This window comes from Primulina eburnea, chromosome 9 (assembly GCF_022965805.1).
Source record: "Primulina eburnea isolate SZY01 chromosome 9, ASM2296580v1, whole genome shotgun sequence".
Classification (NCBI taxonomy): domain Eukaryota; kingdom Viridiplantae; phylum Streptophyta; class Magnoliopsida; order Lamiales; family Gesneriaceae; genus Primulina; species Primulina eburnea.
Genome location: NC_133109.1, coordinates 12132236 through 12204324, shown reverse-complemented (window position 1 = coordinate 12204324; position 72089 = coordinate 12132236). Strand labels below are relative to the sequence as shown.

Here is a 72089-nt window from a genome sequence, read left to right as displayed (position 1 = left end):
CAATTCATGTGGTCTCAATTGTTTTGAGGCATGTGCAATCACGTGTTTATGTTGCATTAATACACAACTCAAATTTGTAATGAAGCATCAGTATAAAAAATAAAAATGCATGTACCTGATGGTATATCAAGAACTGAGGCGATTTCAATCATCTATTTAATTCTTGAAAACTAGTTTCTGATTTAGGTGTCCATATAAAATTCACATCTTTCTTAGTCAACTCTGTCAATGGTCATGTAATTTTGGAAAACCCTTCAATAAACCTACGATAATAACTAGTCATTTCCAAGAAACTCATAATTTCCACATTGATTTTGGAATGGACCATTTCAATAAAATTTCCACTTTACTTGGGTTCACGGAGACACATTATCGAGAGATAACATGACCCACAAACATAACCTAATTCAACCAAAATTCACATTTACTGAGTTCGGCACACAACTTTTTATATCATAGAGCTTGTAAAATAATTCTCAAGTGTTCTGTGTGATTTGATTCACTTATTGAAAAAATTAGGGTATCATCAATAAATATTAGGACGAACTGCCTAAATACGGCTTAAATACACTATTCATTAAATCCATAAATACTGCAGGAGAATTCGGTAAACCAACTGACATCACAAAAAATTCATAATGACCGCATCGTGTAGACGAAAGGATGTCTTAGTCACATATTCTTCTTTCACTTTCAATTGATGATATCATGACCGCAAATCAATCTTTGAGTATACTGTAGATCCTTGTAGCTGATCATAAAAATTGTCAAAACGAGGAAGTGAATATTTATTCTTAATGGTGACTATTTCTTTGTATGTAATCGATACACAATCACATTTTACCATTTTTTTTTTATAAAAAATTTTGGTGCACCCCATTGTGATACATTGGAACATATGTAACCTTTGTCTGAAAGATCTTGTAATTGTGCTTTCAGTTCTTTTAACCTTATATGTGCCATACTATATGGAGCCATAGAGATAAGAGTCGTTCCAAGTATCAATTCAGTGCCAAACTCAACTTCACTTGTTGGTGGAAAACCCATAATTTCCTCGAGAAACATATCAGCAAATTCTTCCACTATTGTTATATCTACCAGTGTCACTTCTTTTTGTTCTTATTTCACGTCTATGGCATATATCAGATATCCTTCTGCCCCTTAATTTAATATTTTGTTTATTCTAGTTGCTGATATCACATAAATACAATTTGTAGAACCTTTACCAAAAAACAACCGCAATTCCTCCATTTACGGCCTGAATAATAGTGCTTTCTGACTAAAATGTACCCGAGCTCTATATTTCCAAAATGTCTATATTCAAAATCATATCAAAATCAATTTGAATAGTATTTTCCTCGTATTTTAACACACATTGTTTTATCGCACTATTTCCCTCGTATTTTAACACACATTGTTTTATCACACTCTGTGACATAATGCTTGTTGGAAATTTTCAAGTTCGCAATCTTAATTTTGATGTTAACAAAACTTGTTAATTTTTATTACTAATGTTTTACCTTGGTGTGTAGAAGTTAAGATCAGTTACGAGCTGTTTACATCGCAAACTGAAGACATAACTGAACGCACAAACTGAATTAGACGAACTGATACGTTAAATGAGTAGTTCACCTGACTGTCCAGTTGATAGGTAGTGTCACGCCCCGAGACCGAGGCGTCGGTGACATACGACATTGTTTATCAATTTACATGAAAACAATTACGCCTCTTAGCAAAAAGCCAAACACCAGTCTTTTTCATAAAAAAATATTTTTTTACAATAACAACAAAATGAAAATTACATCAGAGTTTCAGAAGCAAAATAAATACAAAGTCTTGAGTCTAGATCTTTTGGTGTGATCACCAGCCGCAGAACGTCTCACGTTCCTCCTCGTTCAATTGTTCTTCATTCTTATCTGGGGAGAGATGTAAGGGGTGGGAAATACTCTGCAAGTGGGAGTCGATCGATTACCAAAAATATATATAAAGATAATTTTAAAACATCTTTTAACACACTTGTAAAACTTATCATATCAAACATTAACCGAATCAGATTCGAAGGGTGAAACATAACTTATCAGAACAGATCAGATCAGAACAAACGAAACACTATTATTCATCTCGTCATCCATGGTCAAATTGTCCCCATATGTTAGTCCTCTAAGGGGTGATGCCAAAACACAGTTTTATATCCACTGATGGTGGCCATACAGAACATAGTTTTATACCCACTGATGGGGGCCAGAACACAGTTTTATACCCACTGATGGGGGCCAGACATAATTTACAATCGTCGTTCCATATCTAATTCGAATCATAACAGTGAACCACATAATCAGACTTATCAAACGATACTTATCAGAATTGTGAAAGGACTCAGCAGAATCAAAGAACATCGAACATAGAAGAAACATATCGTACATTGATCGAGATTTTTATCAAAATGAATAGCATTTTTTGAAAATAGGTTGACACAAATACAAGCATGTCATGTTATACTTATACAAATTTTAAATTACGAAGGAATACATAGCAAAAATCCACTTACTTGAAAGATTGTTCCAAAAATCTTGGAATGAACAAGTTGGCGTTTGACACTGAAAAACCAATCATCTTGAAAAAATGTTTGCACCTAATTGAACCGTTGGATCGGTCTGAATTTGGAATGTTGCTCCAACATGTGTAGGTATTTTCTGAACGGTGGAGATCGGATTTGGACGTGTAAAACAATGAGCAAAAATTTATGAAATTGAGCAGAATTTTTGTACTCGAAAATTACAACTTTTGGAGAGAACTTTTGATGTTTTTGGTGTGATTTTACTCATTCCTTTGCCACTATTTATAGGCACCAACGTGACTTTACGCCTTCCTCTTCCATACCAAAAGTTGCATGGTTTATGGCATTAATCACCAATGTGACTCTTGGCATTCTTTTTCCATACCAAAGGTTGCATGGTTTATGGACTTAAATGTCACTAATGTGACTTTAGGCCTTTCCCCTCCATGCCAAATGTTGTATGTAATTTTATTCTCCTCCATTACATAATTTATCTTCAATGAAAAACTAAAATCAACTTAATACTTTGTTTCTTTGTAATGAAAATTTTTGGGTCTTCACAGGTAGCTCAGCAGGATAACCTCAGAAGCCCGGCCAGCCGAAGGAGTGTTCAACTGATGAAGAAACTCAGCTGATCAGTTCAATTGGGCGAGAGTGAAATCAGTTCAACTGATTTCACCAGCCCAACTGAACTAGTTCGGAGCGTCAGTTAAGAATCTTTCAGTTGTAGATGAAGACAAACTCATTCATTGGATTCCAGCTATACACAAAGGTACAAAGCAATTGTCCAGTCAAAGGACAATAATCAACGTTGCATCAGAGCATTAAAGACAAAAGTTTCAGAAGGACAGTCGAAAAGTCGAGACACAGAGTCCAAGAAACGAATTCAAGATGCAACAAATACAATAATTGAGTCTCACTGTACGATCAGTTTCCCACCTATAAATAGAAGATCAGTGAAGACAAAAAAAAATGAGTGAGTGAAGATACAAAAAAAAATGGCTCGCATATTGCATATTATCTTACAAGAAGCAATCAGCCAAGAGGGACACTTCGACGTGTTATCAGCTTAGATTAGGAAAAATTTCCCTCGGTGTGTGGGAACACCTTTTTGGTGTATTCTTTGTTCAGTTCCCACACACACACACACTCACCGCCTCAACCCAAATACAGTCTTGCACAAAGACGTTATACTTGTGTATGTAGTCTTTGGCATACAGACGTTAAAGAAGTGTTGGCTGAAAGGTGTTGCCTTTAGTCTAGGCTAGGATTTCATTTGAGGTAGTAGTGTATGTACTAAGCTGAGTGGGGTTGTATAAGTAGTTGTATAAATCAAAGTCTTCTAGTGGATCCTACCGAGGTTGTAAAAGGGGTGACGTATGAGCAGTTGAAGTCTCCGAACATCCACAAACATCTCTTGTGTATTTAACTGATTAAATGCTGTTTTCAAACCGACTTGATCAGTTAGAGCATCCGTCGGTTCAGTTCTTACCATAACTGAACGATATATGCGACAACTGATCTCCTGCTTTTCAGTTATTCAGTTTACATATGTTAAAATGTTTTCTAATTTAACAATCTTCTTCACGAAAGATTACTTCGAGTTTCTTCCGCTTGATTTTTAACCAAACTCGATTTAGTTCATCGGTGTTAAAATTCTTAGAACACGAGCTATTGCAGCTCATTGGAAATATTGTGTTTGAAATGTCTTCAAAGGCACCAGCACGCGATCCTTCAATGCTAATTCCCCCAGTACAAAGATGAGACAAAGATATACTAAGAATAACATGCAACTCAACAAAAATGATGAGATATAAATAAATGTGAGGCTCCTATATCAGTCAACACATGTGTAGACCAATATCAAATAAAGTGCAAGTATCTGCTACAACATCACCCCCAGCCTCATTTGCTTGATCTTGTGTTAGCGCAAATACACGTTCAAATGCTGAGGGATTAGACGATCCCTCTCCTTGTCGTACTTTCCCCTAAATCCTCTGGAATGTCTGAACTGGTTGTTGTACTATGGACTCAAAGGAGGGGTACCTGGCTACCTCTTCTATATCATACACTATTTCAACTTCATTTATACCCCCGGCCCCTAGCTGGCTCATAACAATGAGTAGCATTATGTCCCGCACAACCACAAGAATAACAGTCTCTGTCATGATAAATACATTCTGATGCTCGATGTGGTACGCTACATCTGAAACACCCACTAAAAGGAACACCACCACCCTTAACCGACTTAGAGTGAGGTGTCTGACTTGAACTCCCGCTAGAAGAATAAGATGATAATCCAGATCTCTTAAAACCAGGCGTCTGATGTTGTAGACCAATACAACTATACTATGTCTACAACTATCTCTACCTCGATATCGGGATATTGAAATCCACCTCTTGGCTCTCGATGTGTTCTCCACCATCCGATCTCTGCCCGTTTAACCCTATCCAATAATTCATCATAAGTACTTGGTTTTTCTGGGTTCACTCTATTATTTATTTCAGGACATAAACCCTCAATATATTGATAAATCTTAGCGTTTTCCTTTTCACTAATGTGTGGAACATACAGGAGAAGTTCGATAAACTTAGTCCTATAATCATAAACTGACATGTCACCCACCCTGTCAAAGATGTGTCATTTCTTTGTGTTTTGCATCTCTTTCATTAGTACAAAAGTATCGTTCAACATTATATGGAAAAATTCCCAATTTACTACTTTCCCTTGACGTTTTACCATGTCCTCATAACTACTCCACCAATTATATGCCTTTGGTGTCACATTTTGAGTTGCTATTCTTATCCAGCAAGATGGATGACAATAAGCTGAATGAAATAAATTTTTCGGTGTGTTCAAATCTCTCAAGGTACGTAGTCTAATGAAGGTTTTATGCTCTGATACAGTTAATATAGGTATCCAGGATTTAATCTCACATCATATTGCAATTAACATATTTCTAATTTCCTGAATAATGCAAGATATTTTTATTTTAATTCAAATGACAAACGATGTATATCTCGGATGAATCAACATCAAAATATCAACAATTCTAGAAATCACATCATAATCCTTGAACTAAAATAACCATATTATAATTCACATAAACAGCTACATTATGTTTATACTAAATTACATACTCAATAAGCACAAAAGGCTCTACCATGCTTCTTTTGAACCACTTGAAAAACAAATCCTATAAGGAAAAAACTTGTGTGAGACGGTCTCACGGGTCGTATCTGTGAGACGGATCTCTTATTTGGATTATACATGAAAAAGTATTACTTTTTATGCTATGAGTATTACTTTTTATTGTCAATATCGGTAGGGTTGACCCGTCTCACAGATTAAGATCCGTGAGACGGTCTCACATGAAGACTCATTCATCCTATAAAAGGGTGAGCTAATGCCCAACACATTCACAGTCATCCAGATGTAGAAATTTATTCAGCTATAAACAATATTATCGAGAATATCCAATCATCTCATCTCAATACATTGAAAACCAAATGACTTGTGAAAATAAAACCATTTACAATATTTCAACGTTTTCTTCAATCAATAATCACAAACCATTTATCATAACTGCATACACGTCAACAAATTCGGACTGTATGCATCATCCACGGTTCTTTTATGATCATATCCATAAATCTGATACATCAATTGATTAGATTTTACTAAACTTTTGAAACCTAAATACAAACTCCCCAAACAATAGTCATTGTTGATTAGATCTTATTATTTTAATACTTATATCCTTTATGTTTCACGACATACACTTATAATACCTATAATACAAATGTAATTCTCTCTAATCTATTATGATACCCAAAAATTATTAATTTGACGAATCTTACTTTCTCACCAAAATCGCTAATACCAATATTGTTTGTTCCTCCTAGGATATCCCCATACTTACCTATCTTTCTAATTTACTCAATCGCAATTGCATATGTACGTAACTCTTAATTGTAATTTATTTGTTGACTACATTCAAATAGTCCTTTTTTATTTTTCAGAAAGTTGCAAACTAAATGCCAAAGTTCTCGGATTATTCGATTATGCCTGGTTATCGCATTTTTAGCCCATCAAACTATCGAATTTAATGCAAAACAGCTCCCATAGCTTTCGAAAATTTTTAAAATGACCCAGTAATTTTCCTAAAATTTGCAATCAAGACCCGAAAATTCTCGAATTCTAAAATTTAGCCCTCCAAGTTTTTGAATTCATACAACTAAGCTCTTATATTCTTGAATTATAGCAAAATCACCTCTAATATTTTCGAAAACTAGCCATTAAGTCCCTTAAAATTTTTAAATTATTATAATTCAGTCCTTGATTCCTTAAATTCAACCCATACCATCAACTTCGAAATTCTCTTCCAATACAGTGTAGAATTCGAAGCATGCAATCATAAACCACTAAGTTCAATTCGCTCCAACTTAATCCTAAGCAGTGCAAAACTTGAGATATGAAAAACCAAATTTTCCTCACGTCTCTCCTCTTCCCCATGCCCGTGAATAACACGTCTTGGAGGCATGGTTGTATACACCCTCCAAACAACGTAACCAACATGTATTTAATTTTTTAAAATGCAAACTCCAAATTTCTATATCATAAGAGCATTCAAAAAAAAATTCATCATATAAATTTAAAGCCATAAAACTCACAGACATTGAGATGTGACTTCTTGAGCTCCTCAGAAACGGCAACGAGCATAATTCTTTTCAAGAACCACCGCTCTGATACTAACCAAAACGACTTTAATTCTAAATTCATTTAATTTACACTAGTTTTTTTTAACCATGCATAATTAATTCATCATAAATAAACTAGCATAAATAATCAAATAAATGAATTCCATAATATCTAAAACCATTCATGCCGAATAAGTAAGTAAAGTAATAAAAGTCTAAAATTCAAATCAATAAATTCTAGCATCTTAACAGTCTATAAATAAAAGCGATAATCCATAAAATCATCAAAAAAATTAATATATGCGGAATTTCTAGGTCCTCGGATATGCAATGCGCCTCCCGGATTACTCGATAGTCCGCACCTCACGGCTCAACATCATCATTACCTGCAACCAATCAACCTAATGAGTCTAATGAATCAGCATGCTTAAACCTAATATAGCAAGTACGTAAATTAAAATCACATACATAAAAATTACTTTAACTAAAAATAGATTCTTTATGCAACCATGAGACATTCAAAAATACGCAACTTTTAAAATCAAGCGTAGATATGAACATTTTCCATTAAAAATTATCTTTTTTAGGTGAATTCCGATATTCGAAAGTGAAAACATTCATTCGATTGATCAATCTATAAACCATAGTAATAGGCCGCAGGGTTCACCGTCCACTTCTTTGACGATCCCACCGACTATCATAAAAATAACTTCACCATTCACTTTTTTCCAAAAGATCCATTATCATTGAGATTCTCGCCCCCGTTTTCGATTGATCCCTTACTACTTTTACGTCACGATCAATTCATATTCCTCATAAATATTTTTCTTTACTTTAATATTTCATAAAACACTCATAACTTTCCATATTCTTTAAAATTTCCAAAAATAGCTCATTTCATTCGTATACACTGAGATTGCAAAAAATAGCATATACGTGCAAGCACGTTAAAACTTCTAAAAATAACATAAGTCATACATATACTTTTATACTTTAAAAAATAACATTAACAAGATATGAAATTGTGTAGGAAGTTGCAAACCGCCCTTGACTTTCCTCGAACCGACCGCACACGATTCAACATTATACGTACCCAGACACCCCAGACCTTGACTTAATGAAAACGACTCAATTTCAAAACTTTGAAAACACAAAAATATCCCGTAACTTGCTGAAAATTCAATCTTAGGCCCTATGTCATGCCGCGGGACGGGGGTTAGTCGACACCGGCGTTGCTCTCAAATTTATGTTTGAAAACAACAAGCCTCAGAAGTACAAAATTCAGAAACCGGTTTTTTATTCATAATACTAAATAATCCATTATCTGTTACAATTCAAATACTAATGTTTTATAGCGAAAATGTAAAACCATACATAACAGTATCTTAACAGATGCAGCGGAAATAACATAAACTAGAATCAGAACTGAGAAATGACAGTCTTCTTCACCAGCCCCAAAACTAAATCTGCTCTTCTTCTTCTTCTTCTAATATTTCTTCCTCGTTCTTATCTGAGATGGTTTTGGTGGGTGAGTGATATGATCGTCACTCAATAAGCGAGGGCGGGAATAACTCCCAGTTTTCGAAATCATTTTCAACAGAAATAGTAATACAAATAATTTACAGAAAACTTCTTATTTTCAGAACAAATCGGTATTCAGAACAGAAAGGCAAGTAAGTAAGCACTGAGCACGTTTGTGAATTTCATGGCTAGAATCAGAAATCGGAATTCAGAAATGTTTAGAATATGTATTCCTACCATTAGTTCGCTAGGTTTCAGTAATTCAAAAATCAGAGATCAAAATACATATACTTTGTTTCAAAACAGGAATCATCAAACTGATTTCAAGATATTTATACATAATCCCACTTACTGTAATTTTCTATAAAGTTTCAGTTGAAGTCTGGAATCTGCTTGTTCTTGCTACTGGTTTCTACTGCTAAAAAATAAGAACTCTCTTAGCTCGAAAATTCAAGTAATAATCTCAAGATTTGTGTAACACCAATTCAGATGTTTGAGAGTGTTATTGGAAAAATTCTGACTGTTAGTCTCCCAATTAATGGCCATAATCTGACATTAACAGCCTTTATTCCATGTTAAATGCTTCAGTTACAAGTCATAAGCTGGATAAATAACTGTCTACTGGAATCTCCCTCTTCTGCTGCTTGATTTTACCTATTGTCTGCTGCTGGATTCTAATTTGCTGGAAAAATACCAGCTTCTGAAATATTAGCTTTTGCTGGAAATTTTGCATTGCTGCTGAAATGCTGGAAATTCGGGTTCTCACATCCCTCCCTCCTTATGAAAAGTTTCGTCCTCGAAACTTGGCTATACATGATCCTCAAAGAGATAAGGGTGTTGCTCGCATATTTTCTTCCAACTCCCAAGTAACTTCTCTTTTGGTGTGATTGGATCATTGTACTTTGACATATGGAATAATTCGTCGTCTCAGTACTTGGTCTTTGTAATCCACAATCTGAATCGGAATTTCTTCATACTTTAGTTCTTCATTTAAATTGCCTTCAACCAACAGGGGTCCAGCTTCAAGAATATGACTCGGATCGGAAATATATCTCCTCAGCTGCGAAACGTGGAATACATTGTGAATTCTTGACATGTCAGGTGGAAGTGCTAATCTATAAGCAAGTGTTCCCACTTTCTCTAGAATGTCAAAAGATCCAACATATCTGGGATTCAATTTTTCAGCCTTATTGAATCGGATTACACCCATCATGGGTGACACTTTCACATAAGCTTTTTCTCCAACTTCAAATTCCACGGGTCTTATTTTCAGGTCAGCCCAACTTTTCTGTCGATCTTGTGTACTTTTTATTCTCTCCTTGATCACAGCAACTTTATCCATTGTTTCTTAGATTATTTCGGGTCCAACGATGGCTTTTTCCCTTACTTCATCCCAATACAGTGGTAATCGATATTTTCGTCCATACAGAGCTTCGTATGGTGTCATTCCAATACTGATGTGATAACTATTATTGTACGCGAACTCGATTAAGGGAAGATGCTTACTCCAATTGCCACTGAAATCTAGAGCACATGCTTTCAGCATAACTTCTAGAGTTTGAATTGTCCTCTCTGTTTGGCCATTGGTCTGAGGATGATAGACCGTGCTAAGAGTAATTTTGGTCCCCATAGCTTGTTGAAAGCTCTTCCAAAAACGAGATGTAAACCTCGGATCTCTGTCTGATAGTATGCTAGCTGGAACTCCATGTAGTCGTACGTTCTCATTCATGTACAATGTGGCTAGCTTGTCCAAATTATAGTTCATGGGGCAGGTAAGAAATACGCAGATTTCGTGAGTCTATCTACGATTACCTAGATGACATCATGACCTTGTCTTGACTTGGGTAAACCAACTACAAAATCCATGGAAATATGTTCCCATTTCTATTCCAGGATTTCTAATGGTTGAAGAAGTCCACCAGGTCTCTGGTGCTCTGCTTTGACCTGTTGGCACACGTGACACTTAGAAACAAACATTGCCACGTCCTTCTTCATTTCACTCCCCGGAAATTTTTCTTCAAATCTCTGTACATCTTGGTACTGCCAGGATGGACTGAAAATTTTGACTTATGTGTTTCAGACATTACTTCTTGTCGAAGGTTATCGATGTCTGGTACGCACAATTGTCCTTTCATCCACAAGATTCATTTGTTATCCGTCTCGAAATCTGGTGATTTCCCTTCTTTAGCTTGCTCTTTTAGTTTCACCAAAGCGGAATCTCTATCTTGACTTATTTTGATTGTTTCTCGAATGCATGGTTGTGCTGAAAGTGATGTCAGGATCACCTTACTCGTATTATTTCGACTTAAAGCATCTGCTACCTTGTTGGCTTTGCCTGAGTGGTGGCTTATCGTGAAGTCGTAATCTTTCTTGAGTTCAATCCACTTTCTTTGTCTCATATTTAGTTCCTTTTGAGTGAACAAATATTTGAGACTTTGGTGATCCGTGAAAATCTCACACTTGGCTCCATAAAGATAATGCCTCCAAATTTTTAGTGCGTATACAGCTGCAGCTAGTTCGAGTTCATGCGTTGGGTAATTCTGTTCATACGGCTTCAACTGTCTCGACGCGTATGCAATCACCCTTCCCTCTTGCATGAGTGCACATCCTAAACCTCCTTTAGATGCATCATTGTAGATGGTGAAGTCTTTGCCTTCAGTTGGCAATACCAATACCGGAGTAGAGACAAGTTTCTTCTTCAAAGTCTCGAAGCTTTGCTCACATTCTTTACTCCATTGAAACTTAGAGTTCTTCTGTGTGAGCTTAGTGATTGGTATGGCTATTGAAGAGAATCCTTCAAAAAAAAATTCGATAATAGCCTGCTAGTCTCAAGAAGCTTCGAATTTCTGTCACATTCTTTGGCCTCGACCAATCCATTATTGCTTCTACCTTCTTAGGGTCCACAGATACTCCTGCTGCTAATATTATGTGACCTAAGAATGAAATGCTCTCTAGCCAGAATTCTCATTTATTGAACTTGGCGTACAGTCCCTTCTCTCTCAGTGTCTGGAGGGTGAGACGGAGATATTCTTTGTGGTCTTCTTCATTTGAAGAATATACTAGAATATCGTTGATGAGTACTACGACAAACTTGTCAAGAAACGGTTTGAACACCATGTTCATGAGATCCATGAAGGCTGTCGGAGCATTTGTTAATCCGAACGGCATTTTAAAGGATCGGTTAATCGATTAAAGAGTGTTTAGAAAGGGGGTTGAATAAACATTGCTCAAATTTAAATATTCTTCGACAATATGAGTTCAGTTTTGTTACAAACTAAAAATAGATATCCCGTCGGTCAGTAACAATCAGTTAAACTGAATAAAATAGTTGCGGAAAAAGAACTGACTGAAGATAGAGTATCTAACTGAAAATAACAGCTGAAGTAATGACACAATATGTTTCTGGATGTTCGGAGACTTGAATAACTCCTACGTCACTCCTTATAACAACGAGGATAGGATATCCACTAAAAAACTTTGATCAAATACACGACACTGTACTGACCCACTTCAGTTTGGACTTATCACTTTGCCAAAACTGAAACTCTTAGTATACAACACTTTTATAGATCGTAACTGATCTCAGCACAACTTAGAAAATCTATCAACGATTACAAAGTGCTATTTAAGCTCAAGAATATAGTCTTGAATACTACTGATATGACTGACAAGCGTGCGCTTTGATTTCTGAATGCAAGTAAATATTTCTGCAACGTAACAGCAAGTAGAATGATATACTGAAAGTCGGGGGGTTCTTTCTTCAGTTGCTGTCTTCGACTATTTATAGGCTCTCCTCTCAACGGTAACATTAAAGAGTGTTTGAATATTCTAACCGTTGATTGCCACGTCGATATATTCTGACAATCGTACGCTGTTCATTATGTAATGCGGCGTTCCACTACTAGTTGCAGGTATATGTACTATTTTGTCGGTTGTCGCTTTCAAATGATGACGTGTACTGCTGAGAGATCAGCTGGTAAGGAATCAGTTGACGAGAATGAACTTCGGTTGTATCATTCAGTTAACTAAGTTCAGCAGATGACGTGTTCAGTTGATGATCAGTTCAGTTGCTTAGTTCAGTTGGTAAGTCTTTTTGTCAAAACACCGGAATTAAGTTTTCAACAATTTCTCCCTTAATGTTGTTTGACAAAACTTAGAGTAAAATATAACTGAATAACTGAACTCTTGTAGATAAAATAATATGTAGATTCAACTGAACTCATATTCTTCACAAATACAAGAATTTAATTCTTCTGCTTTTCTAAAATCAGTTTAAGGCTCTTCCCCTTTTTTGTCAAACAGCTCCATCTTAGCAGATAATTTCCGAACGTCAATTGATAGGAGCTTAACAGAGTCGAAAATATTGCTGATAGCAGTAGTCATTGCGACTTGAAGCAAATCTATCTTTCTTGAGACAAGAAACTCCACACTGTCAACTCGTTTGTTGATAGAGCCTTGAGTGGCAGTGAGACTGGAAAATATCCCTCTGTTTTTCTATATAACTTCAACTGCGAATGTCAGAGAGGTAACAACAGTTTGTATGGCGTTCAGTTTTTCTAAGTTGAACTGATGAGAATGGTCCAACTTCAGAGTGTGTGACAACTGAGTGTTCTGAATCTTTGAAATGGCAGTAATCATTTGTTGCATACTGTTCTGCATATTCTGAACTTCTTCAAAAATGAGATCAAATTCTGATGAAGATGGAGGAGACTGATGAGAGGTTCCTGGTTCTCCTGAGTTGTGTTCAGAAATGACTAAAGCTTGTTCAGTTGAGACTGTGACAGCAACATTCCGAACTGGAATATCAGTTTCAATGATTTCTCCTTGAACGTGAGGCGGTGATGGTGGATTCTGATCAGCAGATGAGCTGGCTTGATGAATAGCAGAAGGTGATGGAACCAAAACTGGTGCCTCTAAAGGATGAACTTTAAAAGAATCGGCACATCAGTTGAATTAGCTTGTTCAGCAGATAGATCTTGGTGAACTGGTTCTTCTGAAGAGATGGTGACCTCTGGATGGATTTGATCAGCAGAGTGATCAACTTTGTCAGATGTAGGTTCGATCAAATGGGATTCTTGTACCACTGCTTGTATAATTTCGTCAATATGTGCGAAAGAAAGCTCAGCTTCAGTGTACAATAGCTGTTCAGCAGGAGGTGGTTGAGGTATATCCTGAACTGGCTCTTCAGTTGGAACAAGAGCCTGTACTGAGGATGATTTTTCAACTATATCTTCTTCATCATTATCTGAATCTCCTTGATGAAGAACCAACTCCTGATCCATTTCCCAAAATTTTATCTGAGATAGCAACCCAATCAAGTCAGTGTCTAGCTGAGTAATTACTGCTTGATCTGCATAGGCAGTTGGATTTGTGGGTACGTAGTTGGCCTTCAGTTTATTAAGAATTTGTGCCAGTTTCTTTGCTCTCATCTGATCAAATAAATAAGTTTTTCTTTCCATGGCCTGAGCAATTGTGGCAGCTTTTACCGTTCTCAGGACAAATGCTTCCAGTTTGATGAAGATGTTCAGCTGTGATTTGTTCTTCAGTTGCTTGGCAAAAACTTGTGTACGAAAAACTGTCCAAGCATTATAGGACTGAACTTTTGAAGCCGCAAAACTAATTATCTTTGCCCAAACAAGGTCAATATGTTTCTGAATGGCATTGGAAGGTCTGGGCTCTTCAATCAGCTTACCCTTGCCTTTATCAGTACTCAGAATGTGAGGGATTTCCAATCCTGTTCGAGTTGATTCCACCACCTCTATGAATTTTATGCTTTTGGGTCGAGCAGGTTCCATATCAGTAGGACGAGTGATTTGAACCAGAGGAGCTTTGGTCCTAACTGATTCCTTTTTTGCACCAACTGAAGCTTCTGGTGGAATGATTTTCAAAGGGACTGCTTCTATTGGTTGCTGAGCATCTGAAGAAATAATCGCATCAGTAGGAATGGATACCTCGGCAGTTGTTGATTTAACCCTTTGGGTTCTTGGTTTCTTGGCAATCTGTGGAGATGGAGTTTTCTCTGAGTCAGATGTACTCAAAACTAATTTCCTCTTTGCTACCTTCAGTTGAGCCAAAGTTTTGGCCTTCTTTACTGATTTTGGGGCCGCTTTATCAGTCCCAATCTCCTGTTTGATCTTGACAAACTGAGCAGGAGAGATGTCCAGTTTGGTCCTCAGTGGCATAGTGTTCTTCGCATTAAAAACTTTAAACTTTAATGATCTTTCTGAATCATCAGCCACTAACCCTTTCATTTTCAGCAGATAACTGAGTTGCACAGCAAAACCCTTTGACTGTTTGGAAGACAGAAACAAATTTTTCAGAATATTAAATATAAGATGCTTCCAGTTGAGTGGACGATCAGCCATAATAACATAAATGGCTTGAAATTTCTCCTAAGTAAGGGCAGCAAATGATCCAGCTTTTGCCAAAATCCCTTTGGCTACAACATCAACAAGTAACTGAACTTCATACTTCAGTTCTTTCTTTGGATCAGAGACTTTGATCTTCCGTCCATCAGCGGAAAGTGAAGTTTGCATCTCTTCAATATCAGAAGCTTTTACATCCGAGAGGTGTCCAATCCATCAGAGGGTCGAGAGAAAATTTCTCCAAAGGAGTCTTCAGATATGGTCAGAGAATGATCATTGGCAGTAGAAACTATGTTGCCATTAGAGTTGACCATACAGGTGGAGTAGAAATCCTGAAGTTCTTTTGGGTAGATTTCTTGAGATGATTTTCCCAAGAACGTCCGTAATCCAGCAGTCTCAAGTTTTTGAAAAACTTTCTTGACATCATCATCACCGAAGGATAGGATTGACCCAAAATTGATAGCCATAGCATTTAGCATATAAGCGGGAATTTGAGTTGCCATTTTAGAACTGAATAAATTCCTGAAAAGAAAGTTGAAGGATGAAATTTGTTCTTGCTCTCAAAAGATTGTGGATAAGCGTAAGGAAAAACTGAAATGGAGCGGGTAAAATCCTTTTGTAAGTGACTGTTCGAATTTTTTGACACGTGTCAGTCCAAGAAAATTTTAAACAAATTCGTGTGTACGTGTGTCAAATGCGTGTGTATTTGAACGGTTTCAAAGGTGTCCACGTTGACACTAATCATTAGTGAAACGCATCTTTTAATGCTTGAAAGACAGTCACGTCGCTTGATTTAGAATATAATAGGTTTAATTAGTTAACTTATATGAGAAGATTAGTGAGAAGCTCAACTGATCGATCAGTTGTTACTGTGTCCTTTCAGTTGAGAACTGAATAATCAGTTGTCTTCTCAGTTAACCTCTTAAAACCAATATTCCCCCTAAATAAATGCATTGAGGAAAATGACGATAATATAAATAAGATTAATTAAAGGAAATCCTGATGCTTGGTAGAGTAATCGTCATTTTAAAAAGATATTGTTCTTTCATCTTCCTCGTCCTGTTCTATAAATAAGAGTTAAACAGTTAGTCACAAGTATATCAGCAGATAACATTCAGCAATATAAAATGGCAGGTGCTAGTGGTTCAAAATCTCCAGACATGGCAGAGGAATTCATGAAAGCAGCGCTGAAGAACAGAAAGATTGAGATGGAAGATGATGTTTTCCATCAAATACTTCGATACTGGGAGAGTCTCCAAAATCTCCACTTTCTCTGGGAGAATGAGATGGCCACTACTCCCACTTTGGTGGCAAAGCTAAAGAAATACCGGGAGCGTTTGCACGAAGCCCATGCTGAGTACATTTTCAAACCAGATAACATCTACGAACTGATGCTTCACAAGGAGAAGAAGATCCTGGAGGGCATAGCTGAGTCTGCCAGCTTCTCCAAGACTAGTTCTGGAGAGTTAGGACACTGGCTATCCAACTGGAGATATTTTGTACAAGATGAACTGAATGTTGTAATACGTAAAAATTTCCTCCAGTGAATAATAAGAATTTGAAATTTATCTTTTTCTGGTTATTTTCCTGCATTACTCAATTTCTTTAGTTAACAAGTAAATCAAGAGAAAAATTGCTTAATAACAATTTGCGTCTTACTGACCCAAGAGATCAGTCTGTCTCCTAGAAATTGACATGATCCACTTGTACTTTTTCGATCAAGCTTGCATCCTGCATAATCTGCATCTGAATAACCAAATAAATTGAAAGATGAGCCTTTAGGATACCATAATCCAACATTTTGTCTGCCCTTAAGATATTTCAAAATACGCTTGGCAGCAGTAAAATGTGATTGCATAGGATTTGCTTGAAATCTAGCACACATGCATACAACAAATACAATATCAGGAAGATTAGCAGTTAGGTACAATAATGAACCTATTAAACCTCTGTAAAGTGTCGTCTCAACTGATATTCCCCCTTGATCAGTGTCTAATTTAACTGATGAGCTCATGGGAGTGCTTGCAGCTGTACATGATTCCATACCAAATTTCTTCAACAATTCCTTAGTGTATTTGGTTTGACTGATAAAAGTTCCTGAATCCAGTTGCTTCACTTGTAAACCAAGGAAGAATGTCAGTTCACCCATCATGCTCATTGCGAACTTATCCTGCATTAACTTGGCAAATTTCTAGCATAATTTGGGGTTAGTTGACCCCAAAATAATGTCATCAACATAAATTTGAACGAGTAGAATATGATCATTGTTAGAAAATTTGAACAAGGTCTTATCAACTGATCCAACCAAGAAATCGTGATCAGTTAGAAATTTTGAAAGAGTTTCGTACCAAGATCTTGGAGCTTGTTTAAGACCGTATAAGGCTTTGTTCAAATGATATACATGATCAGGAAGGTAATGATTGATAAAACCTAGAGGTTGTTCAACGTAGACTTCTTCTTGCAACTGGCCATTCAGAAATGCACTCTTTACATCCATTTGATAGACTTTGAAGTTTTTGAATGAGGCATAGGCAAGGAATATTCTGATTGCTTCCAGTATTGCAACTGGTTCATATGTCTCATCATAGTCAATTCCTTCTTCCTGCCTATATCCTTGTGCTACTAGCCTTGCTTTGTTGCGCACAACTGAACCATCTTCGTTCAGTTTGTTCTTGTACACCCATTTTGTACCTATAACAGTTTTTCGAAATTGGTCTTGGAACTAAGTTCCAGACATTGTTATGGATAAACTGATTTAGCTCCTCTTGCATTGCATTTATCCAGTTTGGATTAGCAAGAGCTTCATCAGTCTTCTTGGGTTCTAGTTGTGATACGAAAGCTGAATGAATAAATAGATTGAGCATCTGATTTCTTGTTCTTACTGGATCAGATGGTTTACCTATTACCAACTCTGGAGGATGTGATTTCTTCCATCTGAGTTTTTGCATTTATTGCTTCTGAATCAGCAACTGCTTCTGTGGGTAACTGAACATTTTCAGTTTCAGTTGGAGCAGTTTCAGTTGGTAACTGAATGTCATTTGGTTGCTCTATTAATTGATCATTAGGAACAGCTTCTGGTTGATCCAATACTTCTGGTTCAGGTGTTTGGAGGTTGCTTTGATTGATATGGACGTCTTCTTAATCATCATCATCCAAGCTTATATCTGTAAATCTATCAGCTAGCTCAACTTGATCAGTTGGCTTATCAGTTAGTACAGTTTCATCAAAAACAACATGGATAGATTCCTCAACATTTAAAGTATTTTTGTTGAAGATTCTATAAGCTTTACTCACTGAAGAATAACCAAGAAATATTCCTTCTGCAGATTTAGCATCAAAGGCTTTTAAATGAGTTTTACCATTGACAAGTATAAAACATCTACAGCCGAATATTTTGAAGTAGGAAACCACACTTTTTCTTCCATGTCAGATCTCATAAGGTGTTTTCATATGAATCTTATTAATCATTGATCTGTTTTGAGTGTAGCACGCAGTGTTCACTGTTTTTGCCCAAAACCTTTGAGAGATACCAGAATCAGCAAGCATTGTTCTAGCAGCCTCTTTGAGGGTCCGATTTCTCCTTTCAGCTATACCATTTTGCTGAGCAGTTCTAGCTGCTGAAAGCTCATGCTTGATTCCGGCATTCTCTAAATAATTTGAAAGAATTTGATTGATAAACTCAGTTCCTCGATCGGATCTGATTCTATCAATTCCGACTGATTTTTCATTTAATAATCTTTTGAAAAACTTAATCAGTTGAGCAGCAGTTTCGTCTTTGGACTTGAGAAATATAACCCAAGTGAATCTTGAAAAATCATCTACAACCACCAAGGTGTATTTCATTCCCCCTAAGCTCATGACTGGTATTGGACCAAATAGATCCATATGTAACAGCTCTAAGCATCAAGAAGAAGATTTACGACCCTTGTTCTTAAAAGAAGATTTGATTTTTCTACCAAACTGACATGCTGAGCAAATTTTGTCTTTGATAAAATCCATTTTGGGCAGTCCAGTAACAAGATCGTGGTTACTCAAATATGCAATAGACTTGAAATTCAGGTGGTTTAATCTCTTATGCCGCAACCAGTTTTTAGAAGATTTTGAAGCAATAAAACATACTGGTGCATAAGGTTGATCATTCCAACTGACTTTGTAAGTGTTTCCACACCTTTTGCCAGTTAGGATGATCTCTTCAGTTGAGTTTTTGACTGAACAGGAATGTTTGTCAAACTGAACTGAGAATCCATTATCGCATAACTGACTGATTGTAATGCCCAAGATTTTATATCGTGTTAAATTACGATTATGGATTTTTAATCGAGACGATTATGAAAAGGCTAACCGAGACACGAAATGAGATCGCGTGTGAAAATTGATGTGCGAAGACAGTAGCATCGGCGCACATGCGCGACTATATGCGCGCACATGCGCGAGAGGTCCAGAAAGGTTGGCGCACATGCGCGACTTGGATTCGCGCACATGTGCGAGACAACCCGAGAGTTGCCAATTTTGAATATTGGTCTCGTGCATATGCGCCAATTAAGGGCGCGCATATGCGCGAGAGGCTGTGAAGGCACGCGCCTGGGCATATTGCTTCGCGCATATGCGCGGAGGAGGGTCGCGCAAATGCGCGAGACGTGCAATGCATAGATCGAGCCACCTAGCCTTCACATGCATGATATATATATCGAAGAATCGTATTTGGCCTCTGAATTTCGAAAATAAGAAAAGGGTCGAGGAAGTTTAAGAAAAATCCTTACGCCTTTTGTGAGAAATTCGTCCGTTAGATTTTAAATCCGACTTCGGTACTGTGTTCATAACAACGCAGGCAACTACAGGACGTAAGTTTTACTACGTTTTGACATGTTTTGAAATTATGATGTTGTTGGAATTGAATACACGTCATATATGTTGCTCTTGACATGTTAGACAGCGTAGAATCGAAGTCAGATTAAGAAACGACTGATTATGGAATTGTTTTCTGAAATTGACTAGAATTGATATCAGATTTGTACGGTGGTTGATTGTAAATTATGGGAATTAGTAGATACTGGTTTGGTATCACAGATATTGCAAGATTGTACTGTTGTACCGTCAGAATTTGATAAAACGGAGATGTCGTGATTTGATTAGAATATTGATACAGTATATTGATATTGTCATTGCCAGATTGAACAGTGACAGACTTTGAATCAAGACTGTGATTGTATCAGATCGACATCAAGAAAGGTATAAATAAATGTTGATTCGAGATTGCACAAATCGAGTTAGGTTTGACTTGAGTTTCCCAAAATCACATACTTTATTTTATTGCATTAATATTTGCAGATTATCAGATTGATATGTTTAGTCTATTGAATGATAGCAGAGCCAGAGTTTTGATTCTAGGGCAGATTAGCCTAGCTAGGGCAGAACCGCCGAGTCTTTGTCAGAACCGCTGAGACTCTAGACTTACGGTGTATCGATGAGCTTAGATGTAGATCGACGTCTATTGTAGACATTCGATACAGCATACCAAAGTCTAAATTATATCGGGATCCCTAGATTAGAAACGAGTCCTAGATTTAGGTACAGATTTGTATCGATTCATGTAGTCAGATTGGATGCATGTTTTTATGATTATTTATGCTTTTATATATGTTTTATATGATTGCATTGATACATTGTTTATACTGGGATATTTATATCTCACCGGAGTTATCCGACTGTTGTCTTGTCTGTATGTGTGCATGGCAGCAGGTGGGACAGGTTTAGGGTCACAGAGGTGAAGAAAGATCGAGTTAGAGTGGAGACTACGTACTTGGACTAGAGATATGGTTTAAACACTTGATAGTTAGTTGTTGAACCTGAGATGTGTATGATTGTATATTTTATCAGATTTATACTTTTATACTGATATGTATAGGAGTTTGATTCCATTACCTTCCGTATTTTAAAAAAAAAATTAGGCCATGTTTATTATAATTGATTAATTAGTCCCAATCACGATTAAAAAGATGATTAGCGTCCGGGTCCCCACATTGATGCTAATTAGATTATACTTGAGACTCTCAACTAATAATACATCATTAATAGTGAAGTTACCATGGATAAGCTTACCCTTACCCACAGTTTTACCTTTAGAATTATCTCAAAAACTGATGTTTGGTCCAGTGTAATTGACCAGTTGAGATAATAAATTTGAATCTCCTGTCGTGTGGCATGAACATCCACTATCCAAGTACCATATAGATTCAATGCTTGTACCTGTTACCTGCAATCACACACAAGATAAGATTCTAGTACCCTTTTTCTATTTGGGTCCAAAGTTGATTAGTCCCTTGGGAATCCAGACTTGGATCAGTCTAACTGACCGTTCAGTTGCTGTATTCCAGATGATCTTTCCCTGTTTGTGTGTGCTTGGTGTATGGTGTGCAGTAGATACAACATGTGATTTGCCCTTTTTCAACTGATTGTTCAGCCAGTATGTTTTCTGAACTGGCTTACTGTTGTAGTAATTTGAGTAGCCATTTGAGTAATTTTTGCTGAAAATTTTTGGTTGCTGACTTCGAGAGTCAGTCACAACTTTTGGGCTATAACCATTTCCACATCTTCTTCCCTTGTTCATACTTTGAGTTGGCTGTTCAATCAGTTTACTCGGCTCAGCTTGTTCTTGTACCATAACTGATTTTACAAAGTGAATGTATTTCCCTTTGTTTATATTCAGCTTTGGCTGAGTATCTTTGGAAGACGAATCATCTTTACTACAGAATCCTAAACCAGTTTTATCAGTAACTGATTTCTGAGAGTTCTGTAAATCAGTTAAAGCATCAGACGATTTGTTCCAAGCCTGAATAAGCTCAGTGTGCTTTGAATTTTCAAGCAATAACTTTTGAATCATTAATTGATCCCTGCTTCTTTCATTTCTGAGCTCAGCAATTTTCCTTCTCAGACTCAACATATCAATTGATTCATCAGTTTTTGTTTTATCGTCTTTGGGATCATTTTGCTTTGCTCTGACTTTTTCAAAAGATAAAGCAAGCTTTTGATACTCATTAACCATGTCATGAAGAGTCGAGATAAGTTCTTCTCTTGTAAAATCAGTTGAGCTAAAGTCAAATATCTGTTGACTGCTTGATTGATCTTCTGTGTCATCAGCCATCAGACACTTTACTTCTTCCTCATCTTCACTAGAGCTGCAAGAGGTTTCTGGTCCTGACTCTTTCGCTGTCAGTCTCTGTCCATTTGGCTTTGCTATCTTCATCTAGGAGTACTTCATGTTTCTTTCTGTGAGGCTTCTTGTCGTCCTTAGATCTCCTCTTGTGCTCATATACTTTCTTCTTTCTTTCAGTTGAGACTTGATTGTCCTTCTTAGGCTTGGGACAGTCAGCAATATAATGACCTGGTTTGCCACAGTTGTAGCAAGCATTTGACTCTTCTCTGGAGTTGTTTCTTTGATATTGCTTCTGAAAACTCCCTTGATTTTTCCTCATAAATCTTCCAAATTTCTTAATGAACAATGACATGGCGTCATTGCTTAGTTGATCAGCAGCTTTCTCAACTGAACCAGTTGGTTCTATTCTTACAGCAGTTAAGGCAGTAGTAGCTGCTGGAGTAGATGGTTCTTCTTCTCGAGTTTGTAGTTCGAATTCGTATGCTATCAAATCAGCAAATAGATCATGAAGCTCAACTTTGTTCAGATCCTTGGATTCCCTCATGGCCATGGTCTTCACATCCCACTCCTTGGGAAGACCTCTGATTATCTTCAATGCAACTTCTTTGTTTGAGTACACTTTTCCAAGTACATTTAGTTCATTGATGATGCAGCTGGTTCTTTCATCATAATCATGCATCGTTTTACCAACTTTCATTCTAATGTTGTCGAACTTCTGCATGGCAACAGAAAGTTTGGTTTCTTTGGTTTGTTCGTTGCCTTCGTAAAGCTGAATTAACTTCTCCCAAATCTTTTTGGTTGTCTTGCACATCTTGATTTTACTGAACGTTACTTTGTCCAGTGTTTTATACAATATGTTCTTTGCTACATTGTCTAGATTTGCTTTCCTCTTGTCCTCAGTAGTCCACTCATCTCTGGCCTTTTCTATACGATGAGGTGCCCCATCAGTAATGGCAATAGCTGTATTGGCTTTCAAAAGCTTCATGGTTCTGTCAGTTATAACGTACCACATATCATCATCTTGTGCAGCTAGGTGAGCCTGCATCCTGATCTTCCAATCGTCAAAGTCTTCTCTTGAGAACATAGGAATCTTGTTGAATGAAGACATAGTGAACAATATGAGTGTAGATAATCTCTGATAGGATATAACTCGCTCTGATACCACTTGAAAGGATCGGTTAATCGAGTAAAGAGTGTTTAGAAGGGGGGTCGGATAAACACTGCTCGAATTTAAATATTCTTCGACAATATGAGTTCAGTTTTGTTACAAACTGAAACTAGATATCCCGTCGGTCAATAACAATCAGCTAAACTGTATAAAACAGTTGTGGAAAAAGAACTGACTGCAAGATAGAGTATTTAACTGAAAATAACAGCTGAAGTAATGACACAATATGTTTCTGGATGTTCGGAGATGTTCGGAGACTTGAATAACTCCTACGTAACCCCTTCTATCACGAAGATAGGATATCCACTAAAAGACTTTGATCAAATACACGACACTGTACTGACCCACTTCAGTTTGGACTTATCACTTTGCCAAAACTGAAACTCTTAGTATACAACACTTTTATAGATCGTAACTGATCTCAGCACAACTTAGAAAATCTATCAACGATTACAAAGTGCTATTTAAGCTCGAGAATGTAGTCTTGAATACTACTGATATGACTGATAAGCGTGAGCTTTGATTTCTGAATGCAAGTAAATATTTCTACAGCGTAACAGCAAGTAGAATGATATAACTGAAAGTCGGGGGTTCTTTCTTCAGTTGTTGTCTTCGAATATTTATAGGCTCTCCTCTCAACGGTAACATTAAAGAGTGTTTGAATATTCTAACCGTTGATTGCCACGTCGATATATTCTGACAATCGTACTCTATTCATTCTATAATGCGTCGTTCCACTACTAGTTGCAGGTATATGTACTATTTTGTCGGTTGTCGCTTTCAACTGATGACGTGTACTGCGGAGAGATCAGCTGGTAAGGAATCAGTTGACGAGAATGAACTTCAGTTGTATCGATCAATTAACTAAGTTTAGCAGATTACGTGTTCAGTTGATGATCAGTTCAGTTGGTAAGTCTTTTTGTCAAAACACCGGAATTAAGTTTCCAACAGCATTACTATAAACTTATAGTGTCCATATCTTGTTCTGAAGCCTGTCTTCGGAATATCTTCTGTCTTGACCTTCAGTTGGTGGTAGCCTGACATTAAGTCGAGCTTGGAAAAGACTGCAGCGCTTTGAGTTGGTCAAATAGGTCATCTATCCTTGGAAACGGGTACTTATTCTTGATTGTGATCTTATTCATTTCTCTGTAATCAATACACAATCTCATGCTTCCGTCCTTTTTCTTCACAAACAGAACAAGAGCTCCCCTTGGAGATGCGCTTGGTCGGATTTGCTTCTTATCCAACAACTCTTGTAGTTGTTCTTTGAGTTCTTTCAACTCTGCTGGAGCCATTCGGTATGGTGCTTTTGAGATTGGTGTAGCATTGGGTACTAAATTAATCTCAAATTCCACTTCGCGGTCGGGAATTGTGCCAGGGAGTTCTTCAGGAAAGACATCCAGGAACTCTTTTACTACTGGAATCTCTTCTAGTGTAAGTGTGGTTTCTTTCTTTACCTCGCTTAGCATAGCAAGGTAAACTTCTTCTCCACTTTTCATGGCTTTCCAAGTCTGGCAATCAGAAAGAAAAGTCTTTCGTTCTTTTGTCTTACCATGAAATAAAAGTTTCTCTTGGCGTGGAGCTTGGATAGTTACCGTCTTTCCATGACAGTGTACTAAAGCATGATTCTTGGCTAACCAATCCATTCCAAGAATTAGATCGAATTCCACCATTTTTAGTTGGATTAGGTTTGTCTTGAAACTCTGATTATCTATGAGAACACCAATATCCCGATATAGAGTGCGAGTTAAAAAAAATCCGATTTGCAGGAGTTGCTACTCTATATGGTTCTTCTAAGTTATCAGGCTTAGTTCCTAACTTCTTGGCAAATCTCTTAGACATGAATGAATGTGTAGCACCACAATCAAATAACACATACGGAGGTGTATCATTGATTATTATGCTACCTGCTACGACATCATTTGAGTTGTCAGCCTCTTCTTGAGTAAAAGAATAAACTCGAGCATTTGTCATGTTTTCCTTAGGCTTGTTTGGAGTTGTTCCTCATGTTGGACCATTCCTTGGATTTGGCAGAGGGTATTGAGCAATACGATGGTCCATCTTTCCACAACAGAAACAAGCTCCAGAATTCCTACGACATTCACGAGTGTGAGTGAATCCACAAGTTTGGCACTTGACTCCCTCTTTCCTTGATTGAGAAGAAGTGGTTCCTTTGGATGGAGTATTGCTAAATTGGTTGCTTGAAAACCTAGGCTTCTTGAATTGTTGGCCTGATTGGTATTGGCTTGACTGAGGACATTTGAGTTTGTTCTCACATTCACGCCTATTCATGTCATTCTCATCTCTGATGGCGGCTCCCATCAATTCATCAAAACTATAGGGTTTGATAACAGTAAGGGCAGATTGAATGCGGCTGTTCAACCCTTTCTTGAAGCGATGTATCTTCAAGGCATCATCTCCCATGATGGTTGGGGAGTAAGTTCCCAATGAGTGGAACTTGGATGAATACTCCACCATTGTCATGTTTGGTTCTTGAACCAAGCTTTCAAATTCTGACATCTTCTGTACTCGAACTGCTATCAAGAAGTACTGCTTCAGAAATGCCTATTGGAACCTTTGCCAAGTGATAGGTCCCGTCCTTACCATAGTTGGTGAGACTCCTTCCCACCATTTGGCTGCATTATTCACAAGAAAAGGGGTAATCACATCGATCTTGATCCCTTGTGGAACCTCAAGTAGTCGAAAATGATTCTCCACCTCCTTCATCCAATTCTGTCCGACCTCAGGATCGGAGCTTCCATCGAAGTTCGGGACTCTAACTCTTCGAAGGGACTCATAATGCTGTTTAGTTCCATTCTGAGCTGGAGGTGGTGGCGGTGGCTGATTAGCATTAGGGTTGACAAACCCTTGCAGCGTGGTTGCCACAATCGTGGCTATAGCCATCAGGTCCTCCTAGCTGAGGCCAGCTGCTGGTGGTTGTTGATGTGCATCCTCATCATTGCGGTTGTTGTTGCGGTTACCTTAGCGAGGATTGCGATTGTTTCTCACTGGTCTTCCGTCCATTTCCTACGATATGAAAGTTCTAAGGTTTTTGGAAGCATATGGACTAAACAAAGGAAAAAAATGGTTGAGTAATTACTCAAGAATTAAATATGAAACCAATGGATAGAAATAAATTTTATTGATTCCCACGAAAGTTCAATTACAACTAAACATCAAAAATGCGAACAAAAATGTAAATGGAGCAAGTGTTATTACAAAGAACTACTACTGATGGTCTAATCTATCACTTCTCCTAATCCAAAATCCATAGGATCCTCTTCAACTTCTTGTTCTTCAGGATCCTTTTCAGGTTCGACTTCATGGTTGGCTATTACTGTTTCCAGATGTTCAATATGACCATGCAGAACTGCATTCTGGTCGCTAAGAACTTCAACAGTGCTCTGCAACTCATGAATCTGAGCATCAGCCTGCTCATCATACTGATTATGCTCGTGCACGAGTTGGTGATTCTGATCCTTAAGAACTTGGATCTTCTCAACCAAGTTATCACGTAACCCGATTAACTCTGCAATAGTCTCTTGGGAGGTTTCGAACTCTTCTTGAGCTCTCCTATTCCTCTCTTCTGCCTCATGCAGATAATGAGCATAACATTGAACATCATCTCTCAAGAAATCTTCTCTACGTTGTAATTCATCTTTGTCCAGCTCTAAGCAGTAGTTATTTTTCTTTAGTTTCTCCATCTTCTTCTCTAAGCTCTTAATGTAGCTACTCTGGTCAGCCATATCCTACATCCAAAATATGAGAGTGAAGGTTCAGAAATAATCTCAAGAATACAGGTCGAGTTATAGACAATTACTAGAATAAGCAAAATCAGTACTGCTTATGCATTTAATAGAAGAAATAGCTCAAAATTTTTTGATCTTAGAATTGCGTGAAAAATTTACTAAAAACCCTTCACATCAAGAACATGAAGTGTACCAAATTTTGTGCAAAAATAATGAGCCGTTTGGAAATGAAAATTCCTCAAAGTTTTGAAAATTTGGAAAATTTTACGGAAATGATGATATCACTATATAACGAAGGATTTTGGGGTTTTTCGGCTGTCCAGGTTCACATTAGGTTCTTCTCGTCAAGAGCTTTCCAACCGTATCTTTTAATAGTCAAAATTCCTCCTGGATCAAAAGTTATGGACGTTTGAAGTTGGCGCGAAAAACACCTCAACTTCCATGGCATTTTGCAAGGCCTACTGCATGCGCTTACTGGAATTAACTTCCTACTGCAATTCTGATGCTACTACAATCAAGTCCGCTGCTTTCCAACACTATTAAAACAAGTTTGCTGCATTCCGATCTATTGATTTCTATCTGCTGGTTCTGGTTTTAGACTACTTGTTTTGATGCTACTGTTTTTTGGTCATCTGATGGTTCCAGTCTACTGATTTTGGCCTACTGATTTTTTTTCCTACTCATTTCAATAGTCTATTACAGTAGTTTATTTTCATTAGTCTATTACAGTAGTTTATTTTCAGTAGTATATTACAGTAACTTTCAGAACTTATTTTCAGAAGTCTATCAGAGCTTATTATTTCTTATTCCTCCTCCCCAGATTAAGAAACCTGGTTTGCTCTGATACCACTTCAATGTCATGCCCCGGGACGTGGGTTGGTCGACACAGGTGTTGCCCTCAAATTTACATTTGAAAACAACAAGCCTCAGGTGTGCAAAATTCAGAACCAGTCTTTTTATTTATAATACTAAACAATCCATTATCTGTTACAACTCAAATGCTAATGTTTTACAGCGGAAATGTAAAACCATACCTAATAGTATCTTAACAGATGCAGCGTAAATAACATAAACTAGAATCGGAACTGAGAAATGACAGTCTTCTTCACCAGCCCCAAAACTGAATCTGCTCTTCTTCTTCTAATATTTCTTCCTCGTTCTTATCTGAGAAGGTTTTGGTGTGTGAGTGATATTATCATCACTCAATAAGCGGGGACGGGAATAACTTCCAGTTTTCGAAATCATTTTCAACAGAAACAGTAATACAAATAATATACAGAAAACTTCTTATTTTCAGAACATGAATCGGTATTCAGAACAGAAAGGCAAGTAAGTAAGCACTGAGCACGTTTGTGAATTTCATGGCTAACTGATATCAGTCTCATATATGTTATCTCCTCTAAGGGTTGAGGCCAGAATCAGAAATCAGAATTCAGAAATGTTCAGAATATATATTCCTACAATTAGTTCGCTAGGTTTCAATGCTTCAAAAATCAGAGATCAAAATACATATACTTTGTTTCAAAACAGAAAACATCAAACTGATTTCAAGATATTTATACATAATCCCACTTACCGTAATTTGCTATAAAGTTTCCGTTTAAGTCAGAAATCTGCTTGTTCTTGCTACTGGTTTCTACTGCTCGAAAATAAGCAGTCTCTTATCTCGAAAATTCAAGTGATAATCTCAAGATTTGTGCAACACCAATTCAGAGGTTTGAGGGTGTTATTTATAGGCAAAATTCTGACTTTTAGCCATAGACATAATATGACATCAATAGTCTTTATTCTATTTTAAATGCTTCAGTTACAAGCCATAAGCTGAATCAGTAACTGTATGCTGGAATCTCACTCTTCTGCTGCTAGATTTTACCTGTTGTATGCTGCTGGATTCTAATCTGCTGGAAAAATACCAGATTCTGCTGGAAATTTTGCATTGTTGTTGAATGCTGGAAATTCGGGTTATCACACCCTACGTTTCAAAAAAGACTCAATTCGCTTAACGGATGACTCGTTTACCACCATTTTCGCGTTTTCGGTTAAGCAAATGACCAAACTACCCTTCCGACTCGAACCAACCCGAGACCAGACCTTTACTATCATCCCAAGACTCAATATAAGCTTCTAGCAGTTCCCAAGCCCAAGCCAAAACCGAAACATGGATTAAATATCTAACCTAGGCTCAATTCGCCTCTTTTTTTATACATTCGGGCAATTTTGCGACCCCGAAGCCACGGCTCGAAACGACCTCGGACCAGGCCCTAGACCCCTTCCTTAGACCCTAACCAAGATCATGTCAGGCCTTTTGGACACAAACCCCAAGCCCTAAGCCCTAGACTCCATGTACCGGCAGCACACCATATGCACCCTTGCACAGCCGCGGCCCTCACACTCACCATCAGCTATTGCAGCCATTGGCTCGACCCTTGGCTAACTTCAGCCCCTCACCAAGATCCTAAGGCATGCCCCCAGCCCCTGGTCCAGCCATTGTGCTGACCCATTATCCCTAGGAAACCCACGCACCAAAAAAGCCTAACAAGTGCATGTTTGTGGAGTTTCGGTTCCAGCGCTAAACCAGCCTATACAAGCCCTGACCGAACCCTCCCTAGACCTTCCTAGGACCCTTATCCTTCCCTCAAGACCACAGATAGGTTCCCAATGCAGCACCCATGGCCGATAGAACCCAAGCCGCCCCCTTCCCCTTCACGGCCTGCACGTGTTGTGCATGCAGGTCTGGACAGCCCTATGCAGCCCTATGTTCTACCTTTTGTCTCTTCAAATCTCCTCTTAAACATCTAGACCAATACTTGAATCCCTTTTCGGCCACCTACAGTCCTCGTGGCTAGGGTTATTTAATTAATAAATCATTAAGTTGTTAAGTGGGCTTTAAGTGTAGTTAAAAGCCATAATTATCTTAGGCAAAAACTTGTGTGAGACGGTCTCACGAGTCGTATTAGTGAGACGGATCTCTTATTTGGATTACCCATGAAAAAGTATTACTTTTTATCCTAAGAGTATTACTTTTTATTGTGAATATGGGTAAAGTTGACCCGTCTCACAGATTATGATCCGTGAGACGGTCTCACATGAGACCCACTCATTATTTTAATTAAATCTTTATTAATCTGGGCCCATTAAAGAATTAATTAAACCCATAATTAATCCACTAAAAGTCCCAAAAATATTTGGTGTCCCTCGTTTCTACTATCGTAAACCCGAAAGTTCTTATTTTCTAGCAAAAATCTGCTACCTATTAAGTTCGTCCCTTGATATAAATAAATTTCTCTCTTTCTTAATTTGGATTACTAAGTCCAAGTTTATAAAAATAGAAACATTATAAAAAAACGTTCACGGTTCTCTCGTCTTTTGCCGTACATCGCATATTCGACTGTAGAAATTTTACGTTCATAACATTCGGTTAAATAACAATTAATTCATGTCAATACTTAAACATGCTTCTAGATCACTCATTTAAATAAATTTTCATTCATGTATGTGGTTAGTATGTTCGGATTTTCATGCGTTACATGACATCTATCCACTTGGCATTGACATTGCTTACATTAGCACTCTGATCAAAAAATATTAAATTCTAATAACATAAAAAACCAAAATAATAGTAGAGAAAATATTTACATACAAAAATTGCAATTAATTTTCCGTTCAACTAAATATTCGATTATGTGTGTAATTAAGTGCGATTGGTGGAGGTGACAAGTGGTGTGATCCAAATAATCAGTCGGCTTTACCTTTTTAGATTGTGATTTGTTTATATGCTGTATGGAATGTAATGAGGGAGTGATTGTACCGTACGTCTGATCGAATCTGCCTAAAAAGTATTCCTGAATGGATAAGGTGTTCCGTTCCATCGATGAGATCGAATCACCATCCAAAAAGATGAAAGAGGGAATAAAGTGTGTCATTTCTTCTTCTCTTCTATCGCTTTTCTTCTTTCGTATCGGGCATGGCTGGTATAATAATTGATTCAGAATGGTAAGAGTGTTGATGAGATTAATATTTTGTACGCAACAAAATCGCCTTGCATTTTTTAAATTTAATTTCTGAAATTTTACAAATTAATCAACCATGTATGGTAAATAGGAGCAGTGTTATGAAAAACGCGCTTAAATGAGCTTCACTTAAGCTTACTTAAGCTTGAAACTTGTAGTGACCCGTTCCAGAATCACCTACTAAGCAAGAACTAAGCATGCAATTAACCTAATTAACAATAATCAGAGATAACAGCGGAAAAGTCAACAAAATAATGGTTATACAACCCAATCGAAGTCTAGAATAACTCAAAATAAAATATCCAATACAACCATATCGAATCAAAACAATACCGATAAACTAAACCAACCAGCTACTCAACGTCCTCCTCCTGCTCCTCCTGAGCTGTCCAACCTGAGGCCTGCCCCGTGGGAATGGGGTGTCCAAGAATAAACAAAACCGAGGACGTGAGCGATAAGAACGCCCAGTACAAAAGTATGAGTATACAGACCTATATGAAATGCACATGCTATGATCATGATACCGGGGTAGTCAAGAAACAGGAGTCACAAAGGAAAGGATCTCAACAATGCTCAGTCTAGAGGCGCCAAGTGGATAGTGCCGCGCGGTACACCTCTGGGTCACTGCATCCACTACAAGACGGACGTGGACCTAAAATGTCCCGGACCACCGAAGCCCTCCCGACCCGTCGGCCACTGTGTACTCTCGGTGTCCATGCGTCCACAAGACAGGGCTGAGCGGCCCCAAGATATAGCTTATCTCGAAAGAGATACAGCTCAACAGCAAAGGCTATCTCGAAGGAGATACGGCTCAACATGAAATGCAATATGCATCATAACTCGTGACATAATAGAATGCATCATATGACATATAACAATGCAACAGATAATCATGCAACACATATATGAATGTATACTCAACCAGGATATCTCGGATAGTACTTTCGTACCTCTATCACTGCAATCCTAATCCACTGGAACAACCAGACAACAGGTCTAATCCAAGCCTATTCATCAAAAGCATACCCAATGAACAATACTACCATGCTCGGCTAGCAAAACCAGTACTCCCTAGTACTACCAAAGGTTTAGGGTTTACCTTCGTCCGTCGACAGCCCTTTGATGTCGATTGCCTCGAAACTCCGGCGCTGCTATGCTACCAATCCCGGCAGCTCTTGGCTATCGCTCGAACAACAACTAGCCCTAGAATCCTTCCAAAACTCTCAAAGAGGAGACTTAACTCAAGGAATGGCAAGTCACAAATGAGAAATCCGAGCACTATTTATAGGCCATGTTCGGATCCTCCGAACATCACTTCGGAATCGACAAAATGCTCCGTTTCGGAGAAAAAGAGAAAAAACGGTTAAATAGTTTGACCAAATTAAGCGTAATTAAAACGTTTAATTAAGTGTATTTAAACATAATTAATCACATCTATTTATTTTTTAATTTTTTATTTGAAGATATGTCTTTTATTTTAAAATAATAAATTAGGTTAATAATTTAAATGTGTTGTGAAAAAGTAAAAATTTATGGTAAAAAGTAAAAATCTCAAACTCTCAAAATTACCAAACTATACACTTTATAATATTTTTCTCTCTACTCAATTGTGAATTTCTTCACAAATGGTGAGGCTATTTATAAAATTTCTTTACAAATAATCCAAAAATAAAATACATCATTACCTACATCATCACACACTAATTTTTAATATTTACAACTCTTATTTTCAACATTCAAATATTCAATACACACATTTTAAATATATTTTTCAACACTCCCCCTTGTAATGATGATCATAATGATTGTCTTCATTACGTGTATTTATACTGCCTCGTTAAAACCTTACTAGGAAAAACCCATTGGGATAAAAACCATAGTAAGGGAAAAAAAGTGCAGTCACGTAAACTCCCCCTCATGTTGACACGGACAATTCTTCACAAATTTCGTAGATTGCGCATCCCAATATTATATATGTGTTTTCTGAATATTGTCGTAGGAAGTGCCTTTGTGAAGAGATCTGATGAGTTTTCACTTGATTGAATGTGACGAACATCAATACATTTATTCTTCTCAAGCTCCTTGGTGAATGCGAAAAACTTAGGAGGAATATGTTTTGTTCCGTCGCTATTTATGTATCTTTCTTTCATTTAAGCAACACATGCAGCATTATCTTCATATAGTATCACAAGCTTCTCGTCGAATGATAATCCGCATGAGATTTGGATATGTTGGGTCATTGATTTTAACCATACACATTCACGACTTGCTTCATGTAGTGCAATAATCTCGTCATGATTTGATTAAGTTGTTACTAGCGTTTGTTTCTGTGAACGCCAAGAAATTGCAGTGCCTCCATGAGTAAATACATATCCAGTTTGGGAACGTGCCTTGTGTAGATCAGATAATTATCCAGCATCGGCATAACCAATTATACTTAGATTAGCATCTTTTGAATACAAAAGTCTAAAGTCTGTCGTTTCTCGTAGATAACGGAATATATGTTTAATTATGTCCCAGTGTCTCTTTGTTGGATATGTGCTAAATCTTGCCAACAAATTTACGGCAAAAGATATATCAGGCCTTGTACAATTTGTAAGATACATAAGGGCACCGATAGCACTTAGATATGGTACTTCTGGACCAAGAATATCTTCATCATCTTCACATGGACGGAATGGATCATTTTCTATGTTTAATGATCTAACAACCATTGGAGTACTTAAAGGATATGATTTATCCATATTAAAACGTTTAAGGATCTTTTCTGTATAATTTGTCTGGTGAACAAACATTCCGCATTCTTTTTGTTCAATTTGTAAACCCAGACAATACTTGATTTTTCCAAGATCCTTCATTTCAAATTCTTCCTTCAAGTAAGACATAACTTCTTGAATTTCCTTATTTGTTCCAATGATGTTTAAATCATCAATATATACAGCAATAATTACGCATCCGGATATTGTTTTCTTAATGAAAACACAAGAGCATATTGAATTATTTACATATCCTTTTTTCATCAAGTGATCACTAAGTCGATTATACCACATTCGACCGGATTGCTTCAATCCATATAATGATCTTTGTAATTTCACAGAATAACATTCTCTGGGTTTTGAAATTTGCGCTTCAGGCATCTTAAATCCTTCAGGGATTTTCATATATATATTACTATCAAGTGATCCATATAAGTAAGCTGTAACAACATCCATAAGACGCATTTCTAAATTTTCAGATACTGCCAAGCTAATCAAATACCGAAACGTAATTGCATCCATCACGGGAGAATACGTTTCTTCATAATCAATTCCACGTCTTTGAGAAAAACCTTGTGCAACAAGTCGAGCTTTATATCTTACAATTTCATTTTTCTCATTTCGCTTTCGAATAAAAACCCATTTGTATGCAACAGGTTTTACACATTCAGGTGTAAGGACTATAGGTCCAAAAATATTACATTTATTTAGCGAATCCGATTCAACCTGGATGGCTTCTTTCCATTTTATCCAATCCTGTCGATTTTTACATTCACCAAAATATTTTGGTTCATGATCTTCTTTATCATTTATGATGTCGATTGCCACATTATAAGAAAATATATCATCAATTTCTTCTATATCTTTTCGGTTCCATATTTTTCCAGTATTAATGTAATTGATAGAGATTTCATGATTCTCGTCAGTTTGTGGTTCTGACAGAACATTTTCATCATCATGTGTTTCTTTAGGAACATTAGTCTCTATTTTGTGATCATCATGTGTTTCTTCAGGAACATCATTCTTTATTTTGTGATCATTGTTTTTCTCTATGAATTTTCTTTTCGAGGATTTTTATCTTTGGAACCTACTGGCCTTCCACGCTTCAGGCGTTTAATGACATCATGAGTGTCTTCAATTTGTTTCTTTGGAATTTCAATTCGAGCAGGGACATTTGCAGCATGTATATATGATTTAGTTACCCTTTTTGTGTCTGCAAATGCATCTGGTATTTGATTTGCTATTCTTTGCAAGTGTACAATTTGCTGTACATTTTTTCACATTGTTTTGTTCTTGGATCCAGATGTAACCATGATGATACATACCATGTAATTTTCTTTTCGGTATGTTTCTGTTCTCCCCCTAACATTGGGAAGATTTCCTCATTAAAATGAGAATCAGCAAAATGTGCTGTGAACACGTCGTTTGTCTGAGGTTCAAGATATCGAATGATTGATGGACTATCATAATCGATATAAATTCCAACCTTTTTTTGAGGTCCCATTTTCTTTCGTTGCAGTAATGCTATAGGCACATATACCATACATCCAAAAATTCTCAGATGAGAAATGTCGGGTTCTTTACCAAATGCAAGCTGCAATGGGGAGTATTTATTATATGCACTTGGTCTGATGCGAATTAATGAAGCAGCATGTAAAATTGCATGTCCCCATATCGAAATAGGGAGATTTGTTTTCATAATCATTGGTCTAGCAATCATTTGCAGACGTTTAATCAATGATTCAGCCAATCCATTCTGTGTATGTACATGAGCAACATGATGTTCAACAATGATTCTCATTGACATACAATAATCATTGAAATTCTGGGAAGTAAATTCACCAGCATTATCAAGTCTAATTTTCTTGATTGTATAATCGGGAAATTGATTCCTCAATTTTATTATTTGAGCAAGTAATCTTGCAAATGCAACATTTCGAGTTGACAATAAACATACATGTGACCATCTACTACAGGCATCAATCAATACCATAAATTATCTGAATGGTCCACATAGTGGATGAATTGGTCCACAAATATCACCCTGAATACGTTCAAGAAACATTGGTGATTCAGTTTGGATTTTGGCTGGTGATGGGTCTTATAATAAGTTTTCTAAGAGAACATGCTTTACATTGAAACTTATTATTCTGAAAGATCTTCTGGTCTTTCAATGGATGACCATGTGTATTTTCTATAATTCTTCGCATCATTGTTGAACCAGGATGTCCTAATCGATCATGACAATTGATCAGTGAAGAATTATCAACTACCATGTTTGATTCAATTGGACTTATATATGTATAATGCAATCCAGTAGGGAGCCTTGATAGTTTTTCAATCACATATTTCTTTCCTGATTTATATGTGATAAGACACATATATTTCTCATTCCCTTCATTCATTGTTTGAGTATCATACCCATGGGAATATATATCATTAAAACTCAACAAATTTCTTTTCGATTGTGGTGAATATAAAGCATCATTGATCAAAAATTTTGTACTATTAGGTAACAAAAATTGTGTTTTACCACATCCTTTAATCAAGTCTACAGGACCTGATGTTGTATTCAACGTTGTTTTTGTTGGTTTTAGTTCCAAGAAATATCTTTTATCTCGGAGGATAGTGTGCGTTGTACCACTATCGGGTATGCAAACTTCAGCTTTGCTCATAGCATTTTCCATTTTTGAACTTCAAAAAATATGCAATGAAATAAAATTACTGGCAATATATATTTAAATATAACACATATCATAATTATATAATAAAACATTATTATATGAATACATGAAAATTAAATTATTGTACATTTATATTCTACTACTATATTGTTCATTTTCAGAGAAATCATTGAGAAAATCTGCAGCATCAATATTGTTCATTTATATCACACCAACATATTGATCATTTCCAGAGAAATCATTCATAAAATCACCAGCATCAAAATGAGTTGAATCACTCAAACGGTCACTGCGTTCAGTTAAGTTGGTCTCCTTTTCTTTCCCCTTTAATGATTCTTTATAAAGTTTACAAATATGCTCAGGGGCTCGACAAATACGGGACCAATGTCCTGGAGTACCACGTCTGAAACAAGAACTTTCATATCTTTTTTAGTGATTCTCATTAACACTTGTATTCTCATGATGCCTTTTTGGTGGATGGTTTTGGACGCTCTTTTGAGATGAGTTATAAAAATAACTATCTCTATTGTTTTCAAAACCACGGCCTCGACCACGACCACGGTCAATTCCACGTCCACGACCTCGACCTCGACCAAAATCTTGTCTTTGAATTTGATTTTGGTTTCGAGGTTTAAATTCATTTTTACTTACAGCATTTACTTTTGGAAATGATGTTGATCCCGTGGGTCGGGACTGATGATTTCTCATTAATAGCTCGTTGTTTTTTTCCGCCACAAGAAGACAGGCGATGAGTTCAGAATATCTCGCAAATCCACGTACTCTATATTGTTGTTGTAGAGTAATATTTGATGCATGAACCGTGGAAAATGTTTTTTCAAGCATTTCCGATTTTGTGACCTCATGTCCACACAATTTTAGCTGCGAGATTATTCGATACATCGCTGAATTATAATCACTGACTTTCTTAAAATCTTGGAATCTTAACATATTTCATTCATCACGGGCGGTCGGAAGTATAACTTCCCTTATATGTTCAAATCCTTCTTTCAATCCTTTCCACAAAGCCATCGGATCTTTTTCAATTAAATATTCACATTTCAATCCCTCGTCGAGATGTCGACGCAAAAATATAATGGCTTTTGCCTTTTCTTGTGATGTCGATATGTCATTTTCTTTTATGGTCTCACTTAGACCCAATGACTCAAGATGCATTTCTACATCGAGAGTCCATGGCATATAATTTTTCCCCGTGATGTCGAGCGTAACAAATTCGAGCTTTGTCAAATTTGACATGGTGGTACTAAAGAAATTACGATGCATTTTATTAGTTAATGAATATTGCAATACAAAGTAATGGATAAACAACAAGTACAAGCATTTGTAAAAATAAAGAAAACACACGAGGAAGATATTCTCCGATAAATAAAAGACTCGTGAGTATGATAACCAAAATAATTAAAAATAACCTTGAGAAAGTCATCTTCTTTTTTTCTTCGAAAATTTTAATGAAAAATAATTTTTAGAGAAGAAGAGAAAGTTGGAGTGATTGAATGTGTTTGTGAGATCATATTTATAGGACAAAAACTAGCCGTTTTGTTACCATTTATGACCGTTGGTGTACAAAAAATAAAGGTATGTATTTGTATAATTTTATGGTAATAATATGGTGTATATAATATTAGTCATGTTTAAATAGTTATGTATATCATATCATATTATTATAATGTTGTGTCATAAGTTATTTTGTTTAAAAATCTTATAGGCTTTTATACTTATCGTATCCCTTACCGGGAGTGTGAGATGTCGTCTTAACATCCTCTCAGGATTTATAACAAGTTTTCGAATTTTTTTTTATAATTATTTCTAATAATAACATTATATTATATATTAAATATTTACACAATAAATAAATAACAGTAAAATAAATATTAATACTTTTGTTAACTTTTTCTTCTGTTTGGAGCTTGGAAAAGTATGGAAGACTTTTAGAGCTTCGTGCTGATAACGTGTTGTGAAAAAATAAAAATTTATGGTAAAAAATAAAAATCTCAAACTCTCAAAATTTACTAAACTACACACTTTATAATATTTTTCTCTCTACTCAATTGTGAATTTCTTCACAAATGGTGAGGCTATTTATAGAATTTATTTACAAATAATCCAAAAATAAAATACATCATTACATACATCATCGCACACTAATTTTCAATATTTACAACTCTTATTTTCAACATTCAAATATTCAATACACATTTTAAATATATTTTTCAACAAAATGTTTATTTTTTAATTTTAATTATGTTTAAACATGTCTGATAATAATTTGACAAATATTTACATTTTTTAATGTGGTCTAGTTGCAAAAATAAATAAAGATTGCAATTTTGAGATTTTTATGCTTTTATAAATATGAGAATTAATGCATAAGACTTAAATTTATCATATTTATGTATAATTTTATAATTTATTGATTTGAGATAACTACAATTATACTAAAAAAAAAAAAGTTTGTTCGCGCTTAAGCATGTGCTAATCTCACTTAAGTTTGAAAGGCTTGGAGCTCGACATCCGCGCTTCGAGACGCTTCACACTTGTTTAGAACCTTGAATAGAAGTGGCTTTAATTCATTGTTTCACACCTTGAAACAAATCACTGCCTTGCCTCCTCGTATACTCACGCACGATATATTTTTATGGGAGATTCTATTAGGGGTGTAAACGAACTGAACACGTTCACGAACTTTTCGAGCCGGTTCGAATAATATTTGGAGAGATGCCGAACTCGAACATGTTCGAATATTTTTCGAATTGAATTCGAGCTAAAATTATATTGTTCGAACTCGAACTCGAGCCTCGGTTCGAATCGAGTTCGAATTGAAAATAATAAAAGTTCGATTTTCGAATCGAGCTTCGAATATGTTAATTCAGATTCGAGCTCGAATACTGAAAATATCTTAAAATTCGATTCGATTCGTTTACAGCCTTAGATTCTAACCACCAGGCACCACATGTGCTTGGGTAGATTTTCACCATTCATTGGGTGTGGGGACTTTCAACCAAGGCACAGTGGATTCCAAGCACACCGGGTATATGGTATAGAATCTCCCTACTTTTTACCTAGTCTTTTTATCTATTAAACCTGGTGATAAAAACGAGATCAAGGCACTCCAACAGTGTCTCAAGTGGATTACATAATTTCATCCCAAAAATCAAATTGGTTATACAACTCGAGGTTCCAAGAGCTCATCAGATCATCTCGATTCATCGCTACATTTTATATCAAACCAGCATTGTAACCCTTGGTGCTTCGTTAAGTTTCAGAAGAATCAAATTTCTTCTATTTAGCACAACTTCTTTCGAGAAGCAGTGAGTTAGACGCCTTGAGACAAGTAGCTTATCACATAATAAATCACAAGCATTCAAAAAAAAAAAAACCTACTTACCCAAAAAAGTAAATAAGCACCACACCTCCTTCATATATCGTAAAACAGTTCTGACTTGTAGAAACATTCAGATAGACATGACAATTCTCGTCAATTAAACTGATAGTGTCACGTGAAAAAAGATACACAAGCACACAATTTCAAGAACTCAAAACTTAAAAACATCTAGACGATAGCATTGGCAGCACTAGCAATCCTAGGCCAAAGATCAGCACACTCCTTTCCAATTGGGCCAGTGATGGCAGAACCTATCACATAATGATAGAATTGATATATCAAAGTTATAGCAAAATGGGAAGACAGGATTTTTAGTTTTATAAACAATACAAATGATCGATCAATACCTTTCATTTCACCTTTGGGATTCACTATAACCCCAGCATTATCTGTGAAGCCAAACACAATCATGAGTATAGTATACATGTTGATCTTCATGTATAATCAATCAAGATCAGCATCTCACAATGTTCTCTTACATCTATACATGGATGAAATGAATTGGTTTTTTATTCTGGATATTAAAGAACTCACACGCAAATATAAATACATATATGTTAGTGATAAAGAACGGTACCATTTACCCTATCCACATGTACCAAGCTGAAGAATGCGGATCATGAGCCAACTTCTAATGCCGTAAATGTTAAGATTGGAACTTTGACCTAACTCAGCCCCAAAAGCTAGTTCAAAAGGGGAGGAATAGGATTTGTCCAAACCCATATATGCAACTTTCAGGAATTTTGTCCAACCGATACGAGACAACAAACACACCCTCCTCACATTCAGGAATGAAATCTAGAACGTGAAGTTTACAAATGACCCAAATATGGACAGAACGAATGATCCAACTATGAGCAATCAAACATTTAACAGTAGCTCCTGAGCTCTGATACCATGTTAAAATTGAAACTTGAACCTAACTTAATCTCAAAAACTAACTCAATAGGGGAGGATTGTCTAAACTCATACATACAACTCTCAAAAATTTTATCTAACCGATGTTAGACAACTAATAGTAAATGTATTATCAAGTTCTGTGCAAGGTAAAATATACACAAAAAGGGCAATACGGTAGACATATAAAATGCCACTAGTAAATGCACAAGGTCAAATCTTTGAGTGTCATTTTATTTTTTAGCTTTTGAGCATGCTGAATTTCATTCTTCACTGTTGGAGCATTTTCTTAACCTGAATCATTCAAACGAGCAACCAATAAACAATTTCTGTGCGGTTTTGCATCCTTCCCAAAAACCAATTGATCACAGGATTTTCTCAACTAATTCAGTAAACAACAACGGGACCACACATTGGCGTCCAGAGATAGAAAAAATAGAGTAAGCATCTACGTGTAGCATAAGAATGCACTCAAAACAAGAGCTTTCGTAAAAAATAATCAAGAAAAATGCTGAAAAACTAAAATATCACTCCTATGACATAAAAATCAGAGTTTAGGAAACACAGAAAAATCAAGAAACCTAAGCAACAAATCCACTCATAAGCAAAGAGTAGATAAAGACAAAAAAATGCATTAGCCAGCGCAAAATACCTTCAAAGTACATGAAGACACCGTCCTTTCGACGCCATGGTTTGCGTTGGCGAACAATAACAGCGGGCATGACCTTCTTACGGAGATCTGGCTTTCCCTTCTTCACGGTAGCCATAACCATGTCTCCAACGCAAGCTGAGGGAAGCCTGTTTAGTCTTCCCTTGATTCCCTTCACCGATATAATATACAGATTCTTCGCTCCCGTATTGTCCGCACAGTTCACCGTCGCCGCCACCGGCAAACCAAGCGACATCCTGAACTTGTTCCCCGCCGATCCTCCACGTCCTGTACATGCACAGATAATCGATAAGGCCAGTAAAGATTACAGTTTTGATCAGCTAGAGTTCAGAGATCTCACCTCGCTTCGACATTTTGCCAATTCTTCCCAGTCGCACATACGGAGTATATATAGTTGTGGGCTAGGGTTTTATCAGCACTAAAACTTAAATGGGCTTCTAATTTTTCGGTAAGGCCCAATATATATATATATATATATATATATATATATATATATATATATATATATATATATATATATATATATATATATACCAACTAACTGTTATTTTTCAACATTCAAATATACCAACTAGCTGTTATTTTTCAACAATTTTCAAATATTTTGTTTGTTGGTGGTGGGTCAATTATCCCGATTGGATGATCAATATTGGGCCTTACCAAAAATTAGAAGCCCATTTAAGTTTTAGTGCTTATAAAACCCTAGCCTACAACTATAAAAAGTACAGTTGTCTGCTATATTTTGTAATTTTCCACCTAAATAGACATTCTAAAAAAGGAAATAATGGACAAATGTTATTATAATAAATGATTAAAGATATTTAATTCATTATTAAATTTGTATATTAATGTATGTGTGTATAACAACTTGAAAATTGAATCTTTTATAGGAATTACAACCAAATTAAATTACATTTCAAATTTCAAATCCAAAAATTAAATTCCCTTCTGGGAATTACAAACCTAATACAAGTAAGAATTAAAAAACAAATACAAATCAAAATATACATTTGAATTCTGAAATTTGACACATGTTCCAAAAAAATTTCTTTGTTCAAACTTTACATCTGGATTCTGAAACTTGACACATGTTCCAAAAAAATTTGATTCGTTCAAAAATTTACATATGAATTCTCAATTTGACACATGTTCCAAAAATTTTGCTTCTTTTGAAATCGTTTTATTAATTTTAAATTAATGTTTTTTAATTTATAAATACATATATAAATTTTCTTGATATATTATCATCACACGCAACAACTAGATTACAAAACCTTTGCCCGTGCTCAAATTCATTTTGTAATCAATAAGTCTTTTATACCCTAAAAGCCCCTTTATTCAGTTATGTTCGTGAAGTGGAACCTTCAACCTGGCATTAGGCGTTGAAACTAAGGTTGATTCGTTGTTATCATCTTCCTCAATATGGAAACAGTGGACCTACTTTCGAATGCATCTTTCATTATCAGGAGGTAACAAATTTTCTTATATTTGGCTATCAAAATCCTCTAAACACACAAGTATAATATATAGATTTTTTCTATATTTTCAGGGTTCGCGCATACATGCAACGATAAAAGAAGGCCTCATATAGAAAATGAAATCAATTCTCAAAGAAGGTCATCCTTTTGCAATTAAAAATGTAATTGCTGCAGATAATCGTCTGAAATACAAGACAACAACACATTAATACAAACTCATGTTTATGAATAAAAACTAATGTCTGCGAGATTTTCGATGATTCTTTTTCATCAAGTATGTTTGAATTCAAAAGCTTTAAAGATTTGAAGAATGCAGATGTCATTAATGAGAATGGACTTTTTGGTAATTTGATTTTTTATTTATTTACTTAGGGATCTATCATTTTTTTTTTATTTTTATGTTTACTTAAAAGTTTTTTTTATTTATTTCTAGATGTCATTGGAAAAAATAATAGCAAGAGACTCACCTCAAAATAAAGAGATTAATGGACGTGCAACAAAACTTCTCGACTTGGTCATTGAAGAGTTAGAGTAACCACCATTTATCTTATTTTCATATTTTATGTGCGAACTAATTTTTGGCATTTCAAATTATATATTTATTATTTGTTAGAAACAACAAATTACCATGTACTTTGTGGGGAAACTTTGTTGATGAAATCATGGCATATTTGGGCTCTGTCGGTGATGAATCAGTTGTTGTGATTCTTCAAATCTGTCGTGCAAGACGATTTAGGGGTGAAATGCGAGTTCAAAGTACATTTTTTGTCACCAAAATGATAATAAATGGAAACTTAGATGACTTTCTTGAATTTCGAAACATATATTTTAAATTTACGTCTTTCTGTTTTTGATTTAATTTATTTTTTGACATATTATGAATTCTTTTAACATTTCTAATTTTGGATGAATTCTGATTGTAAGACCCCAAAAATTCGATTAGCACCATTTCAATGAAATCTGCCCCAAATATCATGGAAGAATTTTCGAATGCGAAGGACATTTTCAGGACCATAGAACAAGTTTCAGAAAATAATAAGGTATTTATATTTTTTTTTATTTATAAGAGTTTCACTAAATTTTTTGTTCATTTCAGTATATACAATTGATACTTGCTTAAATTATTTTGTCTATTTCCTGGTGGGGAGTTTCTGGGCTTATGCAAGAATTGTATCTGTTGAATCTCATGGAAGTTGGTGGTATTTGTCATGTAAATAATGTCCAAGAAGATGATTGTGGTGGGTGATAAATTGTACTGTGAAAAGTGTGACAAATTTGATACTATAGGAAATATTATTTATGTTATATGTACAAGGGACTTTGCTTCTTTATTTTATTTTTTTCTGATTTATTTACCTAAAATATTTTTAAAAAATTGTTTTCCAGGTTTAAGATTCAAGTTAAAGTTGTAGATAGTACTGGAAATCCAATTTTCATACTTTGGGATAGAGAGTCTATTCAACTTATTAAAAAAACTGCACTGGAATTGAAGACTGAAATGGAATATCAAGTTATCTTTCTTGGCTTTTAGTGATATACTTTAATTTTTTTATATCAATTATTAATCATCCATATAATATTTCAGGGTACGAAATCGGTAGAAATTCCGAAAGATTTTGAAAATATAGTAGATCAAAATATTTTGTTTAAAGTTCAAGTTAGATCCAATCAGAATTCGGGGATTTAATGGGACATACACTGTCATTAAATTGATTTCTGACCCTAATGTTGTTGAAAATTACTCTAGAGAATTTCTTGAAAGCCAGGTATTATATTGTCTATTATGTTGATGTCCTTATTTAAATTTTAATATATGGTTGGTTAAAAATTTTCGTTTGCTACAGGAATCTGATTTGTTCTCAAAACTCAACAACACTGACACAAGAGATGTTGAGGTAAATATCACGACAATAAATATATATTCTGTAATAGCCGAGCCCGGTGTACGCGTTTCAGATCGATTTTGGTTGCATTGTTTTGTTTCTTGGCCGTGACCAGAGTGCACCCGCGCTCTTAGTAGGAGTGCCCCCGCGGTGTACTGTTCATGATTTTTGAGTTGGTGAGCCGTAGCATCACCGCACCCGCGTTGGCATTGGACCGCACCCGCGGTGAAGACCGCACCCGCGGTATTAGCAGCGCCGCACCCGCGGTAGTAGTGTTTCAGAATTTGGTGGTTTTGCCGTGAGCATGGCGCACCCGCGGTGCTTGTTTGAGCGCACCCGCGGTCATGCATTATTGAGGTATGGGCGAGATATTTAGTAGCTTTTTGGATAAGATGACTTCACTTTTTCCCATCCCTTTCCTCTCAATCTCGTTTTTCTCTCTTCAAGCAAGGGTTTTCCTCCATTTCTTTCATTTCCTATCTTCAATCCAAGCTTCTAGTTGGATTTTCGAGTAGAGATCGAAGTTCTCCTTGGTGCTAGGAAGCTAAGGTAAGCTTTTGGTTGTGTTATCTCTTGATTTTGGAAAAGAGATATTGTAGGTTGGTTGTGTTTATGGATTTATGGATTATTTGGCATAAGTTCTTGGATATGGAGTTGATGTTGGTGTTATTTATGGATTATTGTTGTAGGTGGTGTATCAAGAGCATAGATTGAGGTGTTCTTGTGGTTCGTAAGTGGAATTTCATCCCTTGTGCTCACATGATAGTATATGTATTGTGTTTCAAAGATTTTAATGTGTTATTCCCTTCATTGGCTTCGTAACTATGTATTGATTCAATTGTATATATATTGGAGACATTGTATGTCTCAATTGTATTGAAAAGGGAATACAAAGAGTATAGACTTCAAAGTGATTGATTAAATGCCAAGAGAGAGTTTCAAATGTTTTATTGGATTGATAGATACATAGTCAGAGATTGCATGCAATTAGTTGATCAACGACCATAGGCTTATATCCCTCAGAGTTATCGGTTTATATCGATTGGGATACGAGCACCACAGACAGAGTTACTATTGATATCAATCTAACCAGAGTAAAGAGAAATACCATCTCATTGTTATTGCTATTGCTATGATATTCATGTTTCAGAGTTGATGGTATTTAATGATTTCAAAGCTATGTTTCACAGAGTATGATATGTTCATTGTTATGTAAGAGTTCCACTTGCTGAGTTTTATACTCATTTCAGTTATTTTCATGTGATGCAGATAAGAGCGACGGGCCAGGACGTTGACTGTGGATTGGGGTCATATGCATACGAAGATTGGAAGGAAGTAGTTTGTTTTGCAAGCAATGTTTTGTACATGATCATTAAAATGATGTTTTGTATTTTGATGTATCATTTAGTTGATCATGTTAATACTTTTGATGATATTTGGAAATGTATTTTGAAACTCCTTTCAGTTGTATGAAAATTTTGAATTCCGATGTATTTTTAATTGTAACGGGTCAGGGTGTCACATTTAGTGGTATCAGAGTACCGTTCTTCGAACCAATGTATATGACTTCGTCTACTTTCAACTGTCCGGGTATGTTTTCTTTGCATCTATTCATTGTTATCTATTGATTGGTGTTTTGTGAGCACATTGTAGAGTATGCCACCTAAGAGGAAAGCAGTAGAGGGTGAGGATAGTTCTTCCTCGAGAGTTGTCGACGAGTTCGGCAAGTTGCTTAAGGAGCAGGCCAAAGTCCACAGTGAGCAGATTCAGCAGCTGCTTCGATTGCAAGGAACAGGACAGGGTAGAGGCCAAGTGAGAGGCCAAGTAGCTCAGGTAGTTGGCACTGATGCCGTCTTTTCTGCTTTCAAGAGGATGGATCCACCGGAATTCGCAGGTAGCACTGATCCTTTAGTTGCAGTGGAGTGGATCAAGGCTCTAGAGGCGATCTTCGATCATCTCCAGTACGAAGATAAAGACAGGATCAGCTGTGCAGTATTCATGTTGGTAAAGGCTGCACGTATCTGGTGGAATGCCACGAAGGTTGGTGTTGATGTTTCAGCGTTGAAGTGGTCAGAGTTCACTGATTTGTTCTATGACAAGTACTTCCCAGATGCACTTCGAGCGAGGAAGGTTACGGAGTTCTTGGAGCTTCGACAGGGGAGCTTGAACGTTGACGAATACATTCTCAAGTTTGAGGAGGGTTGTTTATTTGCTCCATATATTGCTTCAAACGACAAGGACAAAGGCGCTCACTTCATTCGAGGCCTTAGAGCAGAGATTCGGAGGGACATTAACATGTCCAAGGCTGTGACTTTCAAGGAGATCGTGTCCAAGGCTTTGTTGGCTGAGCAAGATGAGAAAGATATCGCCAGAGAGAGGCAGGAGAGGCATCAAGCTATTGCTCAGAGAGGCCAGGGCTTGAATCAGAGAGGCAAAGATCGTTTCAAAGGGAAGGGCAAGATGGAGTCGAGTCCTAGGCCACCGCCAGTACCAGTTGATCCTGAGAAGCCTTTGTGTCCTAAGTGCAGCAGGCATCACCGGGGAGAGTGCAGATTTGGCACTCATAGTTGTTATCATTGTGGCACGGCATGCCACATTTCCAGAGATTGTCCGAAGGGAGCGAGCAAGGATAAAGTGCAGGGTCGTATCTTTTCGATGACCAAGGAAGGTATTAACCATGATTCTTCTGTGATCTCTAGCACTATTTTGATTTCAGGCAGAGTAGCTACGACTTTGATTGATACTGGTGCTACTCATTCTTTTATGTCTGAATTGTTTTTGAGATCTTTGGGTATAGTTCCTTCCATTCTTCCCCTCCAGCTTAATGTTGTTTTGCCTTCGGGGGACGTGTTGTGCCCGACGTTTATTGTTTATGCATGCCCTGTTCATATTGAGGAGCGAGTTGTTTTTGCTGATTTGATTGTTATCCCGATGGTTGCCTTTGATGTTATTCTTGGCATGGATTGGCTGTCGACCTATCGTGCTGTTATTGATTGCGTTGCTAAGACGGTGACCTTTGCAGATGATAGCATTAAGGGAGGAGTTCTCGCCAGTGCAGGTACTTCGCTGGTCCTTCCTTTTATTTCTTGTCTTGAGGCTGAGAAGTTGATGTGTAGAGGTTGTGATGTGTTTCTGGCTTCGATTGTGGATGTGGATAGATTGATTAAGTTGAATATTGATGATATCGATGTTGTGAGGGCGCCGATGTGTTTGAGGATGATGTGCCGGGTTTGCCGCCGGATAGAGATGTTGAGTTTGTTATTGATCTAGCTCCAGGTACGGTTCCTATTTCTAAGGCTCCGTACCGAATGGCCCCTACTGAGATGAAGGAGTTGAAGACGCAGTTGCAGGATCTTTTGGACAAGGGTTTTATTCGTCCGAGTTCTTCGCCTTGGGGAGCTCCGGTTCTTTTCGTTAAGAAGAAAGATGGGTCTTTACAGCTGTGTATCGACTATAGGGAGCTCAACAAAGTGACGATCAAGAACAAGTATCCATTGCCACGGATTGACGATCTATTTGACCAACTTCATGGTGCTACTGTATTTTCGAAGATTGATCTTCGGTCTGGCTACTATCAGTTGAAGGTTAGGGAGTCCGATATCCCTAAGACAGCGTTCCGGACCAGGTACGGTCACTATGAGTTTCTTGTGATGTCTTTTGGTCTGACCAATGCTCTTTTAGTTTTCATGGACCTGATGAACCGTGTGTTCAAGCCTTATTTGGATAGTTTCGTCATTGTTTTTATCGATGACATCTTGATCTATTCCAAGACCAGAGAGCTTCATGCAGAGCATCTCAGAGTTGTTCTCCGATTGTTGAGGGAGAAGAGGTTGTTTGCTAAACTGAAGAAGTGTGAATTTTGGTTGGATCGGATTTCTTTTCTAGGCCATGTTGTTTCGAAAGATGGCATAGCTGTTGATCCAGTGAAGATAGAGGCTGTTCAGAGATGGCCTATTCCTACTACTGTTTCAGAGGTACGCAGTTTCCTTGGTTTGGCGGGTTATTATCGTCGCTTTATTTCAGATTTCTCCAAGATTGCCTTGCCATTGACCAATTTGACGAGGAAGACTGTGAAGTTCGAGTGGTCCATTGATTGCCAGAGTGCATTTCAAGAGTTGAAGGATAGATTGACGACATCTCCTGTTCTTTCATTGCCATGTGGTTCAGAGGATTTCGTTGTGTATACCGATGCGTCGAAGAAGGGTCTCGGTGCAGTGCTGATGCAGCGAGGTAAGGTTATAGCCTATGCTTCTCGCCAGTTGAAAGACTATGAGAAGAATTATCCGACGCATGATTTAGAGCTGGCAGCTGTGGTTTTCGCCTTGAAGATTTGGAGACATTATTTGTATGGCGAAAAGTGTGAGATCTTCACAGACCACAAGAGTTTGAAGTATCTGTTTTCCCAGAAAGAGCTCAACATGCGGCAGAGGAGGTGGTTAGAGCTTGTCAAAGACTATGATGTGACGATTAGTTACCACCCAGGGAAAGCGAATGTTGTGGCTGATGCTTTGAGCCGTAAGTCGAGTTCTTCTTTGAGTTCTTTGATTCAGAGACCATTGTTGATGGATTTGCAGAGAGAGGAGATTTCTTTGGTAGTTCCGGGGACCATTGGTCGCTTTTCAGCGTTGGTCATTCGGGCTACATTGACGGACAGGATCCGTAGAGAGCAGACTGTTGATGTTCAGTTGACAGAGTTGAGAGCTAGAGCAGAGGAGAGAGGTAACTCTGAGTTTGCGTTGAATGTGATGGTTTGGTGACTTTCAGAGGCCGTATTTGTGTTCCCGTTGGTGATGATATTCGACGAGACGTCTTGACAGAGGCTCATACCGCGCCATATTCGATACATCCAGGCAGCACCAAGATGTATCAGGATCTTCGTCGACTTTACTGGTGGCCAGGTATGAAGAAAGATATTGCCGTATTTATCTCTCAGTGCCTAACTTGTCAGCAGGTGAAGATTGAGCAACAGAGACCTGCTGGGACATTGCTATCTTTGCCGATTCCTCAGTGGAAGTGGGAGCATATTACGATGGATTTTGTGACTGGTCTTCCCAAGACGCAGAAAGGTTTCAATTCCATTTGGGTTATTGTTGATCGATTGACCAAGTCAGCGCACTTTCTTCCAGTCAAGACGACGTATTCCATGAACCAGTATGCCGAGGATTACATAGCAGAGATTGTTAGACTTCACGGTGTCCCTGTGTCGATTGTGTCTGATCGTGACCCTAGATTTACCTCAGAGTTTTGGAAGAGTTTGCACAGAGCTATGGGTTCACGGTTAGCATTCAGTACAGCTTATCACCCTCAGAGCGACGGTCAGTCAGAGAGAGTCATTCAGATTCTAGAGGATATGCTCAGAGCTTGTACTATCGATTATTCTGGTAGTTGGGATTCTAAGTTGCCTCTTGTGGAGTTCACTACAACAATAGCTACCAAGCGACGATTGGGATGGCACCGTATGAGGCACTTTATGGCAGGAAGAGTAGATCTCCCTTGTATTGGGATGAGGTTGGTGAGAGGAAGATGTTGGGTCCAGAGTTGGTCCAACAGACTGCGGATGTTGTTGCTGTTATCCGTGAGAGGATGAAGACTGCGCAGTCGAGACAGAAGAGCTATGCAGATGTTCGTCGTAGACCTTTGCAGTTTGAGGTTGGCGACCACGTGTTCTTGAAGATTGCACCTCTCAAGGGTGTGATGCGGTTTGGCAAGAAGGGTAAGTTGAGCCCGAGGTTTATTGGTCCCTTTGAGATCTTGGTCAGAGTTGGTGATCGAGCCTACAGATTAGCCCTACCGCCAGATCTTGACAGAGTTCACAATGTTTTTCACGTATCGATGCTCAAGAAGTATATTGCGAATCCTTCCCATGTTCTTCGCCACGAGCCATTGGACTTGACGCCGAATTTGACCTACCAAGAGATTCCGGTCCAGATTTTGGATCGCAAAGTTAGAGTTTTGAGGAACAAAGATCGGCATCGTTAAAGTCCTTTGGAGGAACCATTTGATCGTAGAGGCTACGTGGGAACCAGAGGATGAGATGAGAGAGAAGTATCCTGAGTTGTTCGTGCAGTGACGTCAATTTCGAGGACGAAATTCCCTTAAGGAGGGAAGATTGTAATAGCCGAGCCCGGTGTACGTGTTTTGGATCGATTTTGGTTGCATTGTTTTGTTTCTTGGCCGTGACCAGAGTGCACCCGCGCTCTTAGTAGGAGTGCCCCCGCGGTGTACTGTTCATGATTTTTGAGTTGGTGAGCCGTAGCATCACCGCACCCGCGTTGGCATGGGACCGCACCCCGCGGTGTAGACCTCACCCGCGGTATTAGCAGCGCCGCACCCGCGGTAGTAGTGTTTCAGAATTTGGTGGTTTTGCCGTGAGCATGGCGCACCCGCGGTGCTTGTTTGAGCGCACCCGCGGTCATGCATTATTGAGGTATGGGCGAGATATTTAGTAGCTTTTTGGATAAGATGACTTCACTTTTTCCCATCCTTTTCCTCTCAATCTCGTTTTTCTCTCTTCAAGCAAGGGTTTTCCTCCATTTCTTTCATTTCCTATCTTCAATCCAAGCTTCTAGTTGGATTTTCGAGTAGAGATCGAAGTTCTCCTTGGTGCTAGGAAGCTAAGGTAAGCTTTTGGTTGTGTTATCTCTTGATTTTGGAAAAGAGATATTGTAGGTTGGTTGTGTTTATGGATTTATGGATTATTTGGCATAAGTTCTTGGATATGGAGTTGATGTTGGTGTTATTTATGGATTATTGTTGTAGGTGGTGTATCAAGAGCATAGATTGAGGTGTTCTTGTGGTTCGTAAGTGGAATTTCATCCCTTGTGCTCACATGATAGTATATGTATTGTGTTTCAAAGATTTTAATGTGTTATTCCCTTCATTGGCTTCGTAACTATGTATTGATTCAATTGTATATATATTGGAGACATTGTATGTCTCAATTGTATTGAAAAGGGAATACAAAGAGTATAGACTTCAAAGTGATTGATTAAATGCCAAGAGAGAGTTTCAAATGTTTTATTGGATTGATAGATACATAGTCAGAGATTGCATGCAATTAGTTGATCAACGACCATAGGCTTATATCCCTCAGAGTTATCGGTTTATATCGATTGGGATACGAGCACCACAGACAGAGTTACTATTGATATCAATCTAACCAGAGTAAAGAGAAATACCATCTCATTGTTATTGCTATTGCTATGATATTCATGTTTCAGAGTTGATGGTATTTAATGATTTCAAAGCTATGTTTTACAGAGTATGATATGTTCATTGTTATGTAAGAGTTCCACTTGCTGAGTTTTATACTCATTTCAGTTATTTTCATGTGATGCAGATAAGAGCGACGGGCCAGGACGTTGACTGTGGATTGGGGTCATATGCATACGAAGATTGGAAGGAAGTAGTTTGTTTTGCAAGCAATGTTTTGTACATGATCATTAAAATGATGTTTTGTATTTTGATGTATCATTTAGTTGATCATGTTAATACTTTTGATGATATTTGGAAATGTATTTTGAAACTCCTTTCAGTTGTATGAAAATTTTGATTTCCGCTGTATTTTTAATTGTAACGGGTCAGGGTGTCACATATTCTATATGAATTTAGTACAAAACCAAATTATATTATTCTTTTTAGGTTCTTTCGTCTGGAGATGAAGTCCCTACAGCTATAAAGTCTACCAGCAAGGAAGTTTCATCAAAAGATGTATTAAATGATTCTACATTGAAGAGAAACCTTATGGATCAGTTCTCATCAATTGTACTAGATAAAAAGTTTAAAGCTATCATCAAGCAAGAGAAAGACTGAAATATGTTTTTTATAATACTATGAGTTATATCATTCTAAGTATTATTTAAGAATTAAGATTTCATGAGATATTTTTATCTTGGTTTCCAACTTTTGTTTTGGTTAAATTTTAGTTATATTGTTATTGTCTACTTTATTAGTACAATGAAGTTTCATTGTGACTACAATCTATCAAAAGACAGTACAATTCATGATCATAATTTATGTTATATTAAAAATGTTAAATACTAAAATTTAGATATACTTGAGTATATATTGAAAAATGAAACACGACCAGCAAACCTAAAATTGTTGAAGGATTTAGTGCAGAGCACCTTGAGGTACTTCAAACAAAATATTCTCCAAGAGCTGTAATAGCTCGTATTCTAAGAATGTATACACCGATGAATTAGATCGAGTTTTTTATAGAATCAGGCGGAAAACACTCTAAATAATTATTCGTTAAGAAACACTGATATATTTATATATCTTGTGTAACTGAATAACCAAAAGACTAAATTAGTTTTTGCGTTCATTAGTTCAGTTATGATGAGAACTGAACTAACAGATGCTCTAACTAGTTAAATAAGTCTGAAAACAATAGTTAAAAAGTTAAATACATAAGATATGTTTATGGATATTCGGAGACTTCAACTGCTCCTACATCACCCCTTCTACCACCTCGGGTAGGATTCACTAGAAGACTTTGATCTATGCAACAACTTGTACAAACCCACCCAGCTTAGGAGTTACCCATTGCCTTAACTGAACTCATAGACTAGACTGAAGGTAGCACCTTCCAGTCAACACTTCTTTAACATCTATGCGAGAAAGACTACATACACAAGTTTAACATCTTTGTGCAAGACTGTATTTGAGTGGTGGTGTGTGTGTGTGAGAACTGATCTCTGAAAACTACCCGAAAGTGTTCTCACACACTGAGAAAAATATGCTTCTAATCTAAAGCTGATAACACGTTTAAATGTTCCCTCGATTGGGCTGAATGCTTCTCTCTTAAGCTGATATGACTTTGAAGCGTGTCCTTTTCTTTTCTCTCTAGTGTTGTATATTTCTTCATTGATCTTCACCTTCTTCTTATAGGCGCGAAGTTTAATCGTACAGTGAGACTCGATTATTGTATCCGTTGTATTTTGAATCTGTTCCTCGAAATTTTTCTTGTTCTTTCTAGAACACTTTTGTCTTTAAGCTCTGATGCAACGTCCATTATTGTACTTTGATTGGACAAATATTTTGTACCTTTGTGCACATCTGGATTCCACTTATATCAGCTTGTCTTGATTTGCAACTGATTGCTCCTAACTGATGTTCTGAACTGATCAATTGAACTGGTCTTCAGTTGGGCTGATGAAATCAGTTGACTCGTCAGTTGAACTGATTTCACTCTTGTTCAGTTGAATTGATCTTCAGTTGGGCTCTTCATCAGTTAAACACTCCTTCAGTTGGCCGGGCTTCTGAGGTTCTTCTGTTGAACCACCTATCAACTGAACAATCAGTTGAACTCATTTACGACACATCAGTTGAACTGGTTCAGTTTGGTTGATCAGTTGATGCTTTCAGTTGGTGTCTTCGACAGCTTCAGTTTTGGCTCGTAACTGATTATTTCAGTTTCAGCTATCTGTGTACTAAGGTAGATTATTAAAAACAAACAAACAAGTTTTGTTAATATCAAAATTAAGATTGCGAACATGAAATGTTCCAACAATCTTCCCCTTTTTGATGATCACAAAACTTTAACAATTAAAGCTAAAAAGAAATTCTCCCCAATGAGAGAATCAAACAAATAAAGAAAAGATTTTTAAAGAAAAGTTTTTCAGTTCGAGGAATAGTGAAAGAAACACTCCCCCTCAACAACTGAATGAAATAATTTTAAAACAGTTTTTCAGTTCGAGGGATAATTCTAAACAAAACTCCCACTCATAAATTGAATGAAAAAATCCCCTTCAAAAATATAATTATTTACGAGATTAATGAAGTTTTGGTATCAATCAAGCACTTTAGCAACAAATCTTAAAATAGCAGTTCAGTTATGTAAAGGCTAACAGGATGAACAAGATGTTTATTTAATCAAATAAGCGTCCCTTGTATTATACATCTGCGCATATCAACCAATGTAAGGGAAATTGCTACTCCACTAGCAAACTTTAAATAACATCAAACATCGGTTAATTTACAGATAATAGAACTGAATATACTAACAACTGGTCGCATTGAATGCTACAAAGATTTTGAGTTTCTTTTTCCATAAGATCAGCTAATTTGTCTTTGGACTTGATCTCTGTGCTGGCTAACTGGTCGAGCTGACTCAAAATGGACTCAACTGGTGCTGAACCGCATTGATCATCTATATTTGATCTGATATGGCAATTAAGCGGCGGCACTTCTGATGATTAAGATCCACTTAATTCATTAGTTTCAGCTGGTAGTTGGGTTTTGTTTGTTGATCAGTTGGACTTGTAGACTTGCAACTGAAATATTGTCCTTTGAGCTGTTTAGTTGAACTGCTGTCAGTTGAACTCTAAACCCTGCAAGCTACTTAAAACAACAAAGTTAATGAGTCGAAAGAAGTGGCTACAATTGTAGTTGCTGAGCCAGGAACCTTCTCTCTCCTCATAACAAACGCATAAAATATTTAAGTGGATTTTGAAATCCATTTTAAATAACATTTTGAAACATATTTTAAAATATTATTTTTCAAATGTCTTCTTAGAAAAACTAGCTCTGATACCAATTGAAGGATCTAGTGCAGAGCACCTTGAGGTGCTTCAAACAAAATATTCTCCAAGAGCTGCAATAGCTCGTGTTCTAAGAATGTATACACCGTGGAATTATTGAGTTTGGTATAGAACCAAGCGAAAAACACTCGAAATAATCTTTCTTTAAGAAACACTGATATATTTGTATATCTTGTGTAACTGAATAACCAAAAGACTAGATTAGTTTTTGCATTCATTAGTTCAGTTATGATGAGAACTGAACTAACGGATGCTTTAACTAGTTAAATCAGTTTGAAAACAATAGTTAGAAAGTTAAATACAGAAGATATGTTTATGGATGTTCGGAGACTTCAACTTCTCTTACGTCACCTCTTATACCACCTCGGGTAGGATTCACTAAAAGACTTTGATCCATACAACAACTTGTACAAACCCACCCAGCTTAGGACTTACCCACTATCTTAAGTGAACTCCTAGACTAGACTGAAGGCAGCACCTTCCAGTCAACACTTCTTTAACATCTATGTGAGAAAGACTACATACACAAGTTTAACATCTTTGTGCAAGACTGTATTTGAGTGGTGGTGTGTGTGTGTGAGAACTGATCTCTGAAAACTACCCGAAAGTGTTCTCACACACTGAGGGAAATATGCTTCTAATCTAAAGCTGATAACACGTTTAAGCGTTCCCTCGACTGGGCTGAATACTTCTCTCTTAAGCTGATATGACTTTGAAGCGTGCCCTTTTCTTTTCTCTCTAGTGTTGTGTATTTCTTCACTGATCTTCACCCTCTTCTCATAGGCGCGGAGTTTGATCGTACAATGAGGCTCAATTATTGTATCCGTTGTATTTTGAATATGTTCCTCGAAATTTGTCTTGTTCTTTCTGGAACACTTATGTTTTTAAACTCTGATGCAACGTCCATTATTGTCCTTTGACTGGACAAATGTTTTGTACATTTGCGCACATCTGGATGCCACTTAGATCAGCTTGTCTTGATCTACAATTGATTGCTCCTAACTGATGTTATGAACTGGTCAGTTGAAATAGTCTTCAGTTGGGCTGGAGAAATCAATTGACTCGTCAGTTGAACTGATTTCACTCTTGTTCAGTTGAACTGATCTTCAGTTGGGCTCTTCATCAGTTGAACACTCCTTCAGCTGGCCGGGCTTCTGAGGTTTTCCTGTTGAATCACCTATCAACTGAACAATCATTTGAACTCATTTATGACACATCAATTGAACTGGTTCAGTTTGGTTGAGCAGCTGATGCTTTCAGTTGGTGTCTTCGACAGCTTCAGTTTTGCCTTGTAACTGATTATTAAGTTTCAGCTATCTACGCACTAAGGTAGATTATGAAAAACAAACAAACATGTTTTGTTAATATCAAAATTAAGATTGCGAACATGAAATATTCCAACAATTGTGCATGTGTTTAAATAAAGATTGATGTCACCCAAAAAACATACATTAATATTTTTTTTGAAAAATGGTTCCACAATCAACCCATATTCCAAAACATATTAAATACTTTTTTTCACATATAACCAATAAATATATTATCAATTAAGGCATTAGGTCGATGCTTAAACACATGTTGAAAAAACAAAAAGGCGAGTAAAAATATAATGGTGAACAAATTTCAATTAAGATTGATATCAAATAAATCGAACATAAATATAAAAAATCATGCCAAACAATCAAATTTATCCTTATTCCAAAAATTAGATTCTTGAAATTTAATGTACTACATTAACTAATATTTGCATTTTCAAAATAGAGGCTTAAATATTCAAAAATTAAAATATAAAACTGCATTTAGAGTTTCAAAAGAGCCACTAATGATAAAAAAAAAACTAATTAATGCCATTTGAATTAACTCAAAACAATTCTCTAAGATACAAATATCATATTTTAACTTCTAGCATATCAATCAATTTCCTATTTAACTAATAATTGATTTATAAAAATAAAATCTCTTAATAAAGAAAACTTAATTATATACTGCATCAACTAAAACATTTTCTCAAAACAAAATTCTTAAAATTTTGAAATCTCTAATAATTTATTTTTCAATATCGATAATTAAAACAAAAAAATGACAAGTAAATCCAATTGTTTCATTATTACCAAAACTAATTTCAAGTTTCAAAATATAGACATTAATGAGAGATGCTTGATTGTTGCTTTTATAATAAATTCAAAACTATACTACAAGATTTATGTATACTTATAATTGTTTGAATTTTCCAACAGAAATCCAATTTATTCAAAACACAATCACAAATCCTATCCACTCACGCTATGTTTGGTAGGATGAATTATGGGAGGATTAAGGAACGAATCACATATTATCCGTTGTTTGACTCGTCTTTTAGCTTACATTTGATAACTTCTGGCCCGTGATTAAAACACTGTACGAGACTGAAAACAAGAGAAATTTGTCCCAACTTTTTGGTGGTATAGTGAATCCTGAAGTGAACAGTAGTTGATATTTATGCTTCTCGTTCCCAATTTGGGTGACATACTTTTCTTTCTTCTGTAGCAGTTTTTGGAAGCATCCGTGTCTGGAGGTAACTGATGGAAGATGGATGGAAGATAAACCAAATCGTATGGGACCTGTAATTGATGGAAGATAAATTAAATGGAGGTATGAAAAAAAAAATTGTAAAATTTACTATGCAAGATATTCACCAATTCAGTCGTCCTTACTACACCCAATTTTGCGAGGCAACGATGACGAAATCAGAAATCGGTATGAGATTCCCACAGCAACGGAGGAGGTAAGGGTTGGGATTTCGGTTGACGAAGAAATTCTGGTGCCTCCCAATTTTTACGAATTACATTTGTGTTATTTTTAGTAAATATATATTGTAAAGTTAATTATTTAATTATATATACAAAAAAACTAAAAATATTATTTTAATTAGAACTGAGGGTATTTAGGTCATTACATTAAATTGTGAAGAAATAATCCCCCATTTTAAATTCATACCAAACATGTTATTTATCCGACCATATTATTAATCCATATATTTCATTCTTTAATCCCTTTGATTATTAATCATTCACTTATATCATCACTCGTACTAAACGTAGCCTCATAGTTTTAACAATCAAACACATACTTTCAAAATATTTCATACAAAAGTTGAATTTCGAAGGCTCGAACCAACAATGAAGCAACCGACAAAATATATTATCCCATGAACCAGATCTATAGATTATTTTAACAACAAAAAAAACAGTGTTATTTGACAAAAAAGCTTTTCAGATCTAAGCGTTTTTTTTATCAATATTGCGAGATCCGAAAATAATTATTCTGAAAAAAATTTCGAAGGGATGTCAAAAGTTAAGAAAAAAAGCATAAAATTGTAGGAAATATTTTATCAGAAAACTTGATAGTAGATCTAAATAAATTAGTCACTGTATCCATTTTTTCTGAGGTAGAGAAATACAAACCATGAAGATCTGGGTGATGCTTTAAAAAACATGTTCTGAAGCATTCCTATTTCGGTGTGAAGATTAAAAAATTCGAGTATGCATATGTACATCCAAATAAAATTGTAGGGAATATTTTATCAGAAAACTTGATAGTAGATCAAAATAAATTAGTCACCGTATCCATTTCTTCTGAGATAGAGAAATAAAAACCATGAAGATCTGGGTGGAACATCACCAGATCTAAACAGATCTTGTGCCCCAGAAACATATCTTTAGATCCTTTTCGAAAAAGATGAATAATGCTTTAGAAAACATGTTTTAAAGCATTCCTATTTCGGCGTGAAGATTAAAAAATCCGAGTATACATCTGTACACGCCATGAGTTTCGGCGTGAGATTAAAAACTCGAAAAATATGAAAAAATATTTAGATCTAAAAAATTACATGTCCATCAATAGATCTATTATCTCGAAATCCTGAAAAAAAAATCCATGACTGAAATATAAATCCAAAAACAAAAAAAAAATCAAAATGTAAACATTCTTCATGAATAAAAAAAACCAAAAAATAAAAACACAAAAACCATGATTTCGGTACAAAACAAAAACTTAGAAGAAAGAAAATGAAAATATTTTGGTTTGAGATAAAATATACAAAGAAATAATGGGATACCAAAAGTCACCCCTTTAGCCATTTATTTTATGTGAAAAAAAATGAGTGCAAATCTAGAAACATTCACATATATATATATATATATAGACTCGATTTAGGGTTTCTTTAGTTGGGTTGAGCTATTTTAATGTTTATTTAATTAGGTTGAGCTACTTCAATATTTATTTTGTTGGGTTGTTTATTTGTTGTCTTCAAAATTGTGAGGAAAATTAATGAGCCATTTCAATACAATGACACTTATGTATAAATTTAAGTTTATTATAAGATGTAATTGTATAGGCACTGCATCCGTGTCTTCAAAACTGTGAGGAAAATAAATGGGCTATTTCATAAAAAAATGGGCTGATTTTAAATTTTATTTTATTTTTTAGGTCTGATATATTTAGTTCCATGACAGTATGAAATCATAATTTTCTTTTCAATTTATCAACTTTAATCCTATACAAAAAATTCACCAATTAATTTAGATTTAGATGAATAAAATATAATCGTAACTATAAACTAAAATAATATAAACAAGGAAAAATGATTAATTAAAATATTTAGAATTAAAATATATATATGGAATTTAACATACCAAAAAGGCTAATTTTTTTAGTTAAATTAATTCAAGGCCAAAATTGATTATGGTATTGTATAGTAGGCTATTATTAATAATCCTTATTAAATAAAATTATAGTAAATACCAATATCTATTTTGTTATATTTGAATACATTTATCTTGTGAATTATCGTTATAATTGTTCTTTTAGAATTTGTTCCATTTATTTTAAATGTTTTATGTTGTAAATATTTAAACAGAAAATAAGGATTTGAAAGCCAGATTATCTCAACAATTTAGTTTTCATGGTTCAATCAAGATGCTGATTTCAACATCAATATCTCTGTTAAGTGAGATTACAAATGGTATGATTTTTTAATTCAATAATGTATTTTTTTAGATTTTTTTCTGATATTTATCATTTTTTGTGCAGTTAATCCATCAAATCGAATGGTCAGAAATGTTTCTTTTGAAATATCTAGCAGCAACAAATGGTGATGATTTTCCTATCTCTTAAGTTAGGATTGTTCATAAATTGAAGTACGTTTGTCAAAGTAGATATTTAATGTGAATATTTTTTAACATTATTATTAATGTTGAAAATATACGTTAAGATATTCTAATAATTAAATAATTTTTTTTTAAAATTCTCATTTTCATTCTTCATTTAATAATATTAGAAAATTAAAATATATTTTCTTACATATTTATTGCATTATGTCAATAATATTTATTTTTTTTCAGTTGAAAAATCTAGTTCAATTCATATTAATTCAATTTCCATATCAGATATTCAACACGATTGCAATAATGTAACACCCCGAAAATTTAAGTTCCACGCGAACCACATGCATTTGAATTATTAAATTATCATGTATTTTAATTGTATGAATTAATTATATGTAGTGCATATTTACATGTCTAAAATATATTTTTCTACATGGTTGCATTAAAATGTATTTTTAAAGTTATTCGAGTTGCGATCGAGGAACGGAGACAGATAGCTGAGTAAGAGAAAATGTTTTTATTAAATAATTACTTTTAATTGTTTAAAATATGGGTGTTGGTTTTTCATATTTTCGAAAATAAGGAGTTTTGAGGTGATTTTATACACCAGGACGTAATTTTTATCGGTGTTAGATTTTCAACAAAAAACGAACCTTTTGGCAACCCGGCTAATAAACTCACAAACTTTTCTAAGCAAAATAATTTTTAAAATTTTAATTAAGCACTAATGGGTAATTTGGGCCTAATTAACTTTCTTATTGTGTCTAAGACTTGTTAGGGGTTTATTTAGTATTTAAAATACAAACCACCCCCATAATACACACACATCACACGCCTCCCTCACCCATCAAACTACTAGGACTCTTCTTTTCACACCATACACGCCACACACAATATCTTTGAAAAAGAAACTTTCGAAGGATGCTAAGAAAATCAAGCCAAGGATCGTCGGGTTGTCGTTCTTCGATTCGTCAACGTATATTCGTGCGTTTAATATGCAAAAGCACTCCATATTCTCCTTTTTCTCATCATTCACACCATAGTATTTATTTAAATGTGTTTTGCATGAAAAATAAGTTGCATCATGTTATATTTTCGGAATTGCATCATAGGTGATTTTTAAGGCTTGTGTTTTCATCCAAAAAACTTGTTTAATATGTGTTAAGGGGCTGCCATGGCTAGTGTATTGATTAATGACGTTTTTCGCAAGTTTTAGGGTCCTAATAACACACCCAAACACACTGCATCATGATAGAAAACAAACTGTTGCCATCTTTATGTTATGGAAGAGTTGGGTTCAGTTTTATGGGGTGTGTGGCTGGGCTTGGGTTCGGTTGGGGCTATGGCTGAAGAATTTAAGTAGTCCTTGAAGACAAAGTCTTCTTGAGGACTCCAACCCGTGAGTGCAAGGGAAGTTGCGCAGGTTGGCAGCTGGTGCGGGGGAGAAGGGGCTCGGCCTGGGGGCTTTGGGCTAGGTTAGGTCCTCAAGGTCCTAGAATGGTGCTGGAGGGGTCAGATCAGGGCCTCGTTGGGTTGGCTAGGTCCAAGCAACAGGAACAAGAGTCCTTGTCAAAGTGGGTTTCTCGGCTGGTTCTTGTAGCTGCTGTTGTAGCTTCAGTTTCAGGGGCTGGGGTCGATTCGTTAGGTTCTAAGGGTCCAGTAGGGTCCATAGGGGGTCTGGGTCAAGGTTGGATCAAGAGGGTTCAAGATTGGCTCAGGGAAAAACGAGTTTGGCTCAAGGGTGCCTAGGTGTATTTTTGGGGCTGTTTCTGCAGCTCATGTGTTGCTTTGTTTTTTGAGCTTAGGGTCAAGTCCAATGGGTTATAATGGTTCTGTAGGGTCCCTAGTTGGGTTGGCTAGGGTTTGGCTCAAGGTGGCTCGGATGCGGCTCGAGTAAATTAGGATATGGCTCGGGTGGTTCAATTAAGTGTCAAAAACAAACATTAAAGAATAAAAATTGAATCCATGGGTCAACGGGTTTGGCTCATGACTTGGAAGGGTAGAATAAATAATAAAAATGCTATGTTTAAAATTTGGGATCAAAATAATGATGTTTTAGACTTAATAGGGATTTTATTGCCTCACGAAACGCTAATTAACGAGTTAATTGAAACACCTAGTTTAAGCTTTATAAAATTATGCAAAAATATATTTAAGCTTAAATAATTATTAAAAGTTTATATTTTTAATTTGGGAATTTTATATTAAGTTTTGGTTTAATTCGGGATTAAAACGTATTAATACGTCTTATTTAAAGATTAAAGTAAAATTCCAAGATTTAAGCTAAATAAAAATATGAGAAAATTCATGTAAGCTTAAATATTTATTTGAGATGTTAGAGTCAATGAAATTAAGAGAACATCAAAAACGTGAAATTTTACGTCTAGGGGTAAAACGGTCATTTTACACCTAGAAATTAGTAAACGTCATGGCAGTATCCTGAATGCTATTTTATAGGCTAATATGATTATTTGGAATGTTTATGAATTTTATATGTTCAAATATTATTTTTAATATTCATGGATATGTATATGTTAAAATGTTATTTTAAATGTTCATGGATATTTATATGTTAAAATGTTATTTTTAAAACGTTTATGGATTTTATAGTTTAATTATGGACATTTAAAAGACATGTTGCATGCTTGATTTAAAAGAAAAATGGTATATGAATGTTTAAATTTTTAAAGTGATGATAATATGAAACGTTGAAGGAAGTGAAGTAATTGTGACTAATACGATGACATGTTGGAAATTTCTTGAGGGTTATGGTCCCAGTGAGAGCCGACGATCGTGTTTCCTTGGATACGGATATGAATATGTATATGTACATGTATATGATGATATGTTAATACGTAAGGCCAGAGCCCAGTTAACCGGTGAAAGTGTTGCTGGTGTCTCCCGCCGTCCAGTACTGTGGTTACATGTAGATGGATCCATCGCCCAACACGTAGACGTATACGTAGATGAACACGAAAAGTCACAATTAACGATCTGAATTCAACGTAAGGAAAAATGAATACGTATATGTAGATGATGATATGTATATGAATATCTTGAGGATGACATGAATATGTTTATGAAAAAAGATTATGAAAATGTTTTTAAAGTTTATACATCATGAAAATATTTATGAAAATGGTTATGTTTAATCTTTATGCATCTTCATGAAAACAATATTTTAAGTACAAGTATTTTTCACTGTTATATGTTAATTGTATTACGTATTACTCGTTATCAAGGATATGACGTGTTGAGTCTTTGGAATCACTAGGTGTGATTGATGCATGTGATTATGATGATTATGTTTATGGAGGTCTTGATGGTTGATCTGACTGGACTGAAGGTGCACATAACCCGAGGACCGACGCTAGTTTTCCGCACTATTTATGATTTATGATTTCAAGTTATGTTAAAAATATTTTACGACTTTTTATTTATGTTTTGAGAGGTTTTTGCGAGATTATAGCATGGGCTGTATTTTTCAAATATATAGTTGGTTGTTTTATTTTAAAATGATGTCCAAAATATTTTATGTAATTTTTGGTGGTTAGGCCGATGCTAGAGGGGTTTAAAAAAAAATCTAGTACTTTTAAAACAATAAAAAAGATAGACGTTTCAAATATTCATGACAAAAGAATCTAAATAACATCAATCGGTACAGTTAAATTTTATGTTTTTATATAATTTTCAATGAGAATAATTTAAATTTTGTTATGTTATGTTATTTATTTAACAATGTCCTTTTATATATAGATTAATGGGATATAGGAGATCTGTAAGGCCCAAGAATTACAGAATGGATAACCAAGATTATCAATCTTCATTAACGTGAGACTCCGAAGATATGAGAATGTATGACATGCGATGATGGAAGAAAAGACATGAGAAAATAGGGTTTGCAAGACCGCACCCACGCTTAGAACAGGAGTGCACCCGCGGTCACGTAATAATGGAATTTTGAAGGTGAGGCCGAAGCATCACCGCACCCACGGTGCAACCAAGACCGCACCCGCGGTGCATGGACAGAAAGTTGGCAAATTTTATTCGAGGCGACACCGCACCCGCGGTAAGAACAAGACCGCACCCGCGGTGGTGGTACCGCACCCGCGGTCTAAGATGTACCGCACCCGCGGTGGTGAATTTCAGAAAATGAGGATAATGCCGAAGCATGAGCGCACCCGCGCTCCTTGCACGACCGCACCCGCGGTCATACGTGTTGCTTGAAAAATGAGGCCACGTTTCAGAAGTTGCATGCAGTATATATAGGTTCGAATGACGCGTCTGTTTCTCAGAAAAATCAGAATAAGGTCGAGGTTTTGGGGAGAAAATCCTTACGCCTTTTAAACTCGCGATTGTGAGAAATCCGTCTATCAGAATTCAAATCCGACTTCAGTTTTGAGCTTCTCTCGACTTGAGCTACACAAGGACGTAAGTTTCGTTACGTTTTGAGATGTTTTGAGAATATGATGTTGCTAGAATTGCATGTGATTCAGATATGGTGTTTCTACTACCGTAGACAATGTAGAATTGAAGACAGATTAAAGAAAAGACTGTCTCTGTATTTGTTAGGTTTTTCAGAGTTGAGTTGACTGAGATTTCATATCAGATTTGTATTGTTATTGAGATTATGACTAGTATTGTTATTGATTATGAAGTCTGATATTATATTTATGATGTTTAGACTGACGGGGTATCGAGACTGTGTTGTTATGCCGTTTAAACATCAGTTGATTTAGATTGATCAGATTCAGATATGATGTCGATTAGATTGGGATATTATTGATATGACTCAGATTGTATCTTGTTCAGACATTGATCAGATTGTATACTGAATTCAGTATTGATCAGAACAGATTGTATATTGAGTTATTCACTGATACAATGTATTCGATATTGTCATTTCAGATTGATATGGACAGATTTGAATACAGATCATCGTCTTCGTCAGACCGGGACGACAAAGGTATAATTCATGTGATATTCGGGAAGACACAACTCAATTGATATCCCATTTGAGTTTCCCAACAAAATCACATACTAAAATTATTGCTGTCTATTTTATTATATGATTATGATGTGTTTATAGATGATATATTCATATCTTTTGAGATGATTATGCTTTGTTTACAGATTGTTATTCATTGCATTTAAGATAGGGAGTCTTGACAGAACAGTCAAACTTCTAGACGTTCGGTGATATCACAGCTTAGGGGAAGATCAGTCTCCTATCGTAGATGTGGATACAGATCAGGCCGAAGTCTAGGAATAAGACGTACAGTCACCCCGATTGAGAGGGTAGGTGATAGATTGTCTTATTCACACCGGGATCCCTAGAGTTATAGTTGAGTCGAGTCTAGACAGGATTTGACTAGAACTGCATGCGTTTATGGATGTGGTTTCATAGACTATGAAACCCATTTTTATTGCTTTCAGTCACGATAGCATGTTTTTATGATTTGATTTGAGTAGCATGGTTATCTGATTTGAGTTACATGCTTATTTGATTTATTTCATAGATGATGACATATATTGGGTTCTACATGATCGCATGTTTTATGAATTAGTTGGTTTATATACATGCTTACCATGTTTTATACTGGGATTTATTCTCACCGGAGTTATCTGGCTGATGTCTTGTTTGTATGTGTGCATGACATCAGGGGAGGCAGGATCGGGGTCACGAAGATGATGAGAGAAGACGAGTTTAGCGTGGTGATTCCGGACTTACAGTAGATTGGATTTTACTACTAGAATTTTAGTAGTGAACCTTAGATTAGAATGTTGTACATTATTGTATTTTTAATACTGAATTGTATTTTATATACAGACATGTATAGTATTTAGATTGCATTACCTTCCGCAGTTATATAATTTAAAAAGAAAAATTTTAGACCCTGTTTATCAGAACAGATAATTAAATCCCAACGATGATTAAGAAGTTGATTAGCGTCCGGGTCCCCACAAGATCCAATGTACAGATGTGATTTTTGTGGTGCAATGTTTTGGTATGAAGAGAGGTTATGTCGAACTTATAAACATAGAAATCCTAAGTACATTCTATGTTGTATGCAAGGAAAGATACAACTTCCTACTCTAAAAAACCTCCTCAAGTATTGCATAATTTATTGAACGGACCGAGTCATAAGAGCAAACATTTTCTAGAGAGCATTCGATTATACAATAATATGTTTTGCTTCACGTCGATGGGAGAGAAGATAGATTCAAGTTTAAATTGAGGCGGCTCCCCTCCAATTTTTAAACTTCATGGTCATAATTATCATTTAATCGGAAGCCTACTTCCATGTGAAGGTTCATCCTCGAATTTTGCTCAGCTGTATATTTACGACACAAAAAACGAAATTCCTAATCGGATTTCTGTTGTTAGGTATATCTTAAAATCTATTTATTATATTGAATATACCATATTTTCTATTTTTTGTTCTAGAAATTAATTTTTATTCAATTGAAATATTTTTTCAGACAAAATAACGACACAAATAATCTGCGTTTAGAGATAGTTTCTGATTTGAAGGCAATGCTAGATGAAAACAATGTTTTGGTCAAGTGTTTTAGGATGACCAAAGAAAGAATGATGGTGGAAGGACGATCTGATGTGAAATTAAAGTTGATTGGTAGAAGATATGGGGACAGAAGGAGATATAATCTTCCTTCTACTTCTGAGGTTGCTGCATTAATTGTGGGAGATTTCGATGAGTCTTTTGGCAAATGAGATATTTTAGTAGAAACTCAAACAGGGCAACTTAAACGTATCAATGAGTTGAATCCTGCGTATCTTGCTCTCCAAAATCCTATACTTTTCCATATGGTGAGGATGGTTATAAAGAAGATATTCCATTTTCAGAATCTAAGTCAAGTGCTGGAAGAAGAAAAAAAGTGAGTCTAAGAGAATTTTTTACTTATCGACTGCATGAAGAGATTTTGAATCTTCGAGTATTTTGTTTTCGAGAAGATTATTTCAACATTTCTGTAACGTATTGTACTTTTTACTACTTGAAACTTGCGGAAGAATTAAAAATTTTCTTAAATAAATCATGAACATCAAACTTTGATAAAGTAGAACAAAAAACTTGGACGGTCCTCAGGTCTAGCCTCCTGCTCAGTCCAAGCATGCCTCTTGGTCACCACCCCTAGTATCCTAATAATCATCCTCACTTGCATCGATCAAGTCTAGTGAGTCTAAAGACTCAACACGTATAAATTGGAAGTAACGAATAATATGTAATAGAACCACATGCAACTTCAAAATAGGGCGTACATACTTAAACATAAAACATCTTGTTTGGAAGCAAGAAACACGAGAATTCGTTCCCAAAAAACAGAGATTTTCCATCGGACGCATTTTTTACGTTCCTCCTGGTTGTGGGGAAATGTACTATTTAAGATTTCTTCTCAATGTAAACCGTGGCGCCACGTGCTATGATGATATAACTTTTGTTAACGGTGTTCAATACCGTTCATTTCGCGATGCTTGCTATGCATTAGGATTGTTGAGTGATGACAAGGAGTATATCGATGGCATTATTGAGGCAAGTCATTGGGCTTCAGCACAATCTCTGAGAGTTTTAATTGCTACTCTATTATCATCGAATTGTATCAGCCGACCTGAAGTTGTTTGGGAGTCATGTTGGACATATTTATCTGATGATATTTTATATAAACGACGTAACTTGCTGCAACACCAAGGTATGCATGAACGAATAATTTTTTTATATATGTGTTTTTTTCAATATATATATATATATATATATATATATATATATATATATATATATATTAATTTGTATATAATTTTTTTTGTAGAATTGGAATTAAACGAGGATGAAATTAGAAGTTATGCATTGGTTGATATTGAAAAGCTATTGCAAAGCTATGGAAAGAGTTTACGTGAATTTTAATCAATGCCTTTTCCCAGTGATCAATATTTTCAGTCTTCACCAAATAGACTAATATATCATGAGTTGCGGTTTGACAGAAGATCTTTGTCGCAAGAACATGATAAACTCATTAATAATTTGAACTCCGAGCAACGTTGTGTATATGATACAATAATGAAAGCAGTTGTTTCAAATAAGGAGGAGTATCCTTTGTATATGGATATGGAGGTACTAGAAAAAAATTGTCTAGAAGACTCTGTCTGCATACTTGAGATCGAAGGGGGACATTGTCTTTAATGTGGCATCCAGTGGTATATCATCTCTTTTACTGCCTGGTGAAAGAACTGCTCATTTCCGTTTTGCAGTTCCATTAATCCCAATGAAGAATCAACATGCAATATCAAACAAGGGAGTCATCTTGCAGAGCTTATTGTAAAACCTAAACTTATCATTTGCGTTGAGGCTCCAATGACGCATAAGTTTTGTTTTGAAGCTTTGGATAAAAACATGAAATATAAAATGAGATTTGTCAATCCTTCAAGCCTTCATTTGCCTTTTGGAGGCAAAACGGTTGTTTTTGGTAACGATTTTTGACAAATATTTCTTGTTATTCCAAATGGCAGTAGACAAGATATAATTCACGTCACTATCAATTCTTCATATCTTTGGAGACATTATATAGTTTTGAGATTGACGAAAATATGCGATTACAGAATTTAGGTTCTGATGAAGAATGTGCTAAAATAAAATAAAAATCAGATTGGATTGCTGATTTAGGAGATGGAAAAATTGGAGAACATAATGACAGTTATGCGACAATAGATATTCCTGATGAACTTTTGATCAAAGATGGCGATGATTCTATTGCAACAATAGTTGAAATTACGTATCCGTCATTAGATAACAATATCAACAATAATGCATATTTTCAGCAAAGAGCTATTTTGGCACCAACGCTATGTCGTTCAATCCATAAATGAATACATGATACCTCTAAACCATTCAGAGGGAAGGTTGTATTTAAGTTCTGATACGACGTGTCAGTCAGATAGAAATGTTGATTTGCTGAATGATGTGCATACCTCTGAATTCTTAAATAGAATAAGATGTTCTGGAGTACCGAATCACGAGTTAAATTTGAAGATTGGAACTCCGGTTATGTGGCTGCGGAATATAGATAATTCTCTTGGATAATGCAATGGCACTAGATTGATCGTGACAAGGCTCGGAAACCATGTTTTGGAAAGATACATTATAACTGAAAGTAATGCAGGTCATAAAGTATTTATTCCAAAAATGTCATTGACGCCTTCTGATCCAAGACTTCTTTTTAAATTTCAACGAAGACAGTATCCTTTGGTTGTATCATACGAAATGACAATAAACAAAAGTCAGGGGCAATCATTGTCTCATGTAGGACTTTTTCTGAAGAACCCTGTTTTTATTCATGGTCAATTGTACGTTGTTGTATCCAGAATTACGAATTCTAAAGGTCTAAATTTTTTTGATATGTGATAGTGTTAGCAACCAGAAAAAATCAACGACAAATATTGTATTTAAGGAAGTTTTTTAAATTTGTAATTTGTTTTTGTTTTCTAATTGTATGATCTATAATCTATTTAGTTTATTAGTATTTTAATTTTAATTATTTTTTCAAATGTGCCTTCTTAATAATTTTAATATTTAATTATATAAACTAACATCTCATGTCAATTCAGTAAAATCCTCCCAAACGAATTTGTTGAATGAGAAAATTAGGTATAATGTAAGTATTCGTTTAACATATTAAATGTTCGATAAAATATATAATTTATATATTATTGTACCAATTTATAATAAACATGTTATTGTATCATGTCAATTCGATGACTTTTCAAATTTCAAATTTGAATATGACCCTTTATTTAAATTAAAACCCCATTATTTTTATTATAGTTACTGTTTTGTACATAATACATAAATTTATATGTATTATGATATAACTGATAAACACATTATGTCATTCACTATCTAATACAAGTATGATATTATTTTTCAGCCGAAATACAAAAATATTAATGGAACTTAAAAACATATTTTAAATAAAACAAAGATATATCATTTAGTAGTTTTTTGTTCACATCCTTAAAAAAATAAATTAGTTCTAAAATCATTAAATCATATTTTCTATAACGTTGAAATTTAATTCTGTTAAACACTAAACATACTCTAGGTCAGGAATTAAATTAGTAACCAATTACATATATATATATATATATATATATAAATAAAGATATATCATTTAGTAGTTTTTTGTTCACATCCTTAGAAAATATACACTTTATAAATAACTGCATTAATTAGCAATATTTTGAAAATTTTATTAATTTGGAAATCAAAAATATTTATAGCTTCTTAATTTATCTTACCTTTTTTTTATATGCTAGTAGTTCTATTTTACATAAGATATATAGCATATCAAGATTTTCGTGATTAATAAAATATCAAGTCTGGAATTTAAGCCCAAATCCACTTCTTTCATAAAATATGATGAAAAACTTCATCCCAAAACTTCTCAAGTTAAATCAAGCTGTTCTCTTAACCAAAAGTTGAGTGACACCAAAAACAAAATAAGGAAAAGTTGGGATGAAGCCCTCCTCCATGGCTAGTGTTTTTTGCTACATAATACGTCACAAAAAACTTAGAACTAGATATGACAAAAGCCCTAGTAAAAGGGTAGGGAAAATACACCCCTCGGCGGCGTCTTCTTGAGCTAGATCCTACGGTCCATAACCTGCTGGTAAGAAGCACAAATGGCAAGTAAGAAAATCAATAAGCAATTAGTGTCATGAAATCAAATTAATCTGTCAATACCAGTTGAGTATGACATCCAATATAAACACGTATTGGAAAAATAAATTGAGGTCACGGTTGACCTCCAATTCGAAACATAGATCATCACTTGTTAAGTTTTTTTAACACATTACAAGAAAGTAACATGCAGAAATTGGAAAGCCAAGATGTTAGGGTACCCTACAGTAAAAGGTCAAACTGAAGATGGACAGTGAGAAATAAAGTGGAGCCTTTTTTTGTACTTACCAGTCAAACGCTTGATACTGCGGCAGAACTTACTGCCGCAAAGACATTGGAATGCTTCAATTGGATGGTCATTGTCATCAAAATCCATGCGATAGTCCTGCATTTTCAAACATGTGAAACTTCTCAGCAAAAAGCCCATTTACTTCTAAAAATTGAGATTAACATAGTAACGGGTGGTAGAAAACAAAAACGAGATCAGCATCATTGTAGCCACATTAAGGAAAACAAGCATGCATTAAAATAATGGTCAGTTAGGAAAGACTACATATAAAAAACTGGAGCATCTGGCAAAACTTAAACCGAAAATTGGGTGATAAAATATAACTTACTTGATGGATGACAAATGATTTTAGCAGAAACTTAAACTTAATTTATCCCCTATTGTTTTTCTTCTTTCTCTGATTGTCCATAACTTTGTACTAGGATACTTAAT

The 72089-nt window shown here is 35.8% G+C and overlaps 2 protein-coding genes across 4 annotated transcripts in view; both read right to left on the bottom strand.

Moving 5' to 3' along the window:
• Positions 1-40076: 40076 nt before the first annotated feature.
• On the bottom strand, positions 40077-42089 carry LOC140841268 (large ribosomal subunit protein uL14). Its single transcript, XM_073208550.1, has 4 exons — positions 41972-42089; positions 41614-41898; positions 40412-40453; positions 40077-40315 (listed from the first exon to the last, which is right to left on the bottom strand). The coding sequence occupies exons 1-4, from the start codon at positions 41982-41984 to the stop codon at positions 40233-40235; spliced, it is 423 nt and encodes a 140-aa protein (XP_073064651.1). The 5' UTR covers positions 41985-42089; the 3' UTR covers positions 40077-40232.
• Positions 42090-71073: 28984 nt separating this feature from the next.
• The window catches only part of LOC140841267 (probable inactive histone-lysine N-methyltransferase SUVR2), a 9457-nt gene continuing 8441 nt past the window's right edge, over positions 71074-72089 (bottom strand). Inside the window, exons 10-11 of one of the 3 annotated variants that reach the window (XM_073208547.1) lie at positions 71657-71753; positions 71074-71354 (exon numbers count right to left, since the gene is read on the bottom strand). In XM_073208547.1, the coding sequence (XP_073064648.1) occupies positions 71338-71354; positions 71657-71753 (114 nt within the window). In that variant the 3' untranslated portion in view covers positions 71074-71337. Of the gene's footprint in view, positions 71358-71656; positions 71754-72089 lie in introns of all 3 variants that reach the window. The other 2 variants (XM_073208548.1, XM_073208549.1) reach the window with 2 other exon arrangements.

Bases quoted from the DNA above. Each gene is read 5' to 3' on its own strand.
- LOC140841268 (XM_073208550.1), bottom strand. The intron at 40,454-41,613 runs GTATTTTGCGCT...TTGGCTTCACAG, and splicing joins TGTCTTCATGTACTTTGAAG to ATAATGCTGGGGTTATAGTG. The intron at 40,316-40,411 runs GTATTGATCGAT...ATTATGTGATAG, and splicing joins TCCCAAAGGTGAAATGAAAG to GTTCTGCCATCACTGGCCCA.